The 60948-nt window shown below is 38.4% G+C and overlaps 3 protein-coding genes across 3 annotated transcripts in view; all 3 read left to right on the forward strand.

Annotated features, from left to right (window-relative positions):
• LOC132124785 (mucin-2-like) overlaps positions 1–7242 on the forward strand; it is a 21570-nt gene extending 14328 nt beyond the window's left edge. The window contains exons 27-49 of the mRNA XM_059535938.1: positions 1–182; positions 249–931; positions 974–1041; positions 1132–1429; positions 1469–1747; positions 1980–2075; positions 2689–2863; positions 3077–3324; positions 3404–3587; positions 3713–3920; positions 4006–4181; positions 4422–4491; positions 4677–4777; positions 4904–4935; positions 5045–5222; positions 5308–5412; positions 5530–5570; positions 5674–5796; positions 5879–5977; positions 6233–6361; positions 6470–6509; positions 6589–6712; positions 6829–7242. The exon at positions 1–182 is cut by the window's left edge and continues 105 nt beyond it. Of these exons, the coding sequence (XP_059391921.1) occupies positions 1–182; positions 249–931; positions 974–1041; positions 1132–1429; positions 1469–1747; positions 1980–2075; positions 2689–2863; positions 3077–3324; positions 3404–3587; positions 3713–3920; positions 4006–4181; positions 4422–4491; positions 4677–4777; positions 4904–4935; positions 5045–5222; positions 5308–5412; positions 5530–5570; positions 5674–5796; positions 5879–5977; positions 6233–6361; positions 6470–6509; positions 6589–6712; positions 6829–7045 (3856 nt within the window). The 3' untranslated portion in view covers positions 7046–7242. The remainder of the gene's footprint in view (positions 183–248; positions 932–973; positions 1042–1131; positions 1430–1468; positions 1748–1979; positions 2076–2688; positions 2864–3076; positions 3325–3403; positions 3588–3712; positions 3921–4005; positions 4182–4421; positions 4492–4676; positions 4778–4903; positions 4936–5044; positions 5223–5307; positions 5413–5529; positions 5571–5673; positions 5797–5878; positions 5978–6232; positions 6362–6469; positions 6510–6588; positions 6713–6828) is intronic.
• A 9596-nt stretch (positions 7243–16838) lies between these two features.
• On the forward strand, positions 16839–37466 carry LOC132124786 (mucin-2-like). Its single transcript, XM_059535939.1, has 33 exons — positions 16839–16932; positions 17037–17105; positions 17805–18066; positions 18170–18284; positions 19402–19492; positions 19599–19756; positions 19809–20028; positions 20167–20292; positions 20441–20555; positions 20918–21056; positions 21214–21331; positions 21474–21533; positions 21657–21794; positions 21963–22127; positions 22242–22336; positions 22421–22547; positions 23469–23724; positions 26819–26882; positions 28384–28535; positions 28983–29121; positions 30944–31048; positions 31210–31389; positions 31926–32171; positions 32264–32420; positions 32706–32834; positions 33051–33122; positions 33488–34080; positions 34485–34655; positions 34782–35077; positions 35133–35445; positions 35587–36060; positions 36366–36635; positions 37257–37466. The coding sequence occupies exons 1-33, from the start codon at positions 16839–16841 to the stop codon at positions 37464–37466; spliced, it is 5919 nt and encodes a 1972-aa protein (XP_059391922.1).
• A 733-nt stretch (positions 37467–38199) lies between these two features.
• On the forward strand, positions 38200–59922 carry LOC132124787 (intestinal mucin-like protein). The gene is made up of 21 exons (XM_059535940.1): positions 38200–38242; positions 38833–38990; positions 39367–39541; positions 45757–45998; positions 46097–46280; positions 46569–46779; positions 46893–47068; positions 47232–47301; positions 47662–47759; positions 48193–48224; positions 48308–48482; positions 48618–48706; positions 48794–48913; positions 49221–49319; positions 49414–49533; positions 49708–49806; positions 49892–50011; positions 50688–50727; positions 50880–50997; positions 51683–51856; positions 59727–59922. The coding sequence occupies exons 1-21, from the start codon at positions 38200–38202 to the stop codon at positions 59920–59922; spliced, it is 2739 nt and encodes a 912-aa protein (XP_059391923.1).
• The last annotated feature ends 1026 nt before the right edge of the window (positions 59923–60948 follow it).

Here is a 60948-nt window from a genome sequence, read left to right on the forward strand (position 1 = left end):
AGACCACTACAACAACAGAACCTACCACATCATCTACTCCTACACAAACAACTACTACAGCACCTACTACAACAACACCAGAACTTACCACATCATCTACCCCTACACCGTCAACTACGAAAAAGCCTACTACAACAACAGAACCTACCACATCATCTACTCTTACACAAACAACTACTACAGCATCTACTACAACACCACCAGAAACTACAACATCATCTACCCCTAAACCAACAACTACAACAAAGTCTACTACATCTACACCAGAACCTACCACATCATCTACTCCTATAATGACAACTACAACAAAGTCTACTACAACACCAGTACCTACTACATCATCTACTCCGACACCGACAACTACTACATCTACAACTACAACACCAGAACCTACCACATCATCTACCCCTACACCAACAACTACTACAAAGTCTACTACATCAACATCAGAACCTACCACATCATCTACTCCTATACCGACAACTACTACACCATCTATTACAACAACACCAGGACCTACCTCATCATCTACTTCTACACTGACAACTACTACATCTACTACAACAACACCAGAACCTACTACATCATATACTCCTACACCAACAGCTACCACAAAGTCTACTACAACAACACCAGAACTTACCACATCATCTATACCTACCACGACAACTACAATGAAATCTACTACAACAACACCAGAACCTACCACATCATCTACTCCAACACCAACAACTACCACAAAGTCTACTACATCAACACCAGAACCTACCACATCATCTACTCCTATATCGACAACTACTCCAGCATCTACTACAACAACACCAGAACCTACCACATCATCTACTCCAACACCAACAACTACCACAAAGTTTACAACTACAACACCAGAACCTACCACATCATCCATTCCTACACCAACAACTACAACAAAGTCTACTACAACATCAGAACCTACTACATCATCTACTCTTAGACCGACAACTACTACAAAGTTTACTACAACATCAGAACCTACCACATCATCTTCCCCTACAACGACAAGTACTACAACGTCTACTACAACACCTGAACCTACCACATCATCTACCCCTACATCGACAACTACAACAAAGTCTTCTACAACAACACCAGGACCCACCACATCATCTTCTCCTACACCGACAACTACTACAAAGTCTACTTCAACAACAGAGCCTACCACATCATCTACTCTTACACCGACAACTACTACAATGTCTACTACAACAACACTAGAACCTACCACATCGACACCAGAACCTACTCCATCATCTACTCCTACACCGACAACTACAACAAAGTCTACTACAACAACACCAGGACCCACCACATCATCTACTCCTACTCCGACAACTACTACAACAACAACAACAAAAACCACCACACAGTCTACACTGACAACTACAACAAAGTATACTACAACAACACCAGAACCTACAACATCATCTAGCCCTACACCGACAACTATCAAAAAGTCTACTTCAACACCAGAGCCTACCACATCATCTACTCTTACACCAACAACTACGACAATGTCTACTACAACAACACTAGAACCTACCACATCAACACCAGAACCTACTCCATCATCTACCCCTACACCGACAATTACAACAAAGTCTACTACAACAACACCAGAACCGACCACATCATCTACTGTTACACCGACAACTACAACAACAACACAAGAACCTACAGCATCATCTACCCCTACACCAACAACAACACAGTCTAGATCAACAGCTGAAACAATAAGTGTTATTTCTGGAACAACAACAACAACAAAAAACACATCTTCACCACAATATAATGAATCACATACAACAGAATCTACCACATCACCTATCCTGACAACTAGCATAAATCCTACAACAACAAAAGAAATTACATCTACAGTGTCAACTACCACAACACCAGAAGCTACCACATCTTCTACCCCTACACCGACAAGAACAACAAAGTCTATTACAACAACACCAGAACCTACAACACTATCTACCCCTACACTTATTCCTTCACCAACTCCAAATTATGACTGTCCAGAATGGGACAAAAATGTATGATTTAATACACTTTCTTTTCATTTTTGTTTCAAGCAGTCATGAAATGCAGTTTTATGTTGTTTCTTGAGGTTATACCGTTTATTTAATATTAATTTTTTTACATCAAAGAGTTTTAATAATTGTAAAAAAAAATATATAATTTTCACTCTCTGTAAAAACCACTCAATGTCAAGGGGCGACTTCTTGCAGACATTGATGTAAATGCCCACTGATTGGCTAAATTTATAGCACCATATCCATGTCCTGCTTTAGAGCATGTAATGTGTTTTGATACTCGAGATGGCAAGCACTCTGATAAGGACATATATGTTTGAGCCAGAGTCAGATACCAAGGCCGTCCAAATTTAAACATGTTTATGATATGTGTTAATATCAAGAAAATTTTGATTCTCCATGTCATGACCCCTTCATGTAGTGTGTATATATATATATATATATATATATATATATATATATATATATATTTTTTTTTTTTTTTTACTGAAGCAATGTACTTTTATAAGTATCCATGTTATCACTGAAATATTCCAAGGGAATAACATACACTACATTGTAATTTTACATATATCAGGCTTTCTGATTCTAGTACTTTTCTCATTATCACCAGACCAATGAGACCTTCTACTTATGTGACTGCTATATGGCGAGGTGCATAGAAGACAACATCATCGAAATTATCCCATTTGAATGCCCTCCACTGCAGAACATCACCTGTGAAAATGGCAAAGAACCAGTGCTTGTAAATGATGAGCATGGCTGCTGCCAATATTATGCTTGTGACTGTAAGTAAACTGGTACTGAAATTCTTATATTTGTTTCCGTAATTATTGAAATTAGTAGCAATGATGTACTGTCAAGCTCAATATATTTTAACTCTTAGTACTGGAACAAGCTGTAAGTAAATCTGGGACGTTGTGTTTACCAAAGTCAAGTAGCTTGTTCAGTTAAAAAAACTGAATGCTGTTTTTTTATTGTTTACCCTTTCCTTATCATAGGCTTTTGTGAAGGCTGGGGTGACCCACATTACATCACATTTGATGGACACTTCTACAGTTATCAAGGAAACTGCACTTATGTATTAATGGAGGAAATCAGACCTAAATTTCATTTGAAGATCTACATCGACAGTGTCTACTGTGACCCTGTTGAGCGTGTATCCTGTCCCAGATCTATAATTGTGTCTTACAACAAACTAGTCATAACACTCACAAATCACAATCTCATAGGAGGTGCAGACCTAGAGGTGAGACTTTCTAGATTTGGAATGAATAACATGTTTGGTCTGCTTTACTAAGTATCCGGAAATTCTCCTGTCATAACAGGTTTTTGAGAACAACGTAAAGATACCACTACCACATGCACGTAATGGTGTGAGAATTGTAAGCTCAGGTCTAGACTTGATCCTGAGTATTCCACTGCTGGGTGTTAATATAACATTTGGAGCCACTGGTTTTGGCGTTAATCTGCCTTTCCAGCTTTTTGGAAACAACACACAAGGTCATTGTGGTAAGTCAGCCACTGCTCCTATGTTGTGTGGATGGTGACATCAAAGTGTGGATAGTATAGGAGGGATTTGTTTTTATGCATTGCCCATCTAAATCACTCTAAATCACAAATTAATTCTCACTAAGGAACATGCAACAACAACAAGGCTGATGATTGCATGATCCCTGGAGGGATCTTGGTGGACGACTGTGCAGTGATGGCAGATTACTGGCCAGCCAGTGGTGTGAATGGTGATATTTGCACTCCACCTACTGCATTACCTCCTGTTGGGGGTGACAAACCTACATCTAAGCCATGCCCAGTTAATCCTGACTGCAATCTCCTCAAAAGCGAGTGAGTGGATTCTGTATGGTGGTTTTATTATAAATTTCAATATACAGAGCATCCAAAATGATATGTACTACCTCTGCTTTCTCAGGGTGTTCGAAGCATGCCATTCCCATATGTCCCCCGATAACTTCTTTACAGCATGTGAATATGACAGTTGTCATATGAGCAACCCTGCCGTGGTGTGTACCAGTCTGCAGACTTACGCAAGGTCTTGCTCTCAATTAGGGATTTGCATACACTGGAGGAACTACACTAACCTTTGCAGTAAGTTGCATTTTATAAATTTTATATCATACTGTTGCTTTAGGTTTTTCCAAAACCCTTAACTTTCTGTTGGACATTTCTGACTTTAAATTCCTTTTTTAATATATATATATATATATATATATATATATATATATATATATATATATATATATATATATATCAGATTTTCTTTGTGATCTCAGACTTTTGGAAGTTTAGAGATTATTGTAAGTGTTGTTTTTGTCTTTTATTCCCCAGATATTGAATGTCCAGAAGATAAAGTCTTCAATCCTTGTGGTCCAGCTGAGCCACAAACCTGTGCTGATACGTATGCACATTTATCAACATTTTTTAAATAATTTAGATATTTGTGAATATAAAAGTTTAGTACTTTAGTATTGTATAATGAGGGATGGGAATATGACAGGGAATAAAACAGTATTATTTTGCAGATGTTTATTGTAATGAATCTCAGGTGATATGTATATAATAAAAAAGGTAAATACTTTGCAGACCTGGACAGAACACAATTAAAGTGCCCACAGAGGGCTGCTTCTGTCCCGAGGGCTCATTGCTCTTTAACGAGGAGTCAGGAGTCTGTGTGAACAAATGCGGTGAGAAGCCTTCTATTCAAGTTTATGTGCATGCTTATTGAGATGTACAAAAAAAATTGCCTTTATCTTAGCTGCTATTCAATAACATATCTGTCTTATTTATTTTCTTCTTTTTTTTGTTTTTAGGATGCCTGGATGCCTCTGGAACACCACGTGAGGTATGGTGGTATTTAACAGTTTCAATTTAGCTGTTTACTCTATACTAGAATTTCAACTTCAAGGTAATTCCAAAACATTTACTTTTATTCTCTTGATATTTTGATGCAGTTTGATGAAGTTTTTGAGTACAACTGTGAGGAGTGTATCTGTGAGAAGGCCAGCAAATCTATAAACTGTAAGCCCAAGAAGTGTGCTGATGTGAACCCCGCGAGCTGCACTGAGCCTGGCTTTGTGCTGGTCAATGTCACTGATCCTTCAGACCCATGCTGCAGCAAACAAGTTTGCAGTAAGTTTATTTAGGTTTTTTCTTTTTCAAGAGTACAGTTATTTTGGTTTGGGTTCACATCTTCCTTTTGATTTATATGATGTAGATTGTGATGTCAACATGTGCCCACCTATGGATACAAAGTGTGCAGTCGGGTATGCACCAGTCTTGGAAGTGCCTGATGGAAAATGCTGTCCAGTAATCAAATGCGGTATTGCTATTATTCACACTTCAGTTAATTTTTGTGAAATTTGTATGCTTATTATTGTCTCAGATGGTGTTTGTAATATCATTCTGTAAAGTTATGTTTTGTTGTTTGCCTCCTCAGAGCCAAAAAAAGTGTGCGTCCACAAAAATGTAGAATATCAGGTAAATGAAATGACTGTAATAGTAGGCTACTTAAAAAAAAAAAAAATAATAATAATAATAATTAAGCTTTACATGCTAACTTCTCTCCCATCACTTTCCCTAGCCTGGTACCGACATCCCTGTTGTTGACTGTCAGGAATGCAGCTGTACATGGGACGTGGATCCTAAAACGCAGTTCTTCAAGATCAAATGTGGATTTGTGCAATGCAATGAAAAATGTGATCCTGTAAGTGGCAAGACAAGCTTCTGATCAGCTTGTCTCAGGACTGAGTTTAATTTCATTGACTTCATTTGTTCATTTTTCACAGGGTTATGAATATCTTGATACGAACCCTGACGACTGCTGTGGAAAGTGTGTGCAAACTCACTGCATTGTCAGTATTAATGGCGTCGATCATATACTGAAGGTAAAATCAAATAAGGTTCAGTTGCTTTGAGGTGTGGAATATTCAGGTTAAATGGAACTTAAAGGAATAGATGTTCAAAAGTTAAATTAATTATAAATGTAAAAAACATAGTCTACCCTACTACAGTAAAGTTGTCTGAATGTGTGTGAGGAAAAGACCCAACTTTAAGCCATTATTCCCTAAAAAAAATTTATTCCTCCCAGCAAGCCTAACATTTTTGGAGTGAATTTGACCTTTATCTCTTTTTGTTCATAGGAAGGAGAGACTTTGCCCTCGACAAATCAGGGCTGTGATAGAATCACGTGTACTAAAGTTAATGGACAATTCATCACCAACAAATACACAGTCCAGTGTCCTCCTTTCAACATTACCAACTGCCAGCCTGTCAGTACTTTGTGCATCATACAAACACACATTTACATGTTAGATTGACTTTTCATGGTGATTAAATCACAAAGTGTTGACATTCTGGTTTTGTGAATTGCTCTACAGGGCACCGTCCAGCTGTCATCTGATGGCTGCTGCAAAGTTTGTGAGTGTTTTTTTTAAATATTTTTTTAAAGAAATGATTTCTGCATTGTCTTTGTGTATTCAATTGTATGTGTTTGAAGGTTCGGACCAAATTAAGGGATGTCAAGTACAGACCGTTCTCGATTACATAAATCACAACGACTGTCAGTCAGAGAAGAAAATGGACCTGACATTTTGTGGTGGAGACTGTGCTAGTTTTAGCAGGTGAGTAGACACAGAGTCTGTGGCATCAGAACTGGCATCCTAACTTAAACAGACACTCATTAGTGACCAGTTTGAAATGGTTTACATGTGTTTTTCTCTCTTTCTCACATTTGTAGGTACACTGAACCTGGATTGTCCACTTGTACCTGTTGCCAGGCCACTCGCTCAAGTAATCGCACAGTGAATCTTGGTTGCATAAACGGAGACATAGTGCCCTACATGTACATCCATGTTGAGGAGTGCGCCTGTAGAAGAACTAACTGTCATAGACCAGGAGTGGGCCACACACTCATTGAAGACAGTCAAAGAAAACGCAGCTTAGGACTTCCGTGAGCTGAAGCAGTAAATCATCCTTGATGATGAAATATGAATTCTATGAAAACCTTGTTTGGAAATTAATTTAATTTGCACATGCTTTGTTTAACGTTTCTAAAACTTTATCTATAGATCTCTTTTTTTCTTTTCTTAAAAATGCACACTATTTTGCTTGTGTTTGAAATTAAAAGCAATAAAAGCATCTTAAACCTAAAGGCATTCATACTGATTCTTGTACTGAGAACATTTTTAGATTTTGTTTATGATCACATATTTGTAAATACATATATAATATTATTTACACCATTTGGCCATAACCTTGTAGATCATGGCACTAGTGACACAATCTACTTTTTGAGCTACAGAAATATTATAAAAGTGAATAACCAAATAATGTAGTCATTAGGTTCAAATCATGTTTTACTAGGAGTGAAATTGCATGATACAAGTAAAACTGCTTTAAAATGTTATGATCATCATAGCATGTAAAACTTTGAGAACACAAATTTGTCCTTGCTGAAATTATCTAGTGCATCTATTTGTTTTTATATTGCTGGTTTATGGACTGTCATGTGACAGTTGTCCACTGTCATTGCATGACGTTTGTTCTTTCAATAACAAAAACAATAATCTTCAGTTACTCACATCTCATGTACTGTAACATGAGCATGCTGATTTTGTTTATCCTGTGTTTAAAAGATTAGCTTTCACTATGAGAATGTCAGAATCCCTCCTAAACTTTAGCAAAATACAAAAATATATGGATTAATCATGAAAAAAAAAAAAATCAAAATACCATATCTAAAACTTGTACTTACAGGATGTCGAATGCATCCTACATGTAAATAGAGCATTAATCAAGTATCAACATCTCTAACAAACATGAACAGGTTATCTTTTGGGTGGTAGATAATGTGTAAATACACTTAATGTAATAATTGTAATGGCCGTGTAATGTATTTAAGTTCTTTATCAGACATTTCTTCACATGCAACGCAACAGAAAAAAGGAACATTAGGGATGACCCAGAATATGGATTTAACTAAAAAGAAAGCATTAGAAAAGCAACAGTGGGTCAGCTGTTTATTCTAGCCATCTTACATGGTATTGCATTAAAGCTCTTCTATCTATATTGAATAAATTGAAGTTGAAATATATCACTTCTATCAGTCTATCAAGTTTCACTGTGGTGCAGTCGGTGAAATGAGGGCTAGGATCTCATCTATAAATTACAAATTTTATCAGATTCAATCCTAAAGTCAATTGATTTGATCCTATGTTAAAATTGAGGAATTATAAAGGCAGCAAGTTATGTATGTTTATGCTTAAGCCAACAGAAAAGTATGTGTTCATGTACCATTGTATGCCAGTGCATGCTGACTCGATTTACTGTACGGTAATACAACATTGATTAACTGACCAGCATTTCAAAAGTCCATCAATACTGTGACATTTCACTTTTTATATAAATTCGCTTGTCAGTATTTCTGGCATTCCAGACAGAATGCCAGTCTGTGTTGTTCTGCTACATGTGATGATTGATCCTGCTTTGGTTTTGTATGAAATTATTTTCATTTGTAGAGTGAAATATAGACAAAATTAGTGCCAAAATTGTGTCTTACTGTATAACAGGGTCTCTTTTTAGTAAATGCAAAGAAATACCTTGCTAACCCAGAACCAGGAATAGTTACTCTGAAAAGGTATATATTTATAGAATAGTTTACTTTGCTTCATGCTGTACAAATATATTTTGTGTGAAATGATAACACAATTTGTATTTCTCCTCACCAAGGTTTGCATACAAATTGTTTAAACTCAGTTACAGCTACAGGATATTAACCATTTATCTGATTAAAAGATAGAATCCCATAGTAATGCATAATAGGTTGCTACTTGTGGTCTCTAACAGGGCCGGATTTACACATTGGCAGGCACATGCCTACGCCTGCTTGTCCAGGGGGACACAAACACAGTGGAGATATATATACACAGGTGCTGGTCATATAATTAGAATATCATCAAAAAGTTTATTTATTTCAATACTTCCAATCAAAAAGTGAAACTTGTATATTAGATTCATTCATTACAACAGACTGATATATTTCGAATTATATTTCTTTTAATTTTGATGGTTATAGCTGACAACTAAGGAAAATCCCAAATTCAGTATCTCAGAAAATAAGAATATTGTAAAAAAGGTTCAATATTGAAGACCCCTGGTGCCACACTCTAATCAGCTAATTAACTCAAAACACATGCAAGGCCTTTAAATGGTCTCTCAGTCTAGTTCTGTAGGCTACACAATCCTGGGGAAGACTGCTGACTTGACAGTTGTCTAAAAGACGACCATTGACACCTTGCACAAGGAGGGCAAGACACAAAAGGTCATTGCAAATGAGGCTGGCTGCTCACAGAGCTCGGTGTCCAAGCACATTAATAGTGAGGCGAAGGAAAGGAAAAGTGTAAAAGCAATAGGGATAACTTCTCCCAGGAGAGGATTGTGAAACAAAACCCATTCAAAAATGTGGGGGAGATTCACAAAGAGTGGATTGCAGCTGGAGACAGTGCTTCAAGAACCACTACGCACAGACGAATGCAATACATGGGTTTCAGCTGTCGCATTCCTTGTGTCAAGCCCTGCATACAGTGCCAAAGCTTCCAGTACCTAGTTTAAGGACCATGGTATCCCTGTTCTTAATTGGCCAGCAAATTTGCCTGACCTTTACCGCATAGAAAATCTATGGGGTATTGTGAAGAGGAAGATGTGATATGCCAGACCCAAGAATGCAGAAGAGCTGAAGGCCACTATCAGAGCAACCTGGGCTCTCATAACACCTGAACAGTGCCACAGACTGATTGACTCCATGCCACACCGCATTGCTGCAGTAATTCAGGCAAAAGGAGCCCCAACTAAGTATTGAGTGCTGTACATGCTCATACTTTTAATTTTCATAGTTTCTAGTTGGCCAAGATTTCTAAAAATGCTTTCTTTGTATTGGTCTTAAGTAATATTCTAATTTTCTGAGATACTGAATTTGGGATTTTCCTTAGTTGTTATAATCATCAAAATTAAAAGAAACAGGCCTTTGAAATATATCTGTCTGTTTGTAATGAATTAATTATACAAGTTTCATTTTTAAAATGGAATGTTTTTTTTTTAGATTTGGAGGTCAAATTAGTTTTTTTTTTTATTTTTCCATCATAATTATACTTTAGATTTTTGTCTATGTCTTTATGAATGTGGGGGCTTCAGTTGGAGTCAGACTAAGCTCGAGTTTCTTTCATTAGTTGAAGCATGAGTGTATTTAGAGGATGAGACATTGTGGGGGATTCATTGGCGAGGAGGGCTTTATATTGAATAGATTGAGTGTCATATCGACTCATGTGAAACCAGAATTTAACAGCTTTTTTGTTTTTCAGTGTGTAAGGTGTATAAGCCCAGTTCAGCCCTGAAGGCATTGCTTGAAGTGCCTCTGTTTACCCTTAGAATGTTTTTTTTGCAAATTCCAGATGTGTTCTATTAAACTTTATCCCAATTTTCAAACTTTAATACTGGTACCCAAATATCACTTCTGTGATATATTTGACCCATATTCTAATAGGTCATTTTAGTTGGCCAAACAGTGATTTAATGGCATAAAATGCCATTCCGGCCCTCTCATTCAAGGCCTTCACACCCAGAATGAAGCCCCCTGATGCTGAGATCTCAATGGCCAGGTAAGTGTAGCTGGTGCTGTGCTCTAGAACGTCTGCTAGAACGACTGGTATCTGTTTCTCGGAGGCCTAGCCTTCTCCTGGAACACCATGAGTCAGTTTTTTTTGCCCCGAGAAAGGGGCACACCCCACAAAGGGGGTGGGTGCTTGTTAATACAAATTATCCAATTGTTACAAATATACAATTAACAGAAGATAGCACACTCTGTAATTTCAGACTTTATTGTAGATGATTTGATAAGAATGGGCTCTCCATCACTTTCTGAGCCTGCTTCTGCCTCATCTTCAATAGAAGTAAGGGAGAGTAGGGTAAGTTGAGCCAGTGGGAAAGTTGACCCTACCCCTGTTTCACTTTTACTGTCATGTGATCATGTATTTTGGAACCACCAATAATTTCTGCCAGACTGTGAAAAGGGAGGACCGAAAGGCACGCATTTACTTTCAAAACTGTTTTTGGCTTGTCAAAGTACAACTGTAGCAGAACAGATTATGAAAATATTTATGATACTTACAGGTGATTTAGCAACATGTTGTAACGACTGATCACAGGAAACGAGAGATCCAAATGCAGTGTGTTTTAATGGGGTAATCCAAAATCCAAATCCAAAAACAGGCAAGAGGTCAATAACAAGAAGAGCAGTCCAAGAACAAGAACCAAGAAAAACCAACAGGGGACACGAGAAAGCCGGGTGATGGAAAACAAGGACTCCATGACACAGATAGAAAACAGACCGGTTATATAGATAGGTGAAGACGATGAAAGTGGAGACAGCTGAGTGCAATTAACAGGTGTGCAATAACCGTGATGAAGGGACAAGGCTTTGTGGGAAATGTAGTGCCTGCAGTGGGGTGCCTATGGGGAAGTGAGACCACTAGTGGACACCCAGGGAAACACAGACCAGACACTGTGACACATGTAAAACCATGCAAATCATTTAGCTAAATTTTGGCAGCAAATTGGCAGCTATGGGGCAAAGAGAGCCAAATTCTGTGGGGTATATCAAGTCAGCTTTTTAACGTACCCCACCATAAGGCACTGTAGTTAAATTAAATCTCTGATTTATAAACTGGTATTTTAATGTGATACTTGTTTAGTTTATCATTTATACATATTATTTATAGTTTATTTTATGGGTACTGTGTACAAGTGCACCAAATCCTCTGATAAGAACCAGAAAATGCTTTTCATCACATTATAATCAGATATATCTTTCCACTCGTAGTCCCTAATGGCCAACAAACTCTCTGTAGTCTCCCAAACATATTGTTTCAGAAATGCAAACATTTAAATATTGAAATTTAAACTTCATTTGGTTGGTTTTATGTTGTTAAAGTTAAACTTCATGAAACGAAATATGACTGTTTGTAGAAGGAATTTATTGAAAACTTTTATTATTATTATTATTATTATTATTATTTATTTATTTCACATGGGTTTGAATCAGATTTGGTCAGATGGTCATTTTCACCCAGATGATGCATCTTACCAACTGATTCGACTCAGGTCAACTTACCCTTAACCTGGGGCAAACTGAGCCATGGGAACACTTTTTAAATTAAATGTCTACTTATAGGGGAGAGTGAGGTAAGATTAGCCATTTTTTACTTATGTGGTCCTCAAGATAAGTTAAAATGATGCAGAAGTAATGGAATTATCTGTCCTATCCTAATGAAAGTAATCCTATCATTTTAAATGATCAAAATTTAACTTTGACAAAGGGTTCTAAAAATATGGTTTCTTATTAATACTCTACAGAATAAATCAATATTATATACTAATAAACAACTAATTTAGAACATTTATATTATTTTTGTAACTATTTATAGGCCTACTATTAATATGAATTTAATAAAATATGATGTTAAGAATACTAGTATCAAGACAAGTGATTATAATGGGAAATATACTCAATTACAAGAATTAAAGTGTGACAAACTGCTAAATATTCTATATGATGATTTGCCTGCTGGCTTGCTGGAGTTTTTTATTCAAGTTTGCAATGTTGAACTGACAGAAATACAAAAACAAACTAACAAATTACTAATTCAGCGAATGATAAAATGACTGTAATGTGGGTTCTAATGCATTCAAACGAGCTTCTGGAACTGTGGTTTCCACTCTCCAGAGAGCGACATACAGATTTTGAGTGATGCTGGAGTGGATTAGGGGAATCAGAGGATTTTTACCAGAGCGGTAACAGAGTGCTTTCAGCTGGGATTGATGGGGGATTGGTGAGGGGGCAACTCAGCTGATGAGGGCAAAGGGGCAGTGGCTCTAGCCACCGGGCCACCCCCTTGTACATGGCCCTGCTCACAGTAATGTTTCAGCAGGGCAATGCTGGGGACCCTCAGCTGTGGGGGACAGCAGAACCAGGACATCTGCAAGCAGGCATTTGATTTCAGAGTCCTGCAGAGTGAGGCCTGGGATGCTGCTGGAGCGGTCCAGAGCTTCTGCCAACTCGTTGATGTAGATGTTGATGTGACCGCACATTTATTGTTTTTGTACATTGATTGTATAACATTGAATGTTTTTCCATCAATGGCAGTTTGTAATAGTTTGTCAAGTAAACCTTCATGCCAAATAGAATCGAAAACCTTTTTGAAAATAAATAAAACATGTAAAAAATGTTCTTTGTTTGCCCTTTAGATTTTTGTTAATTAGAGTGTGGAGAGAATAGATGTGGTCAGAAGTACGTTGTTTTGGTAAAAAGCTAATTTGTGATTTATTTAGGATGTTGTGTCTTGTAAGGAATATCACTATCCGGCTATTTATTATATTGCAAAAAAGCTTTAAGTTACTGCCCACAAATGCCACGTTAATTACTGGGATTGAATGTATCCCCTTTTTTATATATAGGTGTGATCAGTCCTTCAAACCAGGTCTCAGGGAAGTTACGTGAGGATAAGAGCTTGAATTATGTATGGGCTGCTGAGTTTGAGCATTTCATTGCTGATGTTGTCATGTCCACATGCCTTCATTAATCTGAGATTTTTAATGTGGTCTGTTATTTCTGATGTTGTTAAATGCTGATGATGTCTGGTTCTAGTTTTTGGTAAAGCGTTTTAAATTAAGATCTCCAGACTATGCCACACTGGAATAATGTGTCTGATTTGGGACTTTCACATTTTTAAAGAGTTTAAAAGGCACCATTACACAAATATTGTTCAAAGTTAGTAAACTATGTTTAGTCCTAATTAATTTGGTTTGTTAATAAATTGCATTTATTATGTTTAAATGTATTAATTGTACCTTAATTCAAATGTTACAATTATTTTAATAATAATAATAATTTACACATATCTTGATATATATATATATATATATATATATATATATTTATATATATATACATACATACATACATATCTGTGTGTGTTTTATGTTTTAATGGACCTACCTACATGACATGATTCAACTCTTCCTCGTCTTCTTTTTATGTGTTCCCTCCCAGCATGGAAATTGTGATGATAACTAGACATATGAAGTCATAGCTTTTTTATATAAATATTTTAAATAGCTTTTTCAGTGCTAGTACTGATATATTATTAATCACTATTCTCTCTTTTGTTTTAGAAGAACCAAATCCTGATTTTCAGTCCACGATCTGCAGAACATGGGGAAATTTCCACTTCAAGACCTTCGATGGTCATTTATTTTAGACATCTGCAACTACATTCTGGGTGTGATCTGTCACAGCAGAACATCTGATTTTAACATCCATATGCAAAGAGAAATGATGGCTCTATCATTTTCAGGAAAATCATACTAAATCTGTAGGGGACAGTCATTGAACTCACTAACAATGACATCATCATGGTCGGTGATGTGTTGACCATGATGACTGCATCCAAATATCCAAGATTTTCCTCAAAAACATTTTCCTTTGGTGAATGTTGACTTTTTTGCAACTTGTTTTAAAAGGTTGTATAATGAAATCTCTAAGAATGAAATTACAGTCATGTTGAATGGATCAAGTTTTAAGGTCTAAAATATATGCAGAGACTGTCTTTTTTAAGAAAATAACAATCTTTCAAGGGATGCTATTTCTCTGTTCAAATATACAATTACTTTATGGTAAATTTGTGACCCAGTAGGTCAAAAAGGTCTAATCTCCATTCTCTAATAATATTATTTTATGTGATGTACCCCAGATTGAATTTTCTGACAGTTATCGAGGCTAGACCTGTGGACTCTGTGGAAACTTCATTGGCATCAAGGCTGATGATTCAACTAACTAACTCTATGGTGCATGGGTTTTATCATTTCTTAAAGTAAAAAACAAAAAACAAACAAACAGGTCTTTCAAAAAGTCTGAAAAAGGCAACCTACAGTATTATTATCAATTTGTTGAGTTATCTCAAATAATAACTGACAACTTAAATACTTTATGTATCTGTTTATCTAATGTGTAATAGGCAGTCTATTGAATCTAAAATTTTTCAAGATTGTAAGCATTTAGTAATGCAAGGACATACAAACCTTTTTTATAAAGCCCAACATGGACATTATTTCCTCTTTGAACTACAGAGAAACATATTACCCTACAATATATTCAATCCAGCATTTGCAATGATCTATGCATATACATCAACACGCATCGCGAACACAGTGATGATCAACAAATGTTAATTTAGCAAAAAATATGAACACTTAACCATGTGACAGCTATCAGCAGTGTATTTTAAGCCAGTAAATGATGCAATATTTTGTTTATCTTATATAGAACATTTGAGGAAGTTATTTTGCATGTTTGAGTAAGATATTCTGCCATATATAAAAGCCAGATGCATTTTGGAAGCCTTGTGGCCTAGATGACGATGTAGGCCACATGGCCTAGGTGACTGCGATCATGCATAAAAAGTATAAGGGAGGCACATGACAAAATACAACAGAAGAGATGGAACAAAAGGAAATGGTGTGAGAATGAATATTGTGTATTTGACATGGAAAGCTCGTAAAAAAATGTACAGTATATGCCTTTGGGACCTTTGATCACCTAAAGAGTGTTAAATAAAAGAAGGAGAAGAAAATCCAGAGACAGATTCAGATGGTCAGGTGACATTTTGGCTTTGTTTCTTCCAGTAAATTCCAGTAAAATGGCAACTTGCCCAAAACTGTTTGTTCAGATGAGTCAATTTGAAAAAAAAAAAAAAAGTTGGGACAGCATTTGGACAAGTTTAAACAAATACTTGAGTGTTCAAGTAAAATAAAAAAAACAGCTTTTGTTAGAAACATATTTCTTCAGTCGCATAATATTTTTAAATTGACTCCTATCAAGTGAATTAAATTAACCAATCAACTAAAACACACACACAAAGAAAAATTCTTTATTCAGGCTACTTTTTTTTCTTTTTTTTTATTGCAAGTTGAAGTATTGCAACATTTAATATGTACATGGGTAGTCTTTTGTAATTATTTGAAATAATTTTCTAAAATTTAAACCAGAAGAAATTACTATTTCAATATTTCTACTTAAATATTTTAATTCTGTGTGTTACTTTAGGGGTTTTTTTTTTGCTTAATTTTTTAAATAGGTGGAGCAAAAATATACAAAATAACATTTAACATTAATATTTTAATAATATATAATGGCCCAAATGTACAATGAATGCAAATGTATCCTGCTAGTATCCTGCTGGATACCAATGTATCCACTGCTCCGGGTGTGTGTTCACGGTGTGTGTGTTCACTGCTGTGTGTGTGCACTTTGGATGGGTTAAATGCAGAGCAAGAATTCTGAGTATGGGTCACCATACTTGGCTGTATGTCACTTCACTTTAGCCCACAACAAGCATTAGCTAAATAGATATTAGTTTAACTTTGCATTATACTGTGCAACTTCTCAAGAAAAAAGTTGCCTCCCCTCCATCAAGACTCACATCCTTGTTTAGTTTGACTTTTTTCCGTTTAAATGCAGTTTTGTAAATGACAACGTGTTTAGTCTTAAACAGCTATAACCCAATAAATATTTAAAATTCTGTGGTAATGTATATTCTGGGCTCCTCCTTCTGATAACAAATTACATCCTTACAAAGAAAACTAGCATTCACTATAAAAAGACAGGTTTTGACAGGTAGCTCACATTAGCTGTTGAGGATGGCTGTTTTCTCCATGGGGGCTGTGAGGATGTCCCAGATGTGGATGCTGAGATGGGTGGTTCTACTAGTAGGGCAACAACTGATACAAGCAGGTTAGAAAAAAAAAAAAAATAATAAGATTAGATACTGCAAAAAAAAAAAAAAAACGTTCACAGTATTCGGTACACAATATGACTGTATCTGTCTTTTTTTAAAGGCTTTATGGAGGATTATGGAGTAATGGGAGATTCTAGTGACTTGACTATGTGGCCAACAACACCATCAGGTAAACATATTGTGTTTAAGGATTATGAGATGCTTTATGTATGTTTAAGGTATGGAAGGTTCTTTTGGCCATGGTATAAAAGAATGAAATAGGTAACTGCAACTCACAATTCAGGCGTTTCTAACACTATTGTAAGTTTGTATTTCAATTCTGATGAATTGTGAAATTTGGTCAGAAATAAACTTAAAATAGTGATAAAAAATGTTTTAATTTTGAGTTGCAATATCCTTTTTATTCTTTTATACCATAGCCAAAATTTCTCGCAAGGACTGCAAGAACAAAAGTCAGTTTATATCTCACAGTTCTCACTTTTTCTCAGAATTGTGTAATGTTTATTTTAGAAAATAAATTCTAAATTCTGCGATAAAAAAGTTGCTATTAACCTTTCTTTTTTTTTTGTGGAAGAATCGTTGAACTACACATTAAATTAATGAGCAACATTTAATTTAAAAAAGGTGCTGGGGATAATTGTGACAAGTCATAAAATAGAAGTAATATAAGGACTAAAATAATTAAGCAAACTAAAAACAATAAACAAAAAGATTGGAGAGTTATTTTCATGAGTGGATTTTATTCTATAAACTTCATATAACAATTCAAAGGATGAAAAAGTTTAAGCAAAACCATGCTCAATGCATAACATACTATATGTGAACACTGGAGTAAGTCTTAACATTCTTTTAGGCTATTTTGTTCCAGTTCGTGCCAGTAACCATGTCAACAACATCTGTAGCATGTGGGGAAACTTCCACTTCAAAACATTCGATGGGGACTTTTATCAGTTCCCAGGCACGTGCGAGTATAACCTGGTCTCTGACTGCCAAAGCCTCATTCGCCAGTTCTCAGTTCACGTGAAGAGAACAGAACACACCAGCAGCCCAAAGATCAGCAGAGTCCTGGTTACCATCAATGACATCACCGTCGAAATCACTGCAGACAAGGTCATCATCAATGGAAAAAAGTACGATTCAGGGGAACTGATGTGCTGCTTTCTTCTTCCCACAGCAAACACACAAAAAAAATGCTGAAAATGAGTTTTCCTTTGAATCTTTTCTTTTGTTTAGTAAATTGCTGCCAGTGCATGTCGCAGGAATTCTTGTGGAAGAGAACACAATTTACATGAGACTCCATTCAAAAATGGGCATAACTGTCATGTGGAACAAAGAGGATGCAGTCATGGTGAGTCATTTTTGCCTGTCAGTTTTAGAATGCAAGGAAAGGAAAGGCACACAGGAAGCAATTGGGGGTTCAGTGTACTGTAGTAGTATAAAGGTATATTCACTCCCCCCACCTACAATTCCAGCCAGGGCCTCAAACTCACCACCTTTGGTTTACAAGTCAGACTCTGTATGTAAACCCTCTTTCCCAGGTCCTCACCGCCACACCACTTTCTTGCTCCGAGTAGTTCTCGAATCCAGGTCTCTGGCTTGGGAAGCATACGCACTAACAAAGAGGCTAAAAATTGCATCCACTAGTGTGTATCTTGAGATTAGGTTAACCTGCACAGCACATACTCGCTGGCCTCCGTTAAACTCACTCCCCTAAACCTCACTCCGATCTAAGGCACAGCGCCAATGTAACCCCTCTCTCCCGGGTCCTCACTGCCACACCTCATTCTTGTTCTGATTAGGTCTTGAACCCAGGTCTCTGGCATGGGAAGCGGGCGCACTAGCAAGGAGACTAAAGACTGCAGCCACTAGCATGTCTCTTGAAATCAGGATAGTGAGATTAACCTGCACAGCACATACTCGCTGGCCTCTGTTACACTCGCCCCCTAAACCTCACTCCCATTCGGGTCATGGCACCAATCTAACCCTTCTCTCCCGGGGTCCTTACCCCCACACCTCCTTCTTGTTTCAAGTAGGTTTTGAACCTGGGTCTCCGGCATGGGATGTGAACGCACTAACAAGAAGACTAAAGATTCAGTCAGTCACTAGAGTGTCTCTTGAGGTTAACCTGCACAGCTCCTACTCGCTGGCCTCCATTACATCTATCCTTTAGGCCACTTCCATCAAACTTTTTTTTTAACAATCAGTTTGTCTAATTAGTCATATGACACCAAAATCAATAACGTTAACCCGGTATTTATGAATACAGAATTTAGTGTAAACTAGTCAAATGAATTTTAGATATTTATAATTAATACAGTAGCTTATGATGGATTAATGGTAAATCGTGTAGATATTGGCCAGTAATATGTATAGTAAGTAATAAAGTAAGTAGTAAGTCTAATATTAAGTCATGAAATGATGCTGGGGTTGTTGAAAAGCTTTATTTCCATGTGGTGCTATTGTAGGTGGAGTTGGACTCCAAATTTTCAAATCGCACATGTGGATTGTGTGGTGATTTCAATCGGGCTGCAGTTTATAATGAGTTTATTCAATCAGGTGAGTTGATTGACTATAATTGACTGACTTCTGCCTTATTTCATCATAGTTTTGTAATTCTTGTCTTTGTTTAATCCATGTCTTATCTTATTTAATAAAGAATTAGGATATGAACGAGAGGTAGGCTACATTGAGTTTGGGAACAAGCACAAAGTTCCCAACCCAAAGGTGGATTGCAAAAATCCCTCTGAAGAAGACGATGAGCAGATTTTAGTAGATCATTCTGAAAAACATGTAAGTTGCAAATGCTATCTGTATTGGTCAGTGGACCTCTAAGGATAAGTGTTAAAAACACACTGTACCTGTATCACTACAGCGCGAAGATTGTGATGACCTTTTGAAAGATGCAGACTGGTTCTCCTGTAACAAGATTTTGAACCCTGAGCCATATATCGAGGCCTGTATGAATGACATGTGCTTGTATCAGCCTGAAGATAATGACAACTCCACACTCTGTGCAACTCTGTCTGAATATTCACGTCAGTGTTCCCATGCTGGGGGAACTCCGCCCACCTGGAGAAGAGCTGACTTCTGCGGTAATAACTACCTCTGAGCTCTGGTGGATGTCCCATGATTCTTCTCTCATGAGCTTTTTATTTGCTTTTACTTCTTGTGCTTTTGAATTATTCATTAATTGCCATTGTAAAGACTGTATGTCTTGTATCCCTATGCAGCTGTGGCATGCCCCTACAATATGGTACATTCTGAAAGCGGCTCCCCTTGTATGGACACATGCTTGCACAAAGACACGAACACACTGTGTGAGCAACACAACATTGATGGCTGCTTCTGCCCACCAGGTCAGTCCCTAATTCATAATATTGAATTGATTTTTAGTTCCATCATGTATACAGAATTAAATAAAATTATATGATTTGAAATCATAACCTTTTTCTCAAAACGCAGTTTTAAAAGTACTGTTTAGGAACTGTATTTGAACTGTTATAGGAACTGTGTTTGATGAAATCTCAAACATGGGCTGCATCCCAGTGGAAGAGTGTCAGTGTAAGCATGACCGCGTCTACAGCACAGGAGAGGTTCTCTACAAACATAACGCGGAATGGTAATAAAACACATTTCACTCTTTTCTCCTGTCTTTAACATATCTTTAATTAACCAATAAAACATGCTGTATACCAGGGTTCCTCAAATCTTTCCCTGGAGGGCCAATGCGCTCCAGAGTTTAGCTACAACCCTGACCAAACTCACCTACCTGTGATTTTGTAATGATCCTGAAGACATTGATTAGCTTGTTCAGGTGTGTTTGATTAGGGTTAGAGCTAAACTCTGCAGAAAAGTGGATTTCGTGTGCCAGATTTGAGGATCCCTGCTCTACACCATTGTTACATAACTATATAATGTATATGTATGGTCCTAAAGCTAGTTGTTTACACTGTCTGTTTGTAATTCTTTTGCATAACTCAGCATATGTAAGGAGGGAAACTGGATCTGTACAAGTATTCCTGGCCCTGGCTTGTGCGCAGTAGAAGAAGGATCTCACTTTACCACCTTTGACGGGAAAGAATTCACTTTCCATGGAGATTGCAACTATGTGCTCTCAAAAGTGTGTTTTAGTTACTAACAACACCTTATTTAATTGCTAAGACATTTACATTAGAATGTATAATTTGTTTGCATTCATTCATGTCATGGTATTTTAATAACAAATACAATTCTTAATAATGAATTCTACACTTTGTAAACTCCATGTGTGTTTGTAGGACTTTGAGGAGTCAAAGTTCATCATACTGGGTCAGATTGTTCCTTGTGTTAGCCTTAATACTGACACCTGCTTGAAATCTATAGAAGTGATGTTTAACAATGACAAGAACCATGTGAGTACATTCTTTCACATAAAAAAATCTTATTGATTTGGCTTTTCTCTTGCTTGTAATGGAAGAAATATCGCAGTTTCTAGTAGTTGATAAATTGCTCAACATATGTACATACAGTGAGACTGTCTTTCTTCATTAGCGTCTAGTGATTAAAGCTGATGGCACAGTTCAACACAATGCAATAGTTTCACTTCCTTACACGACAGGTAAAAGAGGGCTGCTCTGTATTTTTTCTCTCTGTGTGTTTTAAAATGTGTGTTGAAACTTGTTTGTGAAGGCTGATATTTTTGTGAAGCATTTTTTCACACTCTTCAACTTTTTTCTCTCAGCTGACTTCACAGTGTTCATGCCATCATCGTTTCACATCATGCTTCAGACGACCTTTGGGCTGCAGGTGCAGGTACAGCTGGTGCCTCTTATGCAGGTCTACATCACTGTGGACCAAAGCTTCCAGGGCAAGACTTGTGGTGAGATTTAAAAAAAAACAACAACACATGAAATCTTGAATTTGAATTAAGTAGTCAATACATCACATTACCATTGATATGCCTTTCATGCATAGCCTTGAACACTGGGGGTCTTTTTATTCAAAGTGTAATAATATTTAAAATTTAATATGTCATTGGTTTCTGCAGGTATCTGTGGAAATTTTAACAAAGTGCTGTCAGATGATCTGGAGACTCCTCAGGGAGTGGTAGAGGGTACAGCAGTTTCCTTCACAAATGCCTGGAAGACACAGTCCAACTGCCCCGACCGTACTGAAAGACTAGACGACCCCTGTTCCTACAGTAGTGACAGCAGTGAGAGACTTTTTGCATACTGTAGATGGGATACCATTTACTTTGTGTAATAATCGTATAGGAGGGCTTATCATATGCATGTACTTGTAACCTTGTGTATTATGATGCCTTTAGAGCACTATGCTGAGTATTGGTGTTCCCAGATGAAGGAAAAGAAGAGCCTTTTTGCCCAATGTCACACCACTGTCAATCCAGACAGCTACTACATAGTATGACAAATTTTCCATATTGAAATAAACATTACCCCTGCTTTCCACAACATGCAGTGACACAAAATTTCTATGTCCTTTTAGAGATGCAAATACTCCAGCTGTACCTGTGAGAAGAGTGAGGACTGTCTGTGTACAGTGTTCTCCTCATATGCACGGGCCTGTGCATCCAAAGGAATAATCCTCCAAGGCTGGAGAGAAATTGTGTGTGGTAAGATGGCTGAAAGCAGATTCTTTTGTCAGACAGATGTAATTGCATCATCTAAGCTGAAATAATTTTTGGATTTAGGTGTAACTAGGGCAAAAACTCCCTTAAATAAACCCACAATTTCTCTCATATCAAAACCCAGAATGCCAAACTACTAGCGTATATTCCAAATATAACTTGGGGAAGTGAGATTGAGGTAAAAACTAATACATCCTATTGTATTTCAAGGTGTTTTGTAGCAATGAAAGTTAAATGAAAGCATCTATAAGAATTGCTATTATAATCCCCCCAAAAGAGGTCTAGTGACAGTGTACTACTGTATGTTGAATTCAAAAAAAAAATGTAATGAATGCATTTTACTAGCTTTTGCCATCCTCAATAGAAGTTCAAAACTCTTTCAAAACAGATTTTCAAAATTGTTTCTGGTACAAATAAAATGTTAATGCTGCAAGCAACCTAGTAAAAGATGGGATAAATTAAAAAAAATATGTGGATATATGAAATGTTCAAAATGTTTCCTAATACCCCTTCCATTGGAAGTATATATATACTTCATAAATAAACTTTTCACTTGTTATAGGGCTCTGCAATACTTGATTCTGATTGATCAGTGGTCAATCAGATATTTACTAAAGTTAGCTGTTGTCCTTTACTATATATCAGACCATTTACAATATATGGTAAATTAAAATTGCATGCTCTGTAATGGTCACATATATTACAAGCTAAATATATTTTTAAAGAGGAGAAACAATCATTGTGTGGGAAGTGGGATATAACTGATTAACAGGCAGTACACCCACATAGACAGATTTTTAGGTTAGATTCTTTTAGTTCTAATTTTGAAAGAGCTCAGCTATTTGGGTTTTCCAGAGGGCAACATGCATCTTTAAGACACAACCCCTTTCAAAATGATCCCCTCAGAAAAATATACAGAGAATTGCCCGGCCTCCCAGAACTACTCCTATGAGCTGCAAGGCTGTCAGCGTACCTGTCTGTCTCTTTCCTCTGAGCGCCAAAGCTGCAGTGTTGACTTTGTGCCCGTTGACGGATGCGCATGTCCAGAGGGACTCTACCAGGATCAGAATGGACTGTGTGTACCTATGGAAAAATGCCCATGTTACAACAATGGCGTGACAGTCCAACCTGGCACATCTATTAACATTAAGAATGAACACTGGTGAGTGCATGACATTCGTTTTATTCAGTAGTTGTAAAAATGTAAAAGTGTTAAAATATACACTGTACAAATAATATACAAACTGTGATCTTAAAACCTTAAAACCTCCTCTCCAGTGTTTGTGTGAATGGAACATTCCGCTGTCTGTCCTGGAAACCTCCAATTGTGGGTAAGACAAAACACTTTAGGATACCTCTCTTTGACACCCAAAACTTTAATCAGGTTAAGGGCTGTCAGCGTTAAGGGAATGTGTGGTGATCAAAATAATGCCACGAGTGATGCTAACTTGTATTGAATTAATTATATTGAGTTAACTACAATTATGGTCACACAAAAATAATTATCCTGTCAAATGTTTGCACAGTGAAACAATTGGCTGACCATTGTTTAGAAATAAACTCCAATGCAGTCTCCAAATATGGTCACCAATATAAAACTCTTTCCTATGAGTCTTTTTTTTCCACTGTCTGGTATATTTTGCAGAGTGTCTTCCTCCAAAGGTTTTCTTCAACTGCAGTACAGCGCGTCCAGATGAACATGGATTGTTGTGTGCACAGACTTGTATGCAAAAGGAAATGGATTGTGTAAGCCCAGTTTCTAATCTGACAAAGCTTGTTTTAGACCTATGTTTTTATAGACTCATGGTTTTAAACTTATGTGTCTCAAATATTGGTTTTGCAACTTAAAACAGGGTTGCAAAAATGTAGAACCTCATTGTAAATGTTCGTATAATATTTATTTATTCCCTACAGTGGGGAAAAATTGTATTTGATCCCTTTCTGTTTTTGTAAGTTTGCCCACTTACAAAGAATTAAAAGGTCTATAATTTTTATGGTAGGTTTATTTTAAAGGAGCTATGTGGAGGTTTTTACTTAAAAAAAAAATCTTTAAGATAGAGTTTATTTGTACATGTATGAGCCAACCATGATGTAAAAAAAAGAATGACACCTCGACTGTCCACCACGGTTGCCTCTATCAGCCTGTAGGCTCAATTGTGTGTGGAGGAGTCGGGCCCGAATTGGCGCGAAAATTCACAAAAAATGTGATGTCATGCGCGTTCTCGTCTACTTGGGCTTACAACCGTATGGCACGCCAGCCATTATAGTAACCAGTGGCAAAAGTGTTTTCAAATGGACTCTGCGGATGGAAAGAAGCGACCAGCCTCCAGCACAATTCAGACACCCACGGACACTCTTCGTAAGTAAAAAAAAAGAACGTGCGCACTGAGAACGAGCATGAGACTGGCTGCAGTTCCTCTAAAGGCCACTGGTGTCAGTAACGGTTAGAAATTTCAGAACCTACGCAATGCTCCTTTAACAGACAGAATATCAACCTAAAAAAAACTCTTGCATGCTCTTTAAAACATTTTCCTTCCTCCTTTGTCCTCCTCCTCCCCCTTCCTCCATCAACTATAATAGCTGAAGACTTTGCCATGTTTTTCATTAATAAAATTAAAAACATCAGTGCACAATTTTCCTCACCACAATCTGTAAAGCACATCTTACCAGCAAACATACACTCAATCATATCCTTCTCTTCACTCTCTGAGGCAGAAGTCTCCAAACTCATCCTTTCTAATCATCCTACTACTTGTCCGCTTGATCCTATTCCATATCATCTCCTTAAAGCCATTTCTCCTCCAGCTGTACCTGCACTCATTCACATCATTAACATATCCCTCCACACTGGTGTTTTTACCACAACATTTAGACAGGGTCATATAAACCCACTAGTTAAGAAACCAACCCTCATCTACAGACCTGTTTCCCTTCTTCCATTCACTGCAAAACACTTGAACAAGTCTCTGCATTTCTCACAAAGAACAACCTCCTTGACAGCAACCAATCTGGCTTCAGAAGTGGACATTCAACCGAGACTGCCTTGTTCTGATTGTCGAAGCCCTAAGACTGGCAAGAGCAGAATCCAAATCTTCAATACTTATGCTGCTTGATCTGTCTGCTGCTTTTGAGATGGTTAATCACAAGATCCTCCCATTAACCCTATTGGCAAAGGGCATCTCAGGAAACGCACTCCAATGGTTTGAGTCTTGCCTATCAGATAGATCCTTCAAAGTATCTTGGAGAGTTGAGGTGTCCAAGTCACAGCATCTAACTACTGTGGTGCCTCAGGGGTCAGTTCTTGGACCACTTCTCTTCTCTGTCTACATGGCATCGTTAGGTCATGCAGAAACATGGCTTTTCATACCACTGCAATGCTGATGACACTCAGCTCTACCTCTCATTCCATCCTGATGATCCGACAATAGTTGCTCACATCTCTGCTTGTCTAACAAACATTTCTTGCTGGATGAAGGACAATCACCTCCAGTATACCCATCGTTTCATCACAAATTTCACCATCCAGTTAGGCACATCAATCATAACAACTTCAAAAACAGCCAGAAACTTTGGAGTTATGATTGATGATCAGCTTACTTTCTCAGACCACATTGCTAAAACTGTCCGGTCCTGCATATTTACTTTATTCAACACCCAGAAGATCAGGCCCTTTCTTTGGAACATGCTGCACAACTCCTTGTTCAAGCTCTTGTTCTGTGCAGGCGGGACTATTGCAATGCTCTCTTTGCAGGTCTTCCAGCCAGTTCTATTAAACTTTTCCAATTAATCCAGAACACGGCAAGAAGATTAATTTTAAATGAGCTGTAAAGAATGTTTCAGTTAGCATTAAGCTAACTGAGACTTTGTTATAGCACTTGTATAATGTATAGTATTGTTCTTTTGCTGATTTTGATTGCTTCCATTGTCCTCATCTGTAAGTCGCTTTGGATAAAAGCGTCTGCTAAATGACTAATGTAAATGTAAATATAAAGGTTAGAAATGCAAAAACCCGCCCTCCCCTGAATCTAACAGGATAGATAAGACACCCCCACTCCTTACAAAAAAAAAGGTTTTCCTCTGTGCTTGTCAATGTGGTGGAGGGGAATATGCCACCACCTTGTGGGGGGAAATATTCAGCACTATACGAAGGATGACTGAGTGAGCAACAGGATCCTAGTCCCCCCACCCAATGCTTTTGGTCTTTGTACAACTGTTAGAGTAGTTGTATGTTGTGTCTATCGTGTTGCAATGTGTAGGCTAATGCTCAAGAATCGGCGAGGTGGGCTTCAGGATTTACTCAATACACGGCAGCCACCTGAAGTGTGTATATGTGGTAAACCTAGTTAACTGCAAAACCCGCCCTCCCCTGAATCTAACAGGATAGATAAGACACCCCCACTCCTTAGTATAAGTGACTCAAAATTAGCATAAACGGTTTTCACTTAACAAACAAACTACATTTCTACTGCAAGAACTTAAATGATTACGTTTTCCTTGTTTTCACAAAGTTTACAGAAACAATTTCAAGTGCAGACAAATCAAAATGAAATAAAAAAAATGTTGAAAATAATAGAGATGAAAAATCAACTGATTTGTGTCGTTTCAGTTCAATCTGAACAAAATAAGGATCAGTATCACTTATTGTAAATAACGTTAGACAGAACGTTTCACAGTTAACTCAACCTTTCAAACAAAGTTCACCTTGAAGTTCAGTTCAATCCGGCTCAAAAATCCAAGATCCAATTCAAAAATCCAGGAAAAGAAAGGTAAAAAGTTATACTCTGTCCATATATGGATTTCACAGTCCCAAAAAGTTCAGTTATGTGCACAAAAGAAAGGCTATGAATCCCTTTTCAGGAAAATTCACTGATCACAGTTCCATCAAAAATAAATGTACGATTTAACAGTTCAGTTCAGATGACTCACTGACAGAAAATGGCAGTTTGCTTCCACTCTTGGTTGATGAATGAGGAGCTGAAGGATTTCCAATGGATGGCAGGGTACTGTTTCTTCACTCACTTACGATTGTCCTCGCGATCCAGACAATGGCAGCCTGATTTAACGAGGCCCCAATCCCAGCTGATTGAGGCACAATGAGAAGACAAACAACGCACGACCCTATCCGACGACTCAGCGAACCTTTTAATTCACACGATCAGTAACAGCACTCACTGTTTCTAGTGCGTTTGAACAAATGAAACAAAAACTGTTTGAAACAAAGAAAACACGAGACTTTTTAACTCCTACGTGACTGAGACTTAATGAAACTAGCAGGCCTTTTGCCCAGCTTCATGCACGAACACGGCAGAAAACTCGTTTTAATGCTTACTTCGTTAAACTTGTTCACATACACGAAGACTCGGAGGCAACGTCATGCAGCTATTATGTTTGTCGCTAGTCTAAATGGGACTTTTTCCCACGATTGACTAAACGAGATCAACATTCAATTTCAGCTCACCGCTGCTCTTCTCCGCTCTCTCGCTCTCTCCGCGCAACTCGTCAAAACCTAAAATGGCGACGCCCGTGACAAACATCAAAATAAAAGTCTCCACATAGTAGAAAATGTAAATCCCCTACATCAATAAGGGTTTCTGCACCAATTACACAATTACAGACCCTTTGTTTCTTTGTAAGTGGGCAAACTTACCAGATGAGCAGGGGATCAGATAAATATTTTCCCCACTGTATTTGTGGAAAGTCCTACTTAGCCTTTTTTGCATCCTGATTATAAAATGTTTTTTAAATATTTACTCCCCTAGATCTGTCAGTAATTTTTTTTCTCTCTTTCTCTCTGATCTTCGTCTTCCAACCACACCCACAGTTCTCGCAGGACTGTGAATCTGGCTGTCAGTGTCCTGCAGGTCTACTTGATGATGGCAGAGGAAACTGTGTTAACCCTTATGACTGTCCATGTCCTCACAATGGAGAGTTTTATGCACCAGGGACTGAGATAATCGTAGACTGCAATAACTGGTGTGTAAGCTACAGACTTTTCCATGACTAATTAGCACTTTTTGTATAGTTACATTGAATAGCCAAAAATACTAGGCCCACACAGAATCCACACCTGGATAATTCTACTAAAATGTAAATGTGTATTATCCAAAAATAGACCCCATCACTTTTTATAATTATTATTATTACTGTGGCCGCATTCCCTCCCTTCCTAGTGTCTGGCTCTGGGCATTCCTGATACTCAAATAGTAGATGCTAACAGGTCATAGGTTTGATTACCATGGAATGTATGATGAAATAAATATGATAAAATGTTCCTTGAATTTAATGTAGTTCATTTTGGATAAAAGCATCTATCAATGCACGTAATCCAAAAAAAAAGTCATCAACTATAAAAGTTTGTGAACATAAAACACTGTGGATACACATAGATTTGAGTCCACTTTCTGTATTACTTTGTTACAGTACTTGTCAACACGGAACATGGACATGCACAAAAAATATCTGTCCAGGCATCTGCACAATATATGGAAGCGGACATTATAAAACTTTTGACCAGCAGAGATTCGGATTCAGGGGAGAGTGCAGTTATATAGCTGCTGAGGTACTACAAGACAAGTACTTTTATTTTCTGTGTACCTTTACTATGCCTCTGAGACTTACAACTTGCTATCATAGTGAAACATTAAGGGCCCTATTTTAACGATCTAAACGCAAAGTGTAAAGTGCACGGCACAGGTGCACTCAGGGCATATCCAAATCCACTTTTGCTATTTTAATGACGGAAAAACGGGACGTGCGCAGGGGTGCATTTTTGTAATGGGTTGTCCCTATTCTCTCAATGAGTAAATCATTACATTTTTATATTTATGTAGCCTCACAATAATATTCTTTTACACTGTAATCCTTTTGTTTTTAATATTTGGCATGTTTGTGTGATGCACATCCCTGTGTGTTATAAGCAAAGTCAACACGCAATTGACTTTAGACCAGGTTTGAGTTGGTCTATGGCGCAGTCTATTTTTACCTCCTTAAAGGTCCTGTTTTTTGTGCTTTTTTTGAAGCTTTGATTGTTTACAGTGTGCAATATAACACGTTCATGTTTCGCATGTAAAAAAAACAGTATTTTTCACACAATTCACATATCTGTATACCGCTGTTGTCATAAAAACGGGCTGATGTCTTCCTGGTTCTATAAAGTCCCTCCCTCAGAAATATGTAACTAGTTCTGATTGTGCAAGCGGTTCCTGTGTTGTGATTCGACAGCAGCTTAGAGCACGCTGCCCTCCTGGAAATGAAATCGTGCTAGTTTTGGAAAAGTTTTGAGAAGCAATTGGGTAGGATTTGTTTTGAAAACTGCTGGAGATGTACTTATAATCACAGGAGCGTTTTTACTGAAGAGATGCACATGAAAATCGCATTCGATTTTTTTGCACAGCCCTAACATTTAGTTAACAAAGCTAAACAGCGTTGCCCTTTGTGTAATAAGTTACAGAAACTGTTAAATGCATCAACTTAAATAATAAAATAGACTTACCAGTTGTGGTCCATAAACAACGCCTTCTCCAGACAAAGAGGGAACTGCTCCATCTTTCAAGAATAATCTTTGTGCGAATCCGGCATTAAACTGATTGAGATTGAGGAAGCTGTCCTCAGCAAAATGTGCTGCACATAGTTTTACATGTGGATTATAATTTTCGGGAACCGAGTTAAACATATATGTAACCATTCATCTCTAAGTACAGCGTTCTGGGAAGGCCAAACAAAAATGATTGGACTCCGAGATGAAAATAACAGCGTTTCGACGACATGGCGACAAACACAAACGCAACACTTCCTCTTATCCGTCGGAGCGCAACGAGACCACGCCCCCTTATTTGTGTATTTATGTGGGCGGAGGTTAGTCAAAAAACTGTTTTAGTGACGTCATTACTGCCGGAAGTAGAGAGATGTAATCCAAACGGGTTGTTAATTGTAGGCGAATTCTGTTAAATAAAATATATCGCTTGGCATTTAACTTTGAGCTTTAGAATTTTACAGATATTATTTATACTCTAACAACAACATTACACAGTAACTAAAGTTTAAGACATGGGATCACGAAGAGCGGGACCTTTAAAATAACAATGCGCCTGAACACGCCTCTTTTTTAGACCACCATGCCCATGGGCGCACAAATGCATTTGCTAATTAAACAACGTGGCTCTGGATGGAAAAATGCAAACGGCGCCGGACTGAAACCATCAAAACACTTGTGCTGCGCCTTGCATCACATTGTGCCAGGTGTATGATAGGGCCCTAAGCATTTAACATTTAGTATAATCCTTTTTTTTATACAAATGAAACACTTTAATCAGGAGGCAGTAAGACGTGTGACATAATGTATGTTTTTGTTGTTGGTAATGTAATGTCCTCTTGTTTTTAAGGATAAATGTGGAAATAAGACAGGAACTTTTCATGTAATCACTGAGAATATTCCTTGTGGAACAACAGGGACAACATGCTCAAAGGCTGTTGTCATCCTTTTGGGGGTAAGGTTAGGTTTCTATATGATCCCTGTAGGAACAAACTCGAATACCATGCAAATTACAACACATTGCAGTCACTGTTAAAACAAAATATTTATTTTGTATCTATTCCACATTACCATAAATTAATTCTGAAATTATTATTATCTTGCAAACTCTTACAGAGAACTAAGTTAGAGCTTTATGGTGGGAATGTAACAGCCTTTGATACAGAAAGTGGCCCACAGATCAGTTACAACAAGACAATGATTGGGATGTACCTTGTCATTGATGCTGATATTGGACTGACAGTTTTGTGGGACCGCAGGACAACTGTTCGCATCATTTTGCAACCTCAACACATGGTGAGTTGTATTTGGAAAGTTTGGAAATGTTACAACATTTAAATGTATTTAATGAAGTCTCTTATGCTCAACATTTAGAAAAAAATATATATATTTTGTACAGAAAAAAAACAATACTATTGTGAAGTAGTATTCTAGTAGATTCTATTTCAAACAAATGCTGTTCTTTGACCGTTCTATTCATCAAAAAATACTGAAAATGGAAAGCACATAAAAAAAGCAGGATATTATAACGATTTCTGAAACGATCATGTGACACTGAAGACTGGTGTAATGATGCAGAAAATTCAGCTTTGCATGACAGGAATTGTTATTCAAATAGAAAATACTTATTTTACGTTGTAATAATATTTCACAATTTTTTTTTTCTTTTTTCTACATTATCTTGATCAAATAAATGCAGCCTTTGTTAGCATGAGATTGAATTCAAAATATTTAAAAACTATAATATTTCTAAAAAAATCTAATAAGTACTGTACCGGAAGATATCAACGTTATATATTGTTTTACTGTATGTGGACTTTATATTTTCACAGGGAGGTGTTTGTGGACTATGTGGAAATTTCAATGGAAATGGAAAAGATGACTTTACTACTCAAGGCAGTTTACAAACCACAGATATAATTGAGTTTGTTGACAGCTGGAAAGTGTTAGGCACCTGCCCTGATGCTGCACCAGACTTTGACCCATGCTTTAAGAACCTTGAACGAGAGCCATGGGCAAAACTACAATGTAGCATCATAAAAGACAGTGAGGCTACATTCAAACACTGCCATAACAAGGTACAGTTTGAATGCATTTTAAATAAATTATATTCCCTATAATGTGGTACACAGGAATTCAGCAGAAAGTATGAAAATGCTTTTTCCTACAGGTGGATCCAAACCCATATTATGAAAACTGTGTGAAGGACTCATGTGCATGTGACACAGGTGGAGATTGTGAGTGCTTCTGTACAGCTGTGGCAGCTTATGCTCAAGCCTGCAATGAGGCAGGTGTTTGTGTGGACTGGAGAACCCCTGAGATCTGCCGTAAGCATCTTTTAATTCTTGTGCACATCCTAAATCTGTAATATCCAAATGTAAATTTTACATTTATTTACATTTATGCATATAGCAGTCAATTTTAGCCAACTTTTTTTTTTTACCAGTTTGTGTGTTCCCTGGGAATTGAACCCACAACCTTTTGTGCTGCTAATGCAATGCTCTACCACTGAGCCCCAGGCTCTCATTCATTTTCATGTTTTACTGTAATTGAACTATATTTAATTTTAATGTGTGTATGTTTTCATACTTATGTCCATATTCCCATATCAGCTGTGTACTGTGACTACTACAATAAACCAGAAGGATGCACGTGGCATTATAATCCTTGTGGTATACCTTGCTACAAAACCTGTAGCAACCCTTTTGGTATCTGCAATAACACTTTACCCAACCTGGAAGGTGAGTTTTTGAAGACTGACTATACATAGAACACAACAGAGACTTATATGTAGTGCTAAACATTTTTTAATGATTGCTATGTTTAGGGACCATAGATACTGGGCAAGGTAGAAATGTTCATGAACCTGCAATTTCTGCAACTGGTATATATATATATATATATATATATATATATATATATATATATATATATATAATTTATTTTTTTTAATGCAGGATGTTATCCAAAATGTCCAAAGAATGAACCTATTTTTGATGAGCAAAATCAGGTCTGTGTGAAAGAGTGTATTCCCAGATGCTATGTCAACGGAATCGAATACAAGCCTGAAGAGAATATACCAACTGATAAGTCCTGTCATGAGTGGTATGGAACATGATATAGACCCTGACAAAGTATTTAAAGCATATTTATCTGTGGGTGGTTCCTCCACCTGTTACTCTTATTTAAATTACCTAATATGTGGCATTCCTTTGACAGTATCTGTAATGAACATGGCAATATACAATGTTTTCAAACTCCGGGTAAGTGAAACACTAATCACAGGAAAATACTTTTGTTTTGTTTAAATCCTGACAAATAGTTAAAGTTTTATTTTCCTTATGTGTTTTAATATTCACAATAATCTAAAAATATACTGTTTTGAAACTTACAGGGTGCTGTAACTATGGTGGAAAACAATATGACCATAACGACACCATTTACAACATTAAGGATGATATGGGAATGTGTTATTATGCAGTTTGCATAAATGCCACAGTGATTGCAACAGAGAAACCCTGTACAACACCTTCAACATTTACCACAACTACAAGTACTCCTATGGCACCTGTGTCAACACAAACACCACATGTAACTAGTACAAGTACTGGCACTACACCTTCACCATTTACAACCTCTTCCACTACAACAACTACTCCTTTGGCACCTACCCCAACAGAAACACCATCTACAACTAGTACAAGTACTGGCACAACACCCTCAACATTTACAATCTCTTCCACTACCACAACTACACCTTTGCAACCTACCTCAAGAGAAACACCATCTACAACTAGTACAAGTACTGGCACAACACCTTCAACATTTACAACCTCTTCCCCTACCACAACTACACCTTTGCCACCTACCTCAACAGAAACACCACCTACAACTATTCGAGATACTGGCACAACACCTTCAACATTTTCAACCACTTCCACTACTACAACTACTCCCAAAGAACTTGTGTCAACAGAAACACCACATGTAACTAGTACAAGTACAGAGACAACACCTTTAACATTTTCAACCACTTCCACTACAACAAGTACTCCTATGTCACCTGTGTCAACAGAAACCCCATCTTCAACTATTCCAAGTACTGGTACAACACCTTCAACATTTACCACAACTTCCACTACACCAACTACTCCCACAGAACCTGTGTCAACAGAAACACCACATGTAACTAGTACAAGTACAGAGACAACACCTTTAACATTTACAACCACTTCAACTACAACAAGTACTCCTATGTCACCCGTGTCAACAGAAACCCCATCTTCAACTATTCCAAGTACTGGTACAACACCTTCAACATTTACCACAACATCCACTAGAACAACTACTCCCACAGAACCTGTGTCAACAGAAACACCACATGTAACTAGTACAAGTACAGAGACAACACCTTCACCATTTACAACCACTTCAACTACAACAAGTACTCCTATGTCACCTGTGTCAACAGAAACCCCATCTTCAACTATTCCAAGTACTGGTACAACACCTTCAACATTTACCACAACTTCCACTACAACAACTACTCCCACAGGACCTGTGTCAACAGAAACACCACATGTAACTAGTACAAGTACAGGCACAACACCTTCACCATTTACAACCTCTTCCACTACCACAACTACTCCCACCGAACCTGTGTCAACAGAAACACCACATGTAACTAGTACAAGTACAGAGACAACACCTTCACCATTTACAACCACTTCAACTACAACAAGTACTCCTATGTCACCTGTGTCAACAGAAACCCCATCTTCAACTATTCCAAGTACTGGTACAACACCTTCAACATTTACCACAACTTCCACTACAACAACTACTCCCACAGGACCTGTGTCAACAGAAACACCACATGTAACTGGTTCAAGTACAGGCACAACACCTTCACCATTTACAACCTCTTCCACTACCACAACTACTCCCACAGAACCTGTGTCAACAGAAACACCACATGTAACTAGTACAAGTACAGGCACAACACCTTCACCATTTTCAACCACTTCCACTACAACAAGTACTCCTATGTCACCTGTGTCAACAGAAACCCCATCTTCAACTATTCCAAGTACTGGTACAACACCTTCAACATTTACCACAACGTCCACTAGAACAACTACTCCCACAGAACCTGTGTCAACAGAAACACCACATGTAACTAGTACAAGTACAGAGACAACACCTTCACCATTTACAACCACTTCAACTACAACAAGTACTCCTATGTCACCTGTGTCAACAGAAACCCCATCTTCAACTATTCCAAGTACTGGTACAACACCTTCAACATTTACCACAACTTCCACTACAACAACTACTCCCACAGGACCTGTGTCAACAGAAACACCACATGTAACTAGTACAAGTACAGGCACAACACCTTCACCATTTACAACCTCTTCCACTACCACAACTACTCCCACCGAACCTGTGTCAACAGAAACACCACATGTAACTAGTACAAGTACAGAGACAACACCTTCACCATTTACAACCACTTCAACTACAACAAGTACTCCTATGTCACCTGTGTCAACAGAAACCCCATCTTCAACTATTCCAAGTACTGGTACAACACCTTCAACATTTACCACAACTTCCACTACAACAACTACTCCCACAGGACCTGTGTCAACAGAAACACCACATGTAACTAGTACAAGTACAGGCACAACACCTTCACCATTTACAACCTCTTCCACTACCACAACTACTCCCACCGAACCTGTGTCAACAGAAACACCACATGTAACTAGTACAAGTACAGAGACAACACCTTCACCATTTACAACCACTTCAACTACAACAAGTACTCCTATGTCACCTGTGTCAACAGAAACCCCATCTTCAACTATTCCAAGTACTGGTACAACACCTTCAACATTTACCACAACTTCCACTACAACAACTACTCCCACAGGACCTGTGTCAACAGAAACACCACATGTAACTGGTTCAAGTACAGGCACAACACCTTCAACATTTACAACCTCTACCACTAGCACAACCACAACTTTGCCACTTACCTCAACAGAAACACCACCTACAACTATCCGAGATACTGGCACAACACCTTCAACATTTACAACCACTTCCACTACTACAACTACTCCCACAGAACCTGTGTCAACAGAAACACCACATGTAACTAGTACAAGTACAGGCACAACACCTTCACCATTTACAACCACTTCCACTACAACAAGTACTCCTATGTCACCTGTGTCAACAAAAACCCCATCTTCTACTAGTCCAACTACTGGCACAACATCTTCAACATTTACCACAACTTCCACTACAACAACTACTCCCACAGAACCTGTGTCAACAGAAACACCACATGTAACTACTACAAGTACAGAGACAACACCTTCACCATTTACAACCACTTCAACTACAACGAGTACTCCTATGTCACCTGTGTCAACAGAAACCCCATCTTCAACTATTCCAAGTACTGGTACAACACCTTCAACATTTACCACAACTTCCACTACAACAACTACTCCCACAGGACCTGTGTCAACAGAAACACCACATGTAACTAGTACAAGTACAGGCACAACACCTTCACCATTTACAACCTCTTCCACTACCACAACTACTCCCACAGAACCTGTGTCAACAGAAACACCGCATGTAACTAGTACAAGTACAGGCACAACACCTTCACCATTTACAACCACTTCCACTACAACAAGTACTTCTATGTCACCTGTGTCAACAAAAATCCCATCTTCAACTAGTCCAACTACTGGCACAACACCTTCAACATTTACAACAACTTCCACTACAACAACTACTCCCACAGAACCTGTGTCATCAGAAACACCACATGTAACGAGCACAAGTACTGGCACAACACCTTCAACATTTACAACCTCTTCCACTAGCACAACCACAACTTTGCCACCTACCTCAACAGAAACACCACCTACAACTATTCGAGATACTGGCACAACACCTTCAACATTTACCACAACTTCCACTAGAACAACTACTCCCACAGAACCTGTGTCAACAGAAACACCACATGTACCTATTACAAGTACTGTCATAACACCTTCAACATTTACAACCACTTCCACTACTACAACTACTCCCACAGAACCTGTGTCAACAGAAACACCATCTTCTACTAGTCCAACTACTGGCACAACATCTTCAACATTTACCACAACTTCCACTACAACAACTACTCCCACAGAACCTGTGTCAACAGAAACACCACATGTAACTACTACAAGTACAGAGACAACACCTTCACCATTTACAACCACTTCAACTACAACGAGTACTCCTATGTCACCTGTGTCAACAGAAACCCCATCTTCAACTATTCCAAGTACTAGTACAACACCTTCAACATTTACCACAACTTCCACTACAACAACTACTCTTATGCCACCGGTGTCAACAGAGACCCCATCTTCAATTAGTCCAAGTACTGGCACAACATTTACAACCACTTCCACTACTACAACTACTCCCACAGAACCTGTGTCAACAGAAACACCATATGTAACTAGTACAAGTACTGGTACAACACCTTCAACATTTACAACCTCTTCCACTACCACAACTACACCTTTGCAACCTACCTCAACAGAAACACCACTTACAACTATTCCATATACTGGCACAACACTTCCAACATTTACAACCACTTCCACTACTACAACTACTCCTATGCCACCGGTGTCAACAGAGACCCCATCTTCAATTAGTCCAAGTACTGGCACAACCCCTTCAACATTTACAACCACTTCCACTACTACAACTACTCCTGTGCCATCTCTGTCAACAGAGACCCCATCTTCAATTAGTCCAAGTACTGGCACAACCCCTTCAACATTTACAACCACTTCCACTACTACAACTACTCCTGTGCCATCTCTGTCAACAGAAACCCCATCTTCAATTAGTCCAAGTACTGGCACAACCCCTTCAACATTTACAACCACTTCCACTACTACAACTACTCCTATGCCATCTCTGTCAACAGAAACCCCATCTTCAACTAGGCCAAATACTGGCACAACACCTTCAACGTTTACCACAACTTCCACTACTACAACTACTCCCATGCCACCTGTGTCAACAGAAACACCACTTGTAACTAGTACAAGTACTTACACAAAACCTTCAACAATTACAACCTCTTCCACTACCACAACTACTCCTTTGCCACCTACCTCAACAGAAACACCACCTGTAACTAGTCCAAGTTCTGGCACAACACCTTCAACATTAACAACCACTTCCACTACTACTACTCCAACACCACATGTATTAACAGAAACACCACCTACAACTAGTACAAGTACTGGCACAACACCTATAACATCTACTCATACACTACCTACCTCAACAGAAATACTATCTAAAACTAGTACAACTAGTTCCACAACACCTACTTTAATATTTACATCTACTACCACCTCCTCTACTAACACACCAATAATTATTGTCCACGGACATTCCACAACTCCCCCTTTGAATTATCCACAAATTGTTAAAACATCTGTTTCTACACCGTTTTCACCTACATCTGTAAGTCAGAGCACTACACTCTGTTTTTGTGAACTACAAGGAAGACAATATAGGCCTGGTTAGTAACTGTAAATAGTAAATTTAATTGTTAAACCATTAAAATGTTTTCAATTCTATTAAATGTTCCAACAGTGTTGTATTTTGATTACTTTCACTTTTTTATAGGAGAGTCAATATTGGAACAGAAGCACATTGGCTCAGGGATTTGTCTCACCATGATCTGCTCCATAACCTGTGCAATTCAGAACAGCACTGAGCTATGTCCTTCACCTATATCACCTACACCAGCTCCACAATATGACTGTCCTAGATGGAGCAAAACTGTAAACTATACATATGCATTTAACATACACACATACATGCATATATATATATATATATATATATATATATATATATATATATATATATATATATATATAAATCCTGTTTTTGATTGCACAATCATGGTGTGATTTCATAGTACACTGTAAAAAGTGGTAACCTGTGATGTATTACAGTAAACAACTATTCCTATCTGATCTAACCCTTACATTTTTGTTTTTTTCAATGTAAGAAATACAAATTGCAATGTTTTTGCAAGAATATATTTCATTATGAATGTTCTCCATGCCTATTTTGAAATAGCAACAAATTAATACCATTCAATCTGCCTTTCTTCATAGTCTCTAATTTTAGTATTTTCTTTAATATTTCCAGACTAACGAGATTTTTAGCATATCTAACTGCACCATGGCAAAGTGCATAAAGGGAGAGATCATTGAGATTGTCCCATTGCAATGTCCTCTGCTCCAGAAAATCACCTGTGAAAATCATCAGCCGGCAGTTCTGGTCTATGATAAGCACCAATGCTGCCAGCAGTATGCCTGTGATTGTAAGTAAATTGTTCCTATTGTTATTCTATCTTTGTGGTTGCCATCAGTTACTAAAATAGTCCTCTTTCCTGGCTCACTGTGTATGTAGCACTTTACATTGTTTAACCTCTTAACCTGCACCCCAACGTGGGCGTCCTGGGGCACGTTTCACTAAGGAGGTTCAACCAACTCTGAGTTTAAACTTGAATTCTCAGTTGACTTACCCTGAGATGGGAAACGCTGAGTTTTCGGTTACAGAACAGCTGAAATGAGTTGGTTTAATCACCTCTAAATTGACTGACTCTGAGTTAAGCGCGTACACCACACCTGTAAAAAGCCATTATCAATGGAGCGCTGATATTACTATTCACCATGGCAACAGCTCCCACCAAAAAGCTGTCTGCATACTTCAGAATCAATACAAATGTAATTCTTCTCAGTGTTATAATATGACAGGTCAAAACTGGCAGAACGTTAGATTAATGAACTAATAGCTAATCATTTTATGGTATCTCATGGGCAAAAAATATATATAAAATAATAATATTAATAATACAATTTTAAGTGCATTTTTATTAACATACTTTCTTAGCAATAGATCCTATTTACAGTAGGCTAAGTTCAAGTAGCTCTAGATGCTATTTACAGAAAAAATGTACAGTGAAAATCGTGATATATTCTATTTACCATGTAAAAATAGCAGTTCTTTGTAACAGGCTAAGTGTAAATAATAATTAGATGCTAGTTGTACTTTATACCGGAAGATACATACTAGGCCCATGTGCACCTCAGTATTGTTTTACAATAACAGGATGCAATAATAACATATTGTAAATTATTTTATTTATTAAAATTATAAATAGTTGTATCATTATTAAACACTCGTCAGGCACTTTACTTCCACTTTTAGAACATTTTGTTCATTTTTATTGAAAATAAATTCTAATGTGACATGTGATGGGAAAAGTGAGAAAACGAGCTCGGCAAAAGCCGGACTCTAACCCAATCAATCGCGTTACAAGCTAGTTTTCCGTTCCCAAAACATTACTGCCTACACCACTGAAGCCGTTATTCACATGTCGTATTTAACCTTATGTGTCGATTGAGGGCGGAGCTACAGTAGATTTGCATTTAGTAATGGACACTCCGAATAATCTTGTTTTCCATGTGCATTAAGATTATTTTTATTACCACACTGGCATAGAATTTTATTTAAGCAAAATGCACTTAATTTAGATCCCCCTCAGGAAACCAGATTAAGTATCTTATATAACATTTTCTTATATAGAAAATCTATCTTTATTTTAATATTTTTTAATATTTTTTTTTTTATTATATATATTTGTACTTGGGGGGGGTACATTGTACAAAAATGTACATTTTTCCAGCGTGCATTTAAGAAGTGTTTAAAAAGGGGGAGGAGACCGAAAGAAACTCTGGGTTTACCGAAGAAAACCTGCTCCTGACCAGGTTGGTTCATAGAGTAAGTTCCCATGGTATAAGTTACCTCTCTTTCAGAAATGGGCTTGACTTACCCTGCTTTCTCTGGTTTGACAAACCTCCCATTCTGAAACAGAAAACCTAGAGTTCCTCTTCAGGAACTCGAGCTGCGTCGAACGCTTTGGGGAAACGCCTTTGGCAAGATCAAGTCTGAATATCGTGTGCAATCTGTCCAATGGAAGGGCGTGACGTCACGGGCGGTGTAACGTAGCGACCAGGAAGCTATAAAGGCACATGCCACGCAGCTGACTTCAGCTTCTTGTCTTTCAGCAAGTGCTCTGTGTGTGCATGTCATTCTGTCTTGTCAGTATTATTTATTGTCTTTTGTCACTATTAGCTCCTTTAAGTCGCTATAGTATGTCAAAGAGCAAAGCTAAGACTAGGCATCTGAAGGGTAAATTCAGATTGTGTGTTCTTCCCTGCTCAACAAAGCTAAACATTAGAGGCGGGGATACACACAGTCTGTGCGTGGTCTGCCCGGGATCAAAGCGCGCTGCGTATGATTTCATGTGGGCTTCGATCCCGGTGGGCTCTCTTCGAGAAGTGAGCCTTCGCCAGCGTTCATCGCGCTGCCGGTTCTGCTTTCGCCGAGGCGGAGCGGCGCTGGCATTTGTTGGGTTCGCAGATCGATCTACTGGAGGGAATGGAGACAGGCACATCCTTATCTCCTACCTTACCCATCAGATCTGCCCGATTCCTGGGTTCGGAAGACCCCCCCCCCCCCCCCACTCCACCTCCGAGCCTTGTAGTTGCACAAACATAAAGTTGCATAAGCACTAGTATACAACAAACAGTGTTATGCGTAACATTATACGGGATTAATATTGTTTGCGTGACTAAGCTATTCGCGCTATCGAGGCAACGCGTGTATTACATCATTTTCAGTTTTGATGTGAATTTTTCCACACCCGACCGCTTGTCTGGTTGTTTAAGCTCCATTTAATAAGGAGGAGTTAGTTCTATCACTTCAATGTGTACTTTATCACAATCTAGACCGTGTTTACTTGTCTGATTGTTTGATTACATTAAATTTTGAGGAATATAATGACTTTGAGAAGTTAATATATCACTTCAATGTATATTGTATCACAATCCAGACCGTGTTTACTTGTCTGATTGTTTGATTGCTTTAAATTCTGAGGAATATAATGACCGTTAACTAACTTCGAGAAGTTCAATATATCACTTCAATGTGTATTGTATCACAATCCAGACCGTGTTTACTTGTCTGATTGCTTGATTGCATTAAATTCTGAGGAATATAATGACAATTATTTAATTTGTGAAGTTAGATGTACTGGAGGGACTGCTGGGCGGGAGCAGCCCCCTCCGCGTACAAACAGCCCGTGTTCCCTGCTTCGGGACCAGAGGCTGAAGCAACGCTCTGGGCCAGCGACTTCCCAGCCTAAACCGAATCCAATGGAGCGTACTTCAGGCTGGGAGGTCCACGGCCAAGAAGTCATGACACATTTCGGTCACGACTACAGAGGGCGGCCCCTACTGGAGTAGAGCGGTGCCCACCTCATTACACGGTGCCCGTCTCACCTCAGTGCTCTCTGGAGGCGGGTCTGCCAACCCTGCCAGAGTTTCAAGGCGCAGCGGCTTCCAGCAAGCACTGCTCTCAGTTATTTCCGCCCGTGAGCGTAGCGGAGCTGAGACGCTCGCCGCCCTTTCGGGGGCCTCTTACACCAGAGGTCAGTCTCGACAGACTTTGGAAACTACTGCCTAATGTATCTCAATGGGTCCTGCACACAGTAGAAAGAGGCTATCGCATTCAGTTCGGCCATCCACTGCCGACATTCAATGGGGATACACCGACAGTAGTCGGCCCCCAGCAGGCTCTGGTGATGGAGCAAGAAGTGAATACCCTATTAAGGAAGGAGGCCATCGAGGTGGTACCTCCTCTAGAGAGGGAGTCCGGGTTTTACAGCCGGTATTTCATAGTTCCAAAGAAGGATGGGGGGTTGCGTCTGATCTTAGACTTACGTCATCTAAACCTCTCAGTAATGTCACTGAAGTTCAAAATGCTCACTGTCAAACAGATTGTAGCTCAAATCTGATCTGAGGACTGGTTTTTCACAATAGATCTCAGAGACGCATACTTCCATATATCCATCCATCCACAACACAGGAAGTTACTGAGGTTCGCTTTCAGGGGCAAAGCTAACCAATATGGAGTACTTCCCTTCGGCCTTGCACTCTCACCCCAATCATTCATGAAATGTGTAGATGCGGCTCTGGTTCCTCTCCGTATGCAGGGCATCCGCATTCTGAACTACATCGACGATTGTTTGATTTTAGCTCAATCAGAGCAGATGGCGGTTTGACATCAAGATGTCGTTCTCGCACATATGGGGGAGCTGGGTTTGAGACTGAATGCCAAGAAGAGTGTGCTTTCTCCAGTTCAGAGAACCACCTATCTAGGCGTAGTGTGGGAATCGACCACGATTCAGGCACGTCTGTCTCCTGCTCTGATCGAGTCAATCCTTAGCTCAGTCAAGAGAGTCAGAGAAGGCCAGTCACTCACTGTCAAGCAGTTTCAGAGACTGTTAGGGCTTATGGCAGTTACATCCAACGTGATACCTTTTGGCCTCCTGCACATGAGACTACTACAGTGGTGGCTCAAGACCAAGGGATTTTCCCTGAGGGGGAATCCATTACAAACTATCAAGGTCACGAGGCGATGCCTTCATGCCTTAGACATATGGAAGAAACCTTGGTTCTTGAATCAGTGCCCGGTGCTGGGAGCTCTTGGTTGCCATGTAACCCTTGTGACAGATGCGTCCCTCACCAGTTGGGGTGCGGTCATGAGTGGCCACCCTGCCCGCGGTCTGTGGAGCGGTCGCCATCTGACATGTCATACCAGTTGTCTAGAGATGCTAGCTGTGCATCGAGCATTGAAATATTTCCTCCCAGACCTGAGAGGTCACCATGTGTTGGTGCGCACCGACAACACATTGGCGATCTCTTATTTCAGTCATCAGAGAGATCTGTATTCGTGCCCCTTGTACAAGCTGGCACACCAGATCCTTCTGTTGTCCCAGCACAAACTCCTCTCGTTCGGAGCAGTGTATATTCCTGGGAGATTGACTGTGGGAGCAGACATACTGTCGAGACAGGGGCCGAGGCCTGGGGGGCTTCACCCAGAGGTGGTGAAGTAGATATGGAGAGTTTTATGGACCTCTTTGAGACTCAAGAGATATCGCAATGTCCCCTCTGTTTCTCTCTAGTTCATCCAGCTCCTCTGGGACTGGACGCTATGGTACAGACCAGGCTGAGGCTTCGTCTGTACGCTGTTCTGGCGAGAGTACGCTGGGACGGGGTCTGTTTTCTATTAGTAGCCCCATTCTGGCCAGGCCCAGTATGACTCGCAGATCTGATCTCTCTCCTCGACGGCTCTCCATGGGAGATTCCGATCAGGACAGATCTACTCTCTCAGGCACAGGGCAAAATAATTCACCCTCGCCCAGAGTTGTGGAAGTTGTGGGTGTGGCCCCTGAGGGGGCACAGTTCATAGCTTCCGGTCTCTCAACCGAGGTTGTTGAGACCCTGCTCCAACCCAGAGCTCTCTCAATGAGGAAACTGTACGCCCTGAGGTGGAAGCTCTTCACCTCATGGTGCAGAGTCCGCCAGCTTTACCCTTTTAACTGCCCAGTTGGTACAGTTCTTGAGTTTCTCCAAGCTAGGCTCTCTGCGGGGTTAACTCTCTCCACCTTAAAGGTGTACGTGGTGGCAATAGTGGCTTACCACGTCCCTTTCAATGGTCAGTCAGTGGGTAGACATCCACTAGTTACACGTTTTCTCCGTGGTACGCTGAGGCTGAGACCTCCAGTACGGCTCTTTGTAAGGCTCCATTTGAGCCGATTCATGATATCTCAGATAGACATTTGACCCTGAAGACTGCCCTATTACTGGCTATTACTTCTCTAAAGAGAAGTTGGAGATCTTCAGGCCCTCTCGGTGGCCCCTACCTACTTAGACTTTGCCCCTGGTATGGTCAAAGCATTTTTATACCCTCGAGCAGGTTACGTTCCTAAAGTTCCCTCTGTTATGCCCACAACCCATAGTACTGCAGGCCTTCTGCCCTCCTCCCTTTCGGGAGCCAGACCAGAAGCTAAACTAAAACTCCTAAAAAGGGTTTTCCTGCCTCTAATCAGACCCTAAGTCGTTGGATAGTCAAGGCTATCAACATCTCCTATGAGTCTTCTTTCCAAATACACCAAAATGATGTGTGTAACACACTGAAGTAAGCAACTGTTACAATTTTAAGTTAGGTAGGGCACTTTCAGCTGTGAGTCCCATAATGGCCAACAGGTTAAGTGCACATTGCATAAGGTGAAGTGGATGCCATTTATACCACAAAGCATACAGTATCCACCACTCTACACACCACAAAGAGTCTGCTCAGTCATGTGGTTTACCATTCTTAATTTAGTTCCTACTCTAAATAACTCAGCTGATGAGATGTGGAACTGTAAATACACTTTTACAACCAAAATTGAAACAAAATCCAATCAAATTAAAGATCTTGATCCGGCATTGACCACAACACACAAAAAAAGGATAAACATTATAGCCTAAGCAATAAAATTGTACTGTGCTAATTCTAGAGCTAGAAGGTTTGATATGAAACCCCAGATGGGTTTGAGGACTACCAAAATAACTAAATAACTTTCTAATAACTAAATAAATGTTCCATAACATTTTCCTATTTTTCACCCTCTCCTAATCATAGGCTTTTGTCAAGGCTGGAGTGGTTCACATTACATCTCATTTGATGGACTCTTCTACAGTTATAAAGGAAACTGCACTTATATATTAATGGAGGAAATTAGGCCTCAATACCACTTGAAGATCTACATTGACAATAACTATTGTGACAATGGTGAGCTTGCATCTTGTCCCAGATCCATTACTGTGTCTTACAATGATCAAGTCATCACACTTAGGAATGACATTGGAGGTGTGGATCTAGAGGTGAGACCTACAGTAAGATTGCAAAAAGACTTTGTGTTTGGTCTACACTGTATTGTAAATGTGTTGGTTTTCTTTGTGGTTGCCTGTTTTTCTATAAGGCTCTGAAGGACAATGTTAAGCTAATGCTGCCATATGCTCACAATGGTGTGAGAGTAATAAGCTCAGGACTAGACTTGTTTCTGAGTATTCCAGAGCTGAATGTTGATATAACATTCAGAGCACTTGGCTTCAGCATCAATCTGCCAGTTCAGCATTTTGGAAACAACACACAAGGACACTGTGGTAAGTCAGCACATCAAAATATAAAAATAAAAATAAAAACTTTAAAAGGTTAAGGAGGTCATATCAGGATAAAGTAAATTAACAATAAAATCATAAGTTGTAGCAAAGAACAGATAAAAAAAAGTATGTTTTGTAAATATTTCACTAACTGTGAAAGCTGTTAACATTTGTTTAATAAAAAAAATATGTGCATGGCGATGTAAAATAAAAAAGAAAAGCCGTCGTTGTATGAAGAGGTTTGTTTTTATGCATTATGAATCTAAATCATTCCAAATAATTCTCACTAAGGAACATGCAACAACAACCAGGCTGATGACTGCATGATCCCTGGAGGCATCTTGGTCAATGACTGTGAAGTGATGGCGGACTACTGGCCAGCCAGTGGTGTGAATGGGAAAATGTGCCAACCAACTCCAAAACCCCCAGTCTTGAATATATCCCCACCCACACCAAAGGCACCATGCCTGGCCCAATCTGAATGCAACCTTCTCGAGAGCAAGTGAGTACATTCTATGAGGTGTAATTAAAAAAAGTGCAACAAACTCTGCATGATTGCTTCCAAAGTAATATTTGTCCTTTCAATAATCTATTCTGCATTATAAACCTCCCCAGGCTGTTCGAAGCATGCCATTTCCACGTGCCTCCTAAAAACTTCTTTTTAGCTTGTCAATCAGACATCTGTAATATGAAAAACCCCACCATAGTGTGTGCCAGTCTTCAGAGCTATGCAAGTGCTTGCTCGCAGGTTGGAGTCTGCATTCACTGGAGGAACTACACTAAGCATTGCAGTAAGTTAATTGATATATTAAACCGATTTAATTTAATCTGTATAAATGTATTTAATTTGATCAAATATATTATGATTAAAGACTAATTTTCCTTTCAAGTAGAATATTGTGTAGGTGCTGTAAAGATTTGAATTAAGAAATTGTTTAAACATTTTTTCCTCAGACATTAAATGTCCAGAAGATAAAATCTTTTTGCCTTGTGCTAAACCTGAACCACCAACATGTAGAGATGGGTAGGCTATGTCCCTTTTTCACTTTATTCTGAAATAATTTAGACCATTGTGGTAATACAAAATTCAGTGCTGATAAATGACAAATAAACATGGGAAGGAGATAGGAGATATCATTACTGTACAGTTTACGAGTTAAACAATATCTGCTGGAATTGTTTAATACTTCTCTTATTGTTTACTTCTGATGAACATACTAAAATACTTTGCACATTACACATGCAGTTGAGTCAAAAGTTTGGATGAGCGCTTAAAACTCTGACACCCTCTTTGGATTGCAGTGTTAAAATAGCCTAGGATGCCATTTTAATGTGATCTAAATGTATTGTGTGTAATAAGCTGTTAATAATATTTGAATTTCAGGCCTATGCAGAGCATAACAGTGCCCACAGAAGGCTGCTTCTGCCCTGAGAACACAGTACTCTTCAGCAAGCAGTCAGGATTATGTGTGCCAAAATGTGGTGAGAGCCCATTACAGTTTATGTTTGTGTGTGTGTGTGTGTGTGTGTGTGTGTGTGCTCTTGTTTTTGTGACATATCAGGACACAACTATAATGACATGGGAATGACACAGGTATTTACAAGGAGAGGGTGACTTATGAGGACATAACTCATGTCCCCATTTTTCAAGACACTTATAAACCATACAGAATGAGTTTTTTTATTTTGAAAAAAATAAAAATGTACATAGTTTCCTGTGAGGGTTAGGGTTAGGTGTAGGGTTGGTGTAGGTAAACAAACGTGTGTGTGTGTGTGTGTGTGTGTGTGTGTGTGTGTGTGTGTGTGCGTGTCTATTAGAGGTGAAGCCTTGGTCTTAATACTGTGCATCAAACACATCAACATGCATGTCATAACCATTTTTTAGAAAGTTTCTGATTTTGGCCTTTTCTTTTAGGATGCTTGGATCCTTCTGGCACACTGCGTGAGGTAAAGCAAGGTTTAAACTGTTCAATTTATAGCCTCTTGTTGAAAAAAAATCTCATGCCTGTTTATTTTTGTTTCTGTTGCAGTATGATGAGCATTTTAGGTACAAATGTGAGGACTGTGTCTGTGATAGGGCAAGCCAATCAGTGTTCTGTAAGCCCAAGAAGTGTCCTGATGTAAATCCTGAGATCTGCACTGAGCCCGGCTTTGTGCTGGTCAATGTCACCGATCCCTCAGAGCCATGCTGCAGCAAACAAGTTTGCCTTAAGATTAGCTTTCTTTTTTTTTTTTTAAAATAGGGTAAAATATTACCCTATTAATAAAATATTAAAATATTTTTAAAATATTTTCTTCAAGATTGCAGTGCTGTTTTTAAGTCCCATCTTACTGTTGTAGATTGTTCTACTGACATGTGCCCAAGTGGATCATGTAAAAAAGAGTCCTGCATTTATGATGCACCAGACAACACCAGACATGTTCTCAAGGTACATTTGAAAACATCTTTTCAGTTCATCAGGCAAATAATCTTCTCTGTTCCTCAACCTTTATGGAGTCTGGCTGTCTTTTTGTAGAATGGAGAGCAGTACAAGTACAAATGTGAAACTGTTACCTGCCGTCAAATGAAGAAATCGTTTGTAATTGAGAAGAACATCACAGAATGTCCTTACCTGAGTTCAAAGGACTGTGGGCCTGTGAGTAGAATCTCTAGCCTGAACTGCACATACAAAACACTAGTTCTGGATGTATAGTGATTGTTGTTGATTTTACATTTTTGCAAATTTTTCTATCTATTATAAAAATTTGCACATCCCTAAAGCATTTTTAGGATAAGATTAAGAACGATATTTACAAGAAAAGTATGAGAGAAAGGGCGATGAGATCAGAAAGGATTTTTAAAACATTTTTTTTACATCTACATTACTTAAAACGTTTGAAAATACAGTAAATGGTGCCACTGGATTATTAAAACCACTGTATACAATTATTTTTCAATCCAAGGGGTTTCAATATGAGAAAAAAGTTGGAGAGTGTTGTGGAACATGTACACAAGTTGCCTGTATTTATGATACACCAGACAAAACCAGACATATTCTCAAGGTACATTTTTAAACTTTTTTTCAGACTTTGTTCACCAGACAAAAAATCTTGCTTTATTCTTCAGTCCTAATGGAGTTTGTCTATCTTTTGTTAGGATGGAGCAGTTGACAATTACAAATGTGAAACTGTTACCTGTCATAAATTCAATGGCATGTTTGTGACTGAGAAGACCAAAACAGAATGTCCTTACTTGAGTTCATTTGATTGTGGGCCTGTAAGTAGAATCTTTAGCTTCAACTCTGCTTCGAACACTTCTTATGGATGTTTTTGGTTGTTGCTTAATTCAACATTTTTCCAACTATTGAAGATGTTTGTACAGCCCCAATGCAGCATTGTGTGCATTAGAATTAAAACTACCATTTAAACTTGTTTGTTTTTGCACTTCAAGGGGTTTGAATATATGAAAAAAGAGGGAGAGTGCTGTGGATCATGTAGACAAGTGGCCTGTATTTATGATGCACCAGACAAAACCAGACATGTTCTCAAGGTACATTTCAAAATATTCTTCATTATTTCAGTTCATCATCTGGTCTGTTCTTCAGTCTTCATGTTTCATTCTTATTTTTTTTTAGGATGGGAACCAGTACAATTTCAAATGCATGAATGCTACCTGTCTGAAAAGAAATGGCATGTTTATGACGATGGAGAGCTATAAACAATGCCCACCATTTAATCCAGATGACTGTGTGCCTGTAAGTACAATATCTATAACGCGAGAAGTGCACTTACACCCCTGTTCCAAGCAATGAAAGAGGATGAGGGCTCAAAGGATAAAACATTTTCTTTGTGTAGGCGACAAAATGCCCCTTCATTCATATTCATTAAAAACCTTGCTTAAAAAGGTACTTTGTTAACCATTTTAACCTTGGAAAATAGAATTTCATGTAGTGTTTCAAGAAAATTATCCATGTAAATTGTAGTAAATCAATGAAAATGTACAATATGTTTGGAAAATTCATTTTGTTCAAATGGCTGTGTTAATTTTTTTGTATCGAAGCCTGTTTCCACCACAGGAAAAATAAATAAACGTACTTGTAAATTTTAATCTCACAATTCATACTTTTATATTAAAATTTTGAGTTTCTTGAGAAAGAAACTCTTAGGAGAAAAATCCTGAAAAAAAAAATGAATTACAAGATGTACTGTAAACTCGATATTGAAGTTTAAAAAAAAAAAAATATTCTGACTTTTTTACTCAGAATTGAGAGAGAGAGAGAGAGAGAGAGAGTCAGAATCTTTAAATAGACGTACAATAACCTTTTTAGTTTTTTACTCTGTGGTGGAAATTGGCTTCCGTAGTTGTGAGAGATTTGAAAATACCAAAAATTCAAAGCAATGCTTTTCTTTCTATTATTTGTGTTCTTACAGGGAACAGTGCAATTTGACAAAGATGGATGCTGCCAGATCTGTAAGATATTGTTTTTTCCACACTATTATATATATGCAGATCATTTAAATGATGTTTAGAAAATAAAAAATAACATGTTAGGCACTGCATAGAATGAAGAGCATGTATTGTTACTGAAAGTCACAGGTTTACATGCCTTTGTTATCTCTCAGGTGAAACCAGCAACTGTGTTCGTGTGAAGAACGTCACCCGTCTGCATGTCAAAGACTGCATTTCCATCAAGGATGTAGAAGTTGCATCCTGCACTGGCCACTGTGATGACAGATCAAGGTGAGAGCATTGCACACCTATTTATGAAACGCTTACTTAGTATTATTTTATCAAATTCTCAGAAAAACCGTACGTCTTAAGCCCCGTTCACACCAAGCACGATAACTATAAAGATAACTATAAAGATAACTATAAAGATAACTATATTAGCGTCCACACCAGCGAACGATATCGTCTGTTTATTCTGAGCGCACGTGCGTCTGCCGCTTTAAATCCTCGAGCTCGTTATAGCAGGGTGGATTCTGATTGGATGTCAATGTTTGTATCGTTCATCAGCTGGAAAAAAATCGTTCTGAAAATGATTCCAACGATACCGTTTCTCTATGCTTTTATTGTTATAGTTGTAATGTGGACTCTGCTATTCTTTAATATTGAGAACGATTTTTAGAACTATATCTTTATCGTTATCTTTAAAGTTATCGTGCTTGGTGTGAACAGGCCTTTAGAGTTACAGAGTAATGACAACACACTGTAGATCCTAAAACAGCAACTAAAAAATCCACAAAAACAAATCATCTTGAAACGAGTTGCTGAAAGGTCAGAAAAGTAAAGTCAGCTAAATTTTTATCATTGTATGCCTTATCATTCAAACCTTTGGTGTGTACCAGTATTAAAAAAAAAAAACAATCTCACATCCAGCTATATTACACTCAACTGACTGGTGTTTTCTTGGAAATCCATGCAGATATTCGATGGAAAAGAACACCATGATGCACAACTGTTCTTGCTGCCAGGAGGAGAAATTCAGCCATCAACAGGTGAAGCTGAAGTGTGCCGATAACAGCGAGATCCTTTATGACTACATTTATGTTGAGAGCTGCAGATGCACTCCTACCAAGTGTGAAGAATACACTGAAAAGTTGGAAGACAATATGGAACGTGAAGATAAAGGACACAATAGACGACATCATGACAAATACCGATGGAAAAACGATTTTAATGGATGGCACTAAAATGATCGTAAAAGTCTGTACATTTAATTAACTGACATAATGTTAATATTCCACTGAAAGTAATACAATTTTGAGCATAATATACTGATAACCACAATAATAATACAGGTGGCAAAAGAGACAAATGACGAATTAGAGGTAATCACAGGTACCTTTTTTTTTCACAAGCTGAGGTAAATATTAATATATAGAAGGTGCACAAAGTGTTATGCATACAAATACAAAACTCTGCCAATCCTAACATGACACTAAATTAATACAAGAAACAATAAACAACATAAAACCCAAATTAATAACAAACTAACAAGAAACATTATTATTTAGACAATATATACAGTATATATCAAATGTAAAGTATCACATAGGGAGCTGCGGGAATGTCATTTTATGGTTTTTCAATGTTAATTATAGATGACCTGTTAGAATCAGTACAGTTTTTACCATATATAGTAAGGGAACCTGCCATTAACCAATTACCAGGTTTTACCGTATCATTTTTGTAGGTTTTTACTTCTAAAATACATGGTTAAAAACAGCATAGAAAATCTGTGGATAAAAATATCCTGCTTGACTTCTGTTGATCTGTCACAATAAGAAATCAAAAGTGTTAAAATATATAACCGAAAGTGACAATGTTGATTTAAGCTGATTGTTGTAGTGCATTAATGTTTTGTTGTTGTTGTTGTAGTTGTTTTTTGGCAAATATTGCATTATTCTTTTTTTCTTTGTGGTTTGATCTGTGGTTTGAAGGTTATAGTTGGCATAATCGGTTTAGTTATTAAAAAAAAAATAATAATACTTAGTCTTTTTGGCAATGCATGATATAATTGTCTTTTTTCTTCCAATAAAATTAATTAAAATCACAATAAAGCATAATAAAAATCATCAATTACAGTCTCCTTGATTTTTTGTTTTTCTCGGAAAAGTGCCAACCTGCATACATTGAGTACAAAGCACTGGTGTACAAATTGTGTGCAAAAAAGTAACCCAAATAAACAGTGGTTCTGAGGCACTCACGAGGAATATAAGTTTAAAAGCTTGGCTATCCATTAAAAACATGCCAACATGTTCCGGCCTCTGTGGCCCTCTTCAGGGCAAATAAAAAATAAAAAAATCTTTTTTTTTAATTTGCCCTGAAGAAGGCCACAGAGGCCAAAAAGTTGGCATGTTTTGAGTTTAGATTATAACAGAAAACTTGATTTTGATTAAGCAGTTAAATATTTGTGAATAATAATGGAATTCTATGAAATGTGTGGTTTGTAATGCAACCTTCATGTCCAATAGCCATGTCATAAGATAAATTATTTAAAAGTAAATCAATTTAAACTAAGGTGACCAGATTTCTAAAATGAAAACCGGGGACATTTCCTAGTTCAGTAGTCAAAATATAACTGAAATCTCACTTGTCATTATCTACGAATTTAAAAATGGGGACAGTATTTTTTATGTTTTTTTATTTTATTGTTGTGGGTTTCATAAATTAATATCATAATTGATACAGTGGTGTTTTTTTATTTTATTAAATTTTTTTTATACAACTCACAAAAAAATCACACTGAAAAACAGTAACTATTGCAAATAGCCTGGGGTGTAAATAGTCCACTCCTTGGTAACATCACTAAACATAATTTAAAATTAATTTACAAACTAAAAAAAATACAAACAAATGTTATTTTCTACCTGTATTTATCATTTTCACAACAGTGTGTACATACAACCTTTCAAATGTTGTGTATAAAATATGCTTCTGGAAATGGATCTTTTCTCTCCATAATCAGGGTTAATAGTTTGCATTTTAGGCTCATATAAACTACAAAGTATGTGCTTTGTGCAAATGTAATTGTGCAAGTGTAATTGATTAGTTTATTATTTTTATATCATTCACATCAGAGCCTTCAGAGTTGTGATGGCAAAGTTTCAGGAATGTTTAATAGACCTACTCACATGGAAAGAACCTATATGTGGATATATGTGCATATATGAAACCTATATGCAGGGTATATGCACATATATGCTGCATATATGCACATATATGATAATATATATGCTGCATATATGCGTATATATGCCACATATAGGCAAAATTTAGGTGCATATATGTGCATATACAGGAAATATAGGTCTCCTGCATTGCTTCTTCATATCCACATATAAGCCCTATACATACAAGATATGTCTTCTATATAGCTAATGGCAGGATCTGGTCATTTTGTAGCTCATATCTCATTTTTGACTGTCATACATGATGCCTAGCTCATATTTTTTGTTTTGTACTATTTGATTGATCTTGAGTAAATAAATAATGTACATTTCTACATTTTGGACTTTTATTAATGTTGCTTAGCAGCTATCGATTTTAATTGTACTATTATAGGTGAACATATAGGTGCATTTATACGTGCATATATGTACCTATATAGGTGTATGTATGCACATATATATATGTACATATATGTGTACATATATATGTGTGCATATATGTACATATATGTATATATAATATAGGAAAACGGCCAATTTTATATATGTCAATGTCACCTATATTAAAAACCTATATCAAAACCTATATTGAAACATATATGTTTATATAGGTTTTTTCCATGTGGGTATTGTGTGCAAAACAATCCCGCAACCTACATGTTTTGTTATACACTGCACACAAACAGTATTACTTTGTTTTAATATAATAACTTATGATAACAGCTCTGCTCTCGTCCAAGATTTCCATGGTTACAGTAGCGGCTTGCGACCAAGTAATAAGTTGGAAGCGTCCTCTGCTGGTGAAAATAATCACATTCATATGATAGCCAGCTGGCTAAATTGTTCGGGCTTTTCCAGTGTATTTGCGGGTTGTTTCCGAGGACAACTCCAGTCGGGGACAGGACAACAAAAACCGGGACTTTCCCCGGAAAACCCTTAAACTGTATATTACTTAATTAAATACTGGATTTTTTTCCTGGTAATATTTTTTTTTAAACTAGGCTATATACTAACATTCAGAACTGTAATGTTTTGGTTCACTATTGAATACATAAAAACAGAACTTTCTTAACATTATGTAAGGCTTACTTCAAAATCTCCATCTCTGGAGGCTTCTTCTATTAGCCTACTTGAAGAAGACTCGGTTTGTCCCAGAGGTCATACACTTTCCATCTTGAGGAGGTGAAGAATTGAGAATCATAAAATGTGGTCGATTTCAATCAGCTCTTTGTAAATATTCATGTTTTGAACAAAGTTGAGCTAATCTGCTTGTATCCACATCTGAGACATTCAGACACCATCCATCCTCTAGAGCTATTGTGAGCGATCAGTGAGCACTTTCTCTTTTATTGTGTCTTTGAGGCAATGTAGTTTGATCAGAAGTTGAAACCATGCTTACACACTATTACTATCTATCAGTCTAATCAACATAATGTTCTGGGTGTTTGAGAATAAACAGGATTTACAGAAACCCTGAAGGGAAAAAACTTTCAGTTATGCACATTTATCACAGATATCATCTCTAACTAAACAAGGATGTGAGTTCTGACAAAACCATGACGAAGTTATTTGGTGATATGGACGATGAGTCATTTTACCCAAACAATGAAAATTGTGTAAATAAAATATACGCCCCATTTCAGAAACTGCAAAATGTTAATTATTTCAACAAAATAAGAGGTATCATACAAAATGCATATTATTGTTTATTTAGTAGGCTACTGACCTGAATAAGATATTTCACATAAAAGATGTTTACATATAGTCCAGAAGAGAAAATAATAGTTTATAAAATTACCCTGGTCAAAAGTTTGCATCCCCTTAATTCTTAATACTGTGTTGTCACCTGAATGATCCACAGCTGTGATTTTTGTTTAGTGATAGTTGTTCATGAGTCCCTTGTTTCTGCTGAACAGTTAAACGGAGCACTGATCTTCAGAAAAATCCTTCAGGTCTCACAAATTCTTTGGTTTTCCAGCATTTTGTGTATTTTATACACTCTTTCTGACAATGACTGTATGATTTTGAGATCCATCTTTTCAAACTGAGGGACGCGTACACATCTATTATAGAAGGTTCAAACACTCACTGACGCTCCCGAAGGAAAACCATGCATTAAGTACCTGGGTGTGAAAACTTTTTGAATTTGAAGAATGGTAAATTGAACTTATTTTGTCTTCTGGGAAACATGTAACTATCTTGTGTATCCTCTGAAGGGCAGTACTAAATGAAAACATGCACGTACCTCCATTCTGTTCAAAAGTTTTCACCCCCCAGCTTAATGCATACAGTACATACATATGTGTGTGTGCATGTGTGTGTGTGTGTGCTCTTGTTTTTGTGACATATCATGACACAACTCTGTATAATGACATGGGTATTACACATATTATATTACATATATTACAAGGAGAGAGTGACTTATGAGGACATAAACCATGTCCCCATTTTTCAAAATGCTTATAAACCATACAGAATTATTATTATTATTATTATTTTTTTTTTTTTTGAGAAAGTAAAAATACACAAAGTTTCCTGTGAGGGTTAGGTTTATGGGTAGGGTTGGTGAAGGCCGATAGAATATACAGTTTGTACAGTATAAAAACCATTACGCCTATGGGATGTCCCCACTTTTCATAAAAACAAACGTGTGTGTGTGTGTGCACACGATTCAGGATCTTCAGAATGCAACAGCAAACAAAGATTATCAAACAATTGAGTGTTTAAACATCTTTCTTTATAATTGATTGAATTTCGATAACACATTTTTAAGATTTTTATTTCCTGAAGGAAGTACTGTACCTTCTTGGAAGGCAGAAAACATTTTTCTAGAAGTCACTATTGACACTTTCATAATGTTTATGGGGTTTTGTGTCATACAATCATGGCACTTTTGTCTATTTTGTAGCTTAATTAAAAAAAAAACTTTTGCTTGAACATACAGTATAGGTAGGTCTACAATGTCTTTTGAATGCAATTTAAAATAGGCAAAGGTAAATAGTTATTTGCATTCAGTGAGTATCAATATTTAATCCCCTTGCATCACTTTAAATATATGTAGCACACTGACAGATAATCAAGAAGGTAATGGAAAGGAAAGGTTTAATTATTTAAATGTCTCAGCCGGAGGCAATGACAAACAAAGATCATATCCTCAGTCAATCCTAATGGGTTTCAGAGAATTAGGTTTCAAACATGTCAAACAGACCGAGACAATGGTGTGCTAGTGGATCAAATAATGGTCCTATAAATGTTTAGGTTTAAGTTTATACATTTTTTGTATAGCTTATATTTTGAAGTGATCAAAGTGAGCGATTTGTGCACCACATCAAATTTTGACATCGACGATAACAACAACAACAAGAATAAAAATTCTGTTCACACTCCTAAAATGGCATTTATCCGACTTTCAAAAAGAAGAATAACATTTTGAGAGATTGATGCGATGTGAAACAGGCTTAAAGGAACAGGAATATTTGGTGAAGATTTACTTACCCTCAGACCATCAAAGATATAGATGTGTTTGTTTCTTTATATAAAACAGAAGAAAATTACCATTACTATACATGACTTGCTCACTAATGGATTCTTTGCAGTGAATGGGTACCATCAAAATGAGAGTTCAAACAGCTGATAAAACAACACAATAATCCACAATAATCCAAACGACTCCAGTCCATCAATTTACATCCTGTAGATCAAAAAGCAGCATGTTTGTAAAAAACATTTTTAACTTCCCACAAAGTATCAACATTCTGTTCAGGGCCGCTGCTGGCCAAATGGGTGCCCTAAACAAGATTGTATTGTTGTGCCCCCCTTCCTCAAATATGAAAATAAATAAATAAAAAACACCTACTATAGGGGTGAAAATAGAACTTTAATAAAATTGAAAAATAAAAAAGTAAATAAATGAATAAATTGTATTATTTACAAATTACAACTGAAGCTCTCGACATTTGCCTATGGCTGTAACTTTATTATATAACTCAAATTTATTCTATAGTCTCAAGCATTCAGAAATCATGCAAAACAAAAATAAGTAGTTTTCTCTAGATGAGGGAACGAGTGTTGGGTAAGCTAGCTTACACTACGGGAAAATCCCTTTTTCTTCTATAATACTGAAGCCAAAAAAATTATCCTTAATTTTGCATTAATTTAAAGCGCATTGCTGCCCAAGCAGACCTAGGCGAGACAGCTCGCGTGCCTATTAGTTACTCTGCAGCAACTGCTGTAACCTATCGAAGGACTGCTCGTGACGTAGGCACCAATGAGGGCATGGGCACCCGTGCACGCCACGTCCCGCCAAAATGGACATGGCTGATGTCTATATAAGCTGAGTCCAGATAGTTTACTCTTTTTCATTGATGAAGTGAAAAACAGAACGTAGCACAAGCACGGCAGGGTTACGCAACACTCGTTCCCTCATCTAGAGAGAACCGAGGTTACATTAGTAACCGAGAGCGTTCTCTTACAAGAGTCCTCTCGTGTTGTGTAAGATAGCTTATGCTACGTTCAGGGCCGGCTCTAGTCCTTTGGTTGCCCTAGGCGAGATTGAGTTTTGGGACCCCCAGGCTGAGTATCGCTGGTCTCAGTGGTCTGTGTTTCACTGGGGCCTGGAATGCTAGATGTGTCCCCTTCACCTGCAACAGCCAGATCAGTGGTGTTAAATTAAATTGTAACCATGTACGTTATCATTGAAATTGTGTTTGCTAGTAATACGTACAGTGCTTAATTTGTAAATTGCGAGGTCCCGGAACAAAGTGGGGCAATGGATCCACCGCGCGATTACAGAAGGGAGAGCTAACGGAGCACTCGTGCAATCACATTGGTGGACCAGTTTAAGTGATTAAGAGCGTGCATCAGTTGCTTTTATAGGGTCTGTAAGGTCATGAATTACATGGAAATGCCATGCGATTTTAAAACAACAATTTCCAGGCCTAAAAACTTTTATGAGGGGGACTATGTGTCGCATGGTTTTAATAATTCTTGCAGCTTTCAAGTTTAGAATGAGGGAAATTCCTGCATTTATTCAACATAGCTTGTAGGTTTGAATAATAAAATAAATCCACACAAAGTCTAAGGATAAGTCAGTCATTTGCAATGGTTCGAAGAGGGCGCCTTTCATAGTGTGCAGGACCGTGGAGAGGTCCCAGACAGGAACCAGAGGGGGCTGGGGAGTTTAATCTCCTAGCACCTCTCAGGAAACTAATGATGAGATCGTTCCTTCCCAGTGGCTGGCCAAGCATAGGTTTGACAAACGCTGCTATGGCAGCCACATACACTTTGAGCGCGGAAGGGGACCTGTCCTTCTCCAATAGCTCTCCACAACACTACAGCTTTTTTGACCCGAGCACCAGCTGTAAAAACACTGACTACTTTGAAGCGTAAAGCCTTTTAGTAGAAGGCGCTCTCGCCTGTGTAATGGTGTTCAACACTCCCTGTAGGAGGTCCGCAGGTATCCGTTGATGGCCCAGATATGCAGGGCCCATGGGTCCCCTGGCCTGAGAGAGAAGATCCCTCCTCACCGGAATCGGCCACGGGGTCGTGCTCGCTAGCTGCATCAGTTCTGGGAACCAAACTCGGTTCCTCCAGAATGGCACCATGAGGAGTACAGAGCATTCGCTCTCCCTGATTCGCTTGTACCTCTGGGTACAGGTGAGCAGGTTGTGTAACGGGCTCGTTGGCTGTGAAATACACTTCTCCAGTCAACTCTGCTGAGGAAACTGAGAGAGCGGCACGCACTATCTTTGATGGCGGCCTGGTAAAAACGAGACTCGACTATCTTTGTCTTCCTAGTGTGGTCAGGAAGACTTTGAGGGCTAAGGTTTCAGCGTTATCTTCTGCCGGGTACCCCGAGGGGGAGGCGGTCTGTGACGGCCTGAAGAGCGCGAGCGCTACTGAAACTCCCTGTGCTGTGAAGCTGGTGGAGGCAGTGGTGGTGCTGTATTCTGGTTGGGCGGCTGCTTTTTGGAGCAGCCCCTCGTGGAACTAGAGCGCTTTGGTAAGAAGTGGCGCATGGGCCTGATGCACTAGTAGAGCTGATGCAGTTTGACCAGCGGTGGTGTAAGCACTGCCGATTAAAGCCAATGTTTTCCTTAAGGGTTTCGAAGGAAGCGATGGCTTTGACTGCCATTCAGTGGAAGGCGGACACAGAAGTGTTGCTACCGGTTCCTCGACGGCAGGAATGGAGAGGTAGCCTTTGTCTTTCGCACCATCCATATGGGAGAGAATCGACGAGTCAGTAGGCCGCAGCATAGCAGAAAATGGCGCCTTCCAGCTTTTAGTCAGCTCCTCGTGGAGTTACTGCAGGAAGGGAGCCGGCCTCGCATGAGGTGTTGAGCATCGCCCGGGCAGGAAACAGCCATCCAGCCTGCTGGGCGCGGGTTCCTCAGGCAGAGACCAATCGCATCGAAGCTTGACCGCACACCGCTCGACTCTTGTGTGGAAGGGGTGGGGTCCGGGTTGGAGCCCGACCATCCTTCACTCTCAAAGGCTAGAAGAGAGCAGCTGTCCTCTTCTGCGTTGTCCCCGTCAGACCCGAGATGCAAAGGGGGGTTAGCCGGCCGTGATCGAAGATGGGGACACAGAGAGCGACGCACACGGGGAGTTAGCCAGAATGCGAGCACTATCAGGGATGTCCTCCAGCATTCTCTGTGAACGGTGCTTTTTTCGGCATGGCCCAGAAGAGAGAAGCAGAGGGGTGGGGTCCATGTCAAAGGAGGCTAAACAAGCCTGAAGGGTCGACATGGACATCGTATCACATTCCGGGCAGCCACCTTTGGAAAGAGCGTGGTCCACGTGATTTCTTCCCAGGCAGGAAACGCACAGGATGTGACTGTCCTGTCACTGAAGGAGGCTCTGCACGAGCCGCACTTGGAGAAATGAGGCATTTGAAACAACGCCTCAGCTCTTTTAGAATGGCTAACTGACGATACACCTGGAGGGGTTTAGACCAATACAGTGCCATTTTATTGCTACGGTGTGGTCTCTGGACCTGAACCCAGTCTAGAACTGTTAT

This window comes from Carassius carassius, chromosome 43 (genome assembly GCF_963082965.1).
Source record: "Carassius carassius chromosome 43, fCarCar2.1, whole genome shotgun sequence".
Lineage (NCBI taxonomy): Eukaryota > Metazoa > Chordata > Actinopteri > Cypriniformes > Cyprinidae > Carassius > Carassius carassius.

What these genes read in the sequence shown, in the direction of transcription:
- LOC132124786 (XM_059535939.1), top strand. Translation starts at nt 16,839, where the DNA reads ATGGCTGTTTTCTCCATGGGGGCTGTGAGGATGTCCCAGATGTGGATG. An exon ending in GCAGTTATATAGCTGCTGAG is followed by an intron (nt 29,122 to 30,943) that starts GTACTACAAGAC and finishes CTTGTTTTTAAG; the next exon opens with GATAAATGTGGAAATAAGAC. An exon ending in CAACTACTCCCACAGGACCT is followed by an intron (nt 35,446 to 35,586) that starts GTGTCAACAGAA and finishes ACAAGTACAGAG; the next exon opens with ACAACACCTTCACCATTTAC.
- LOC132124787 (XM_059535940.1), top strand. Translation starts at nt 38,200, where the DNA reads ATGCCACCTGTGTCAACAGAAACACCACTTGTAACTAGTACAA. An exon ending in GTTCAAAGGACTGTGGGCCT is followed by an intron (nt 48,914 to 49,220) that starts GTGAGTAGAATC and finishes TTTCAATCCAAG; the next exon opens with GGGTTTCAATATGAGAAAAA. An exon ending in GTTCATTTGATTGTGGGCCT is followed by an intron (nt 49,534 to 49,707) that starts GTAAGTAGAATC and finishes TTGCACTTCAAG; the next exon opens with GGGTTTGAATATATGAAAAA.